The 72,089-nt window shown below is 34.8% G+C and overlaps 3 protein-coding genes across 6 annotated transcripts; 2 read left to right on the top strand and 1 right to left on the bottom strand.

Moving 5' to 3' along the window:
* Positions 1 to 1,163: 1,163 nt before the first annotated feature.
* On the top strand, positions 1,164 to 2,023 carry LOC116159345 (ADP-ribosylation factor-like protein 6). The gene is made up of 2 exons (XM_031472301.1): positions 1,164 to 1,449; positions 1,504 to 2,023. The coding sequence occupies exons 1-2, from the start codon at positions 1,272 to 1,274 to the stop codon at positions 1,893 to 1,895; spliced, it is 570 nt and encodes a 189-aa protein (XP_031328161.1). The 5' UTR covers positions 1,164 to 1,271; the 3' UTR covers positions 1,896 to 2,023.
* An 11,324-nt stretch (positions 2,024 to 13,347) lies between these two features.
* On the top strand, positions 13,348 to 20,819 carry LOC116181778 (protein CASC3). 2 transcript variants are annotated; one of them, XM_031502212.1, is made up of 7 exons: positions 13,348 to 13,594; positions 13,720 to 14,000; positions 14,051 to 14,254; positions 19,105 to 19,305; positions 19,381 to 19,859; positions 19,915 to 20,243; positions 20,297 to 20,819. In XM_031502212.1, the coding sequence occupies exons 1-7, from the start codon at positions 13,532 to 13,534 to the stop codon at positions 20,555 to 20,557; spliced, it is 1,818 nt and encodes a 605-aa protein (XP_031358072.1). In that variant the 5' UTR covers positions 13,348 to 13,531; the 3' UTR covers positions 20,558 to 20,819. The 2 variants fall into 2 exon arrangements, with proteins under 2 accessions (XP_031358072.1, XP_031358070.1); XM_031502210.1 differs by having other exon boundaries at positions 13,350 to 13,594; positions 19,915 to 20,246.
* Positions 20,820 to 35,831: 15,012 nt separating this feature from the next.
* Positions 35,832 to 58,115, bottom strand: LOC116180648. Of its 3 annotated transcripts, none has more exons than XM_031500751.1 (13): positions 57,979 to 58,115; positions 57,495 to 57,899; positions 57,061 to 57,441; positions 56,748 to 57,002; positions 52,091 to 52,243; positions 51,945 to 52,037; positions 51,734 to 51,886; positions 51,102 to 51,236; positions 50,849 to 51,055; positions 49,839 to 50,078; positions 49,594 to 49,786; positions 49,449 to 49,535; positions 35,832 to 39,418 (listed from the first exon to the last, which is right to left on the bottom strand). In XM_031500751.1, exons 2-13 carry the CDS (start codon positions 57,599 to 57,601, stop codon positions 36,923 to 36,925), a joined length of 4,500 nt encoding a protein of 1,499 aa, XP_031356611.1. In that variant the 5' UTR covers positions 57,602 to 57,899; positions 57,979 to 58,115; the 3' UTR covers positions 35,832 to 36,922. The 3 variants fall into 3 exon arrangements, with proteins under 3 accessions (XP_031356611.1, XP_031356601.1, XP_031356616.1); XM_031500741.1 differs by having other exon boundaries at positions 57,975 to 58,113; XM_031500756.1 differs by lacking the exon at positions 51,734 to 51,886 and having other exon boundaries at positions 57,975 to 58,113.
* Positions 58,116 to 72,089: the final 13,974 nt, after the last annotated feature.

The following is a 72,089-nucleotide window of genomic DNA, read 5'->3' as shown; positions in this document are numbered from 1 at the left end:
GGAACTCAAAAAGCATTTTCGCACCACTTGAATACCGTGATCGACATATCAAATTTTTGTGATCATTTAATCATATTAATATCGACTTAAATCGATGTTTATTGCTATTTGCGACATTTTCAATTAACTACATGCGAAATTAGATGCAGGCAATCCGGGTCACAGTGTATAAAATTTATACACTGCGAGTGTAAAGTCGGGAACTATCACAATAAATCTTTTCGTAAACGTTTTTGAAACAAAATCGTCGAATCAATGTTTATCATTTTACTGTAATTGTCACTTTTGTTTTTGCGACATGACGTACTTTTTAGCGCATTTTTGAAAAAATACGCTATTATATTCGTTATGGCTGGCTGGCTGGCTGTCAATCTGAGATTTCAGCAATTACAATAGCTAGAGACTTCACATTTTCACTAAAAGCTTTCTGCTATTGTATAGATGTGCCGATTCTACTCTATTTTGAGTTAGATTACTCGTGAGACCGATAATTTTAAACTTTGTCAATAAAATAAAAAAATAAAATGCGCTTTAATCATCCATATGCTGATTTAGGTACCTACAACTTGGAACTGTTGATTTTTATTGTTATTTCCTATAGGTTTTTGTTTCTAAAGTTAGAAGCAATTATCTCGAATATTTCAAAATAAGTATCATACTTTTTTACCTTACTTGGCCTAATAATTTCATTCTCTTTCCTTCAGTATAAAAAATAGGGTTTGCATTTAAAATAATGATCGATTACGTCATATCTCAAAAACAAAAGACGATCTCTCAGTCAGTAACAGTTACAATGAAATATGTCTCACCTAAAATAAAAATTGACGTATTCGAGGATTTTTTTCAAAAAGATTTATTGTGATAGTTTCAGTTTTTACACTCGCACTGATGATATGGACATAATTGTTACGGTGGTACCTAACGGCATAATATGCACGGCTGCAAAGTATCTTGATTGGGATGGGATCGGGGGATGGAACAGGACTTGTTAAAAGATCACCCCCGGTCAGGCGTTTCATTCGAATACTATTTGAAGAAAAAGATTAATTTTTACTTCCGCTTATCATACTTTTCGGGAATAAAATTAAAATGTTGGTTTATGAAAATTAATATATAGGCAACACACCAAACACTCGTATCGTGATCCATAGAAACGGTAGGTACTGCTATCGTAGATTATATTCAAAGCTATTATGTACTACCGACTATAATCAAAGACCTGAACCTTTCCGTATTGATTATTTCGAGAATAAACAATACAAACATGCACGATGGGCTTATTTAAAACACTTGCCGTTTTCTTACGCATCAAAAAAAAGGAAGTAAATGTGCTCGTTATAGGTTTAAATAATAGCGGAAAATCGACGATAATTAATCATTTTAAAGATGAAGAGGATAAACAGTCTGAGATAGTCCCCACTGTAGGATTTAATGTAGAAAAATTTCAAAGTGAGTATATTCTCTAATGTACCTAACTATCATTTACCTAATCCCATATTCTAGACCAAAGTTTATCATTTACCGCGTTTGACATGTCAGGGCATGGCAGATATCGCGATTTATGGGAACATTACTATAAAGATTGCCATGGTATAGTGTTTGTGATCGACAGCAGTGACAAACTTCGTTTGGTCGTAGTAAAGGACGAATTGGATCTGTTGCTTCAACACCCTGACATTTGTAATCGTAAAATACCAATATTATTTTTTGCAAACAAAATGGATTGCAAAGAATCTTTAAGTAGTGTTAAAATTGCGGCAGGTCTAGGACTAGATAAGATAATGGATAAACCTTGGAATATATCGGCAAGTAATGCTTTAACGGGCGATGGTCTTAACGAAGGTGTTGAGTGGTTAACTCAACAAATACGTGATACAATAGTAAATAGAAATTAAAACACATTCAATTTTTTACGTATTTACCTACCTTGGTACTTACCATAGTTCACTTGTAATACCTAATATATTGTAATAAAATTAAATCTCAACACCGCAGAAACGCTGTATGATGGTGTTTTCAATTTTAGAAGCTAAGAGAATTAAATCAATAACAATAACTGAAAATGTAATACCTACTTATTTCCTATCATCTATAGATATGGCCTTCACCCAAAGCTCTTTGCTCAAACAAAGTTATAACCCATACAGAGACCATCAACGACCCATTCATACTCCAAAATCCCAATATGCGTTCTTGTAACTCCCACTTTTCTCTTCTTCCAGGCAGATGTGAAATTTTAACTATGGTTAATCACCTGTATCTAATGGTAAGTATAGAATACTTACTGGAGTAGATATACCAAGGACGTTTTTTTAACGTCCTTGAGATATACTTATACACTTATAGGTATTAGGGTTATAGACTTATAGCTTACCTAAATAGAAATATGAACTCAAGTGTGCTTCTTCAGGTTTTCTATATTATACTATAGACTAATAACTATATAATTACACTTTTTTTAGTCTATGATTATACGATCAATGTATCTATACCTCAACTAAATACACATTCAACAATCAAGTCAATATAGGAAAACAGTTTAATTTCGTTATCGTAGGTAATTGCACAAGTGCATCAAAATTACCGATAATTTTTTTTAAAGCATGTTGTCTAAAATCTGCATGAGTTTATTTTCATATTTTGGCGAAGAGCTTTTTTTGGCGATTTCAGCCATATAGGGCGCAGAAATACTCAGGAGGCATCCTAAACTTCATAAAATTTCCGTCCGCACATATTAGACGTCTTTTCTCGCTGCGAAAAAGCGTAGGTATGTTTTTTAAAATTGGGATTTTCCGTCATCTTTAAAAAGCAAACGTCAATTTCATGTAAAGCTCCTAGATCACCATTTTATTTTTTGCAGAAATTAGTGCAAATATGAAGAATCTAACGCGAATAGTTACCGAAATTTTCTTTTTATTATTTATTATTATTATCTATTAACGTAAGCAAATCAATTAATATACAGGGTGTTTTTTGCCGAATTCTAAAAATTAGCCAAGGCGCCTCTGGAACTCATATTCTGTTCCCGTGATTTTATACATTTTGAAAATTTAAAGCAGTCTTAACTTACTGCCTACTGGGTTATGACTTAATTTTTTATTCAATGCGTTAACCAACCGCTCCGCCTGGAATTTGAGGCAAGAATATGATTCCGGTAACGAAATGCTGGATACACACCACTGCCGAGCCAGCCGAAGGTGAAATCGGCATAAATCAATCGCTCGCTCGGAATGTTAGGCAGAAATGCGGTTCTGGTCACGAATTGCGGAGTTCATCTTCATACCAATGCCAAGCGAGCCGAAGGCGAGATCGGCATAAATCAGCCATTCACACGAAATTATAGGTCGTTATACAGTTTCAGTTTCAAAATACCAAGTTCATACCGATGCCGAGCGAGCCGAAGGCGAAATCGGCGTAAATCAACCGCTCGCCACGAATTTGAGGCAAGAATACGATTCCGGTCACGAAATGCCGAGTAAATATCATATTCATATAGTGAGCCGAAGGCGAGATCAGCATAAAATTAACTGCTCGTCCGAAATTTAGGCAGATACACGGTCTCGGTCACGAAATACCGATTTTATAACAATTCCGAGCGATCCGATTGTGAGTGCAGCATAAATCGTCGACATAAATCAGTGATCGCTCTCCCGGAGTTCGGGCCCAGTATACGGTTCCCGTTACAATATATGAGTCTGTCTATAGCAATATTCGAATTTCGACTGCTCGTCTGCTTGACTGACAACGAAAATAGCTGGAATTTTTCGCATACCAATACCGAGCGTCAAGGTTGGTTTTATTATTTAATAGGGGGAAATTTGGGATTAATGTGCAGGGTGTTACTACGAGCAAAGATATACACGGTGTCCATTTTTCGAGTGGCACTTTGGGGATCTCACTTATCTTAAGAGATAGAAAGTTGGTTGGGGGCAAAGTTGTCAATTTTCGTGCTGAATAAGAATCTGAAAAGATCTTCAATAGTTTTGAACATATCGCAAAAAACCACAATTTCTGATTTTTGTTTTTAATTTTTTTATGATACATAAACTAATCGTCGTAGAAATTTCTAATTAACACATTAGACGGACCCTTTTTAATAGACATTTCAAATATGGCATCCTGTTTTTAATAACTTTCAATATATAAGGGAGAAACACGTAGCAACGTTAGTTTTTCTTATGGGCGCCATTTTGAATTTTCATACTTTGAGATTACGTCTTTCTTTCTCTTTACAACGATATATTTTTTGAGAAGAGTGCTTCTCTGACAATGCTGCAACCAGACAGATGGATCAAACTATCAAACTTTTGTTTACAACAAAAGAACGTTTTGTTTTTCCAAAGCACTCATCTCAAAAAATTAAAAATTGTATTTTTAGAAAAAATGTGATACTGAACCACCATGTGTGATATAGGTATCGTTGTAAAGAGAAAAAAAGACCCAAAATGTCAAAATTCAATATGGCGCCCATAAGAAAAACTAAAGTTGCCACGTGTTTCTCCGTCATCTTGAAAGTAATTAAAAATAAGATGCCATATTTGAAATCTCCATTAAAAAGTGTCCGAATAATGTGTCAATTAGAAATGTCTACTACGATTAGCTTATCCAAAAAAATTAAAAACGAAAATTAGAAATTTTCGTTTTTTGCGTTATCTTTTAAACTATTGAAGATATTTCAAATTTCGTTTCAGATTTTTATTCAGCACGGAAATTTGCAACTTTGCCCCAATTTAACCAACTTTCTCTCTCTTAAGATAAGTGAGATCCCCATAGTGGCACTTGATAAATGGACACCGTGTATAGTATTTGATACAAGTTAGGGTATGTTTTTGATACGCAGATACCTTGTTAAAGTGGAACATTCCATAGTTGTGATGCTTGGTGCTTATCTTCAAACACAGCGCCATCTACTACCTTCTTATAATGAATCCAGTATACAGGGCGGTGCCTTGCGCGACGCAGCATAGGGATTTCAATGGTAATTTCTTTATAGTCAATTACTAGTTCCCCTAATTATTTTAGAGCAAAAATCTAAATGTGTTTTTTTTAGAGAAAAAAATACTGCATCTGCTCATACCATTAGTTATAATTTTTCCTTTTTCAAAACCGTACAAATCGGAAAAATAAAAAATTACATTTTTATAAATCAGTGATGCTTTGGAATCTTTATAACAAACTACAAGCACATCGCATTGGCTACTATTTGTTTATCATTTTCCGGAACCAGAGTACCTGCATACCTAATTGAAAAAAAAAGAATTTGACTTGAGGAAGAATTGTTCTTAAAGTTATATAGTTTTAAAAAACGGAAAATTATAAGTAATAGTATGAACAGATGCAGTATTTTTTTCCCTAAAAAACACACATTTAGACTTTTGCTCTAAAATAATTAGGGGAGCTAGTAATTGACTATAAAGAAATTACCATTGAAATCCCTATGCTGCGTCGCTCTAGGCACCACCCGGTATAAGAGGGCCTAGGTACACCGCTGAAATCTCCGTGACATACATTTTTAGCGCATTTTTGAAAAAAATACGCTATTATATTCGTTATTGCTGGCAGGCCGGCTGTCCGCGTGAGATCTCCACAACTACAATAGCTAGAGAATTCAAATTTTCACTAAAAGCTTTCTGCTATAGTGTAGATGTGCAGGCACTAGTCTATTTTGAGTTAGATTACTTGTGAGATCGATAATTGAAGAAAATAATTTCGATATGGTTTCGGAGGTGCTATAATTTTACCGTTAGATAGCGCTACCAGTATAAAAACTTATTATTTACTTTGTGATTTGTTTTACAAAATGAAGACGTACCCTCAATTGAAATTAAATAAAATTAATTATTTAACGCAGCCAAAATTACTCGTGAGATCGATAATTTTAAACTTCGCTAATAAAATACTGACCTGCATTACCAAAAATGCGCTTTAATCATGCATATGCTGATTTACAACTTGTTTTATTTATGGTAACATATCCACTCTGATTCGTTAATCGTTCTCACCCTTTGAATAACTTGTAACATAGCGAGGTATGAAGACAAGGTTGTTTAGTTACCCAATAAATGAAGTTATACATCACTGGATGGCAGCACGTGTACCAGTATTTACGTAGCCAGTTTTACGCAGCACAATTTGTAATCTCACGTCCGCTTTACGCAGCACAACTTTTAAAATACTACTCTATGACAAGATATAGTACCATTGAATTTATAACTATCAGAAGCGGCGATCCCATATAACAGTTTGTGACCATGTGCCAACTGGCCGCCGCTAGGGGCAGTTCGATCGTTTGAAAGTCCGTGGGCGATCGAAAGTGGAGCGTTACATTGACATTAGATGGCAGCATTACAAACCATTTATTTTGACCATTCGAATATTTTCCTTTTTAATCGTTAGATGTCAGGAACTCGGGATGTTTTTTTGTGTTATCATTGGAATGGTTTTATAAATAGGATTGGAATGTTCTAAAAATAGATCCCTTAAGAAGCATTGCGTAAATTTGTAATGTAAATAATAATACATTTAGACGAACGAAGCTTGCAGTCCTTGTCCTTGAAGGAATGCAATTTCATACATTCTATTCACAGGCAGTACAATAGGCAGGTTCCACATTTTTACTGAAAGCGGGAGATTTTGTTATTAAAAAACGATCAAAATTTGAAGGCAAAATATTGTCCGTTGCAAGCATTTGAATTGTGAAAACCAACGGTCAGCGAGAAGAGAAAAAACGTACCAACACATTTGCCGCCGCGTTGGCAGAATACGAATTCACGTGAACTGGAACCGATGTGTTAATTACTTAATTTTATTTGCTGTGTGCACAATGCTGCCAAGGTATAAAAAAAGTTGGCGAAATTTACCCAAATTTAAATGAACCTCAGAACAGTCCAGTAGTGGAATTGTTGGCAGTTGGCAGTTGGCAGCTACATCATTTCCGCATTCACATTTGATAACTAAATTTCTCGAATCAGCTTTTTTTATAACCATGCAGCATTGTGCACAAATAAATCGGTCCCAGTTTACGTGAATTCGTATACCTACTAGAGCTGAGCGATAAATGAAATTGTTATCGATTTATCGATATGTCTGTTCAGTCTGATAATTATCGATTAATCGTTAATTGATAACTATCGATAATTATCGATAAGTTTAAACACTTATCGATAACTTTCGATAATAATCGACAATTATCGATAAATCGTAACGCTAATTTTCGATAATGATCGATAACGTTTGATAATTATCGATAACTTTTTATAATTATCGATAACTTTTGAAAATAATTAATAATGATTGTTAGCTGCTGATAATAATCGATTATTATTGCCACGAAAATTGTCTATCTCTGATATTTATCGATTAATAGATAAGTAGCGGAAATTATCAAGAGAAAACTATCGATACTTTTTCATAAATCTCATCGATATATATTCTCAATCGATATATTACATCATCCATGCGTACACTCGCTAACACTTTTGTTTTTTTGGTATTGGTATTGCGAGAGATAATTTAAATAAAACAGGATCTTTTGATGCTCAAGTTTTCTGAAATCAAAGGTGATCAAGTGGACGATAATCCTCAAAAATGAGTACAGCAGTAGGTTGTGAATTGTGATCATATGGCAACTCCACAATGCTCTTACATAGCTTTTGTTGGAAGTAAACTGGTATACCTAAACATTGAAAAGTTTATGTCGTTAAAAATTCTCTCGATAATTATCTATCTTAATAGTTTAGTTGTGAGATTAATCGATAGATTATCCGTAATTATAGGTTTATCGACCAATCCTTTAACATTTTCGATAAATTACACCAGTCTACAGCATTTTTGCGCATGGGACATATATACCTTATTTTTATTGTTTCTATAGCCACAAATAAGAATTAGAACAAAAAATGGTTATGTATTTGTTTTCGTGTGAAAAAAATGCAAAAAACCAAAAAATAAAAATACCTATAGAATCCTATTTACATAGGCATGATTTATTAAATGGTAACGTTTCTACATTTATAATTTGTTTATCTTTGAGTCTAAATGTTTAAAAATGGAACAGTTTTACTGTTTTTGTCATGTTCAACTGAATCTGATCTTCCATCATGCTTCCAACTTCCTGGCCTTGGGAAGGTGCCTAAGTTCCATTGTCTCGAGAAAGTGTTGTCCTTATTCCGAATAAGCTCCCATATTATCCTTAAATTGATCTAAATCAGAATGTAACCTGTGCATCTTTATTCTTTAGAGACATTCTATACCCCATGATACAAAACCAAATCCTGTCAGCTCGTCTTAATTTTCAGCTCTATGGTTTCCCAGGAAACACTGAACGGCAAACCATGGACTATTGCCTTAAAACTGTTCCAGGATTTTTTTTCCTCTTTGCTAAGTAACCGCGGAAAAATATCACCCTCCATTTTTCTTTTTTTTAAGGGAAAACAAAGATTCCAGCTGTAATTTTCGTCCCTGAAAGCTTTCAATCAAATCGCTGTAACTTTTGTAAAAGCAAATATTTTCGAAGTCTTAATCGCACTTTTTATTTATTTTTGCTTATTATAGTCAGAATATATATTGTGTAAATCCCATGCGCAAAAAAATTCTTTTTTTGTTGACCGGTCGACCATTTTTTTAAAATTTATCGATTGACTATCTATTAATCGATAATTATCGATAAGTTATCGATTAACCATTGAGAACAAATTTCAAACGTCAGAATTTAAAAGAAAAGAGGTTAACGACCTTTTTATTTTGTAACAAAATTGCCAGGTGTGACGTGTGATCCTAGATCAGGGGTCGGCAACCTGCGGTTCTTTTGATACCTATAAAGTTGCGGCTCTCCGTATTTATCTAAAGAAATTAGTTCATTTGTTCGAAATTCGCCTTTTTAATTAATCTTATTTTGTATCAAAAGTATACTTGCAGCAAATAATTATCTAATTTTTGACACTTGTTTACTTTCTGGTATTCTTTTGTTTTTTTTATTATAGCCAGCCTACTCCGATGTATAAACACGTAATTAATTAATGAGTAGGTACTTTTGTGAAAAATATTGAATAACCTAAACACTGCGGAGTTTAAGCACAGGACACCCCTTATAAACATTTAAGGGAAGACAAAAGCGAATAGCGAAATAAAATAGTGGTAGTTCCATTTGAAAAAGAATAGTTATAGCACTTTGAACAAACGGCATTGAAACAACCAAATATTCAGGATGTTCTATTTAAAAAGATCAGTTATTAATTGACATCGTAAAAATGGAACACCCTGTACATTCAAAAATAATTTCTGTAGATCCGCAACCACCAATATTTTTACCAGGTATCTATCAGCTATGTAGGAAAAACCGACGGACTGTTGCAGGACCCTGTATATAGCCAAAAACTATAATATTGAATCAAAAATTATTTGTGGCTCTTTAAGAACTGGGAAATTTTGTAAATTGTAATTTTTGGCTCTTCCGTTTCAATAGGTTGCCGACCCCTGTCTTAGGTAGTTTAACCGGTGGCAACGGTTTAACCGACACACACAAAAATTAAGAATAGATAGGTAGGTTGTACATTTAATTTCTGTTACAGTGATCAAGGATGCCTGCGTATTTTTTGCTTTCCTGTTCAAATGTAATTCAATCTTCCTTAAGGAATGTTAAGTAGGTCACGATTCATGAAAGGAATAATGTTTATCTTACGTCATTCAACATCCTGTGTGCCACATAAATGCCTTATAAGTACGTTTCTTGGGTATCTAGAATTCTGTATACAACAATTACAAATCGAGATAGTGGGTTCATTACAGATTCCTGTATAATAATTAACAAAGGTAAAAAACTGACATTATTATTCATCTTTCTCGATGGTAGAGACATCTACGTCTTGTAATTTAAACTATTGAAAACAGTCACATATCCTGCCATTTAACCCGCGCTTCTGATAGTTATAACACAGCTTACTTACTATAGTAAGTAAGCTGTGGTTATAAATTCAATGATAGTACATATTGTCAGTAAACTATAGTCCATATGCGCAGCAATGTAACATAGATTATTAAATCGGAAATGAAACGTCATTTATAACGCGACCGATAGTTTTTAATAATATGCACCTGAAATGCAATGTAAAAACCCGTTCCCTACGAGTGAAAGTTTCTCAAAACCAGCCGTACGGAGTCAACGGTTCTCAATACAACATCCGTTGCGCTATAAATGACATTTGATTTAAGACTTATAATATATATTGGTCAGCGTATGGTGTAGGTACCTTTCTCAATATTTATACGTGAGAAGCATAAATGATAAAAAATACACGTTTTGAAGCACCACGAAGCCGAATCAAACAAAATCTGGATTATCTCTATCTGTTTGTCTGTCGGTATTCTCATTTTCAGGTAAACGACTGAACCGATTGGAACCATATGTACATATATGTTTAGACATACCTAAAAGAAAGAGCAGAAAAGCTTTTGGGTAGAATCACGCATGTGCAGATATGCCGGTAGTATAGGTAAAAATGCTGCGATAAGTTTGCCTTTACTAGAAGCACATGTGGTTAAAATTTCAAAAAAATCGCCGATTAAAAAAGATGATATCGCTCAGCTTCCGCGTGACACATTTAATTTTTACTATATGCCTTGTTTTTCTTTACTAATTTCAAAGAAATGACTATAAAGTTGGCACATTGCGCAGTATGCGTATGCGCACATCTGCTTTTTACCATATATGCGATATGTCGCCAAGCGGAAAACATATTTTTGGTAACGATTCTACTAGTTGTGTGTCCATTGGTAATAATGCATGCGGATATCTTAATAAATCAACAGTTGTCAACTGTACGCGCAGACCATGCGCATATTATGTTTTAAATGTAGGTACCAGGTTAGTAGGTATTGTTTGTAACAAGAAAAGAGATATAAAGGATGATGAATAATAATACCTACCTACATAACTGGTTTTAACTTTACCAGCCGCTGGTCAGGCGCAGGAGCAAGCAATTGGTGTAAATTTTCTTGGTTCTTGGTTGTTACTATACCCTAAGCTACCGAATGCAAACAGAACGAACTAAATATCTTGAAAACTGTAAGAGTAGATGCAGCTTCGAGTGGACGGACGGAGAAAAGTGGCAATAACAGCGCCTTCCAACATGTATTGGAAAATGCGCTAGAACTGCCCTCTGCCATATTTGCTATGCGCACCACTTTTTTGTAAGACGAACATTTGGTGCAATATGTTTAGGTTATTTCAACGATGAAGTGCGCATAATTTTTTTTAAAGTCACACGAAGAAACTGTCCGCAATTGCAGTTCCAAATATAAAATTTTGTGGGGACCAGACTTTTCACACGCCCGTTTAAGGGTGCATTTGGAAATACAAAATTAGAAAGAATACATCCAAAATCCCAGATAGTCTTACTTGTTGTGTTCATAAGAAGAAAACTAGAAACGCAAATTTGGTACCGTTTGGGGGTGTAGCTCCAAGACATAGATTAAAAAATCTATCTCCAAAGCGACACATTTTATCTGCGTCGTGTCCCTTTTTTTAATTAAAAACTTGTTTCCAGCCCCACCCCCATTCACCACCCTTAATCAAGTTCTTAGAAGATTGACATTTTATCTGTGGCATTATTAAGAGGTAAAAAACATAAGTGTTTTATGAGATCTGATTATCACTATTGTGGTACATATCAGAGCCCCACTCTAGCCTCAATATTAGACCAAAAAATCCGATACAACTGAATACCGAACGGTTCTCGAGATCTTCGCACATGCATCTTTTTTTACAACGCAGGGATTGATTCTGTTCCACCAGATCAGCATAGCTTGTAAAACAAATTTTTGAATTAGCATTAGTTTTACTTTTATACGAGGTGGGAGGTACATACATACAAAATTTCATTTAAATATAACAAATAAAAAAATTGGGATTGCTCAAAGTTGGGTTGCCCATGCGCAATTTTTTTTAAATTCATCTACTAGGTAACACAGAAAACCGGATATTCATATGTTCTTTGTAACAAGAATTATAACAGACCCTCTTTTGTAGGTATGGGCAGTTTTTGGGTTGTAACTTTTTGGCCCGTTAGTCTACATAGCTGAAAAACAATAGGGACATTTCTTATATCCTGAAGAACATGTGTGTCTATTTTCAAAGCGATCGGACGTTTCTACACAAAGTTATTGTGCACAGGGACAGACAGACGGACAGCAATACAAAATTATAAATGATCGCGAGGGTCGTTAATAATAAAATATTTCTATAAAACCCAAGGACCTTGATAAAACCAGAGCATTAAAAGTTGACCAATATTATGTATATAAGTATTGACATTGATTATACACACCTCTATAAATCAATGGTATTGATAAGAATCCCAAAATAGATCATAATTCAAACACAAAGCCAGTAACAGGTGATGTATTGTATACCTGAAAATTTGACAAAGTAAGAATAAATGGTCTGTGGAATTTATTACAATCCTGTTTGTAGCATAGCTACAGGACGTATCTAATTACGATAATAAACAAAACACCACCTTTATCTCTAAGAACAAGACAAGGCCAGTCTTTGGCGATAATATCCATGTGATAAATTGATGTAAGTATATTACAGGTTGCTATTCTTCGTTAATAGGTCACTGCGTTACCTAAACGTCCACACTGTATACAGACTTTAGCTCTCTTTAGCTACACGCTAACAGCGCCATCTTACACGAAATCCACAAATTAAATTACAGGAAAAACGTGGAATTTGATGGCGGCAATTCACATTTTAGCGATCAGGCACTAAAATGTACAAAACTTGAAAAATAAGTAAGTTTCATCCGAAACCAAAATACTACATCATTCTTCAGGGTACTACTTGTGACAAGACACTAATAGTTTGCTACACTATTTGATATTTATTTAGTGGTGTACTTTTAAAGATTACGTAATATTTTTTTTTCTTTTGTATTAATGCGAAATATGTATCTCATCACGTAGTTGTCTCAGATGAAGGTGTTACGAATTATCTTTTACGAAAAAAGTAAAAATATTTTGAAATTTGTACATTTGAAATTTGAATTTATATTAACCTCACATTTTGGTGTTAATCCCCCCTTAAATCTCTTATATATATGTTCAAAATCAGTCAATACCTGAAAAACAAAGTTGGCCATGAACATTTTCATTTTGGCATCATCAGTTTGACAAAACAAAAGGAGCAAATTTTCGCAAAATCGCAGCAGCAACGTCTCTAATTATTATTAATATACAATGTTATTATCAAATTAAAGGGAATTACCAAACCTTAAGTTCAGCTTGGCAACATTGAACTGCACATATGAGTAATTTGCAGTACTTTGCCTTATATATATGGTACTTTGACATAACATAACCTTCAAGTTTACTATCCTTGTCTCTCACTCGACAATTTTGAAACAAAAACAAATCCATCCTTCCAATCGTGGTACACTTCCAATTCCCATGTCGTACTACTTTAATTATAAACAATTATTATTTTTATTCAATGTTTTAAGTAAGTAATCCCATCCTAAAATTGATAGTCAATATGGACAATGACCACGACGTTAAAAAAACATCATCTGGAGATAACCTAACAACAAATAACCAGGTAAGTACGTAACTCGAAAATAATTCAAGCACTTTCATAAATGATCACCTTACTTTAAATTGAGGTCAGAAGTTCACCAGAATCAGAGCAGGACATTTTATTCACACATATTTTTCTTCTTGCAGACAGTAGATATGGCTAATAGTAACGAGAAAGGCAATAATCAGAATGTCGATTCCGAATACGAATCAATCTATGATTCTAGCAACGATCAAGATGATGAAAACGTGCACGAGGAGGAAGGCTTCGAAAGCGAAGGCAGCGTAGGGTTAGAAAGGGAAGAAGGCGATGGACAGGAAAGTGTTGCAAATAAAAAAGTCGACGACGATGAAGACAAAAAGAATCCACAGTACATACCTAAGAGGGGTACGTTTTATGAACATGACGATCGTACGATGGAAGAGAGGTAGGATTATTCGTTTGACGAATGAGGTTAATGTTTGAAATTAAATTTAGTAACGAAAATCGAGAAGAAGAGGAGAAAGTTGAAAAGCAAAATAAAAAAATTGTATGGGTTGAGAAGAAGGAACGGTGGTCACACGATCGATATAATGATAATGAACAGGCTCCGAAATCTCGATCTGAATTGGTGGCAATTTACGGTTATGATATACGAAATGAGGATGGGCCTCCGAAGGCTAGGAGGCGTAGAAGATATGGGTAAGTTTTGATCATGGAATTCAATCGTGTATTATAATGAAAAAGATGTTATTTAAGTTAGTGGTTTGCGGTAAAATATAAATTATACGATTTATAATATTTTAACGACGTCTTTAGGTGTATTATTTTGTTTCTTTAATTACTGTAGTACATGTTGGCCACTTGATGCGGTCATCTTGTATTTTAGTGCTTGAGTTCGGGCCAATTGCACCGTCAAAATTAAGTATCCCTTAAAGTTAAGCATAACTTAAATACCATAGCGATTGTCTTAATAATCGTTGCCATAGATTTTAAGTTCGACTTAACTTTAAGCAAGGCTTAATTTTGTTGGTGCAACTGGGTTCAGGTACTTTATTCTCAAATCTTCTTTGCCGAAACAACTGTTTGGCCACATCAGAACTGATTACATTATTATGCTTGAGTCGCAAGTAAGAATCGCACAGTTGTTTGAATTATATTATTCCCACGTCTGACTTATGAGATCTTTTAAAATTCCCAACAATTTGCATTAATTTGTCAGAAGGTTCAATTAACCCACCAAATGAGAAATGTTGCAATCACAAAGGAATTGTAAGTAAGTAGCTGAAATATTGTTTGTAGAGTTAGCCAGATATGAGTGCTCTTTTAAAAACTTTTTTGCGATGTAGCCTGCTAATTGTACTGTTGACGTTTTAACCTTACGCATTCGAATCTTTATCCTGAAAGGTTGCTAGTTTAATAGGATGTGGTTGTATAACCGTAATGAGCATGTGCGCGTTTTCTAACGAAGTTGGGTGAACTGTTCTAACCACTTTCTCTGTCTGTCCGTTAGTCCGTCTACTCATGGCCTTAGCTACTCCTACAGCTTTCAAGATATTATATTTGGTTTGTTCTTTTTTGCATTTTGTAGCTTATAGCTCAGGCATCTGGTCCAAGAAAAATATTGATCATTAATGTGCGCATGCGCAGACTGCAATATATCAACTTTCTTATTTATTAATATATTTCTTTTAAATTTTAACCATAGATGCTTCTAGTAAAGAAAAACATATCACATAATAGTAAAAACCCAATTGGCCATGCGCAAACCGCGCAATGTCAACTTTCTTACTTACAGAGATGTATTTGTTTTTAAATTTTAACCACAATTGTCATTAGTTAAGGCAAACACAGCGTATAGGCGTAGACTGCAAAATGCCAACTTTGGTGCTACCCATAGAGTAAATACAATAAGAGTTCCAGACGCTTATTAATTTGTGGCCACCTTTCACACACCTCATAAGTGGATGGCGATGTAAGCGTGGGAAAATTTTCATTCAGCGCCCCCTATTATGTAGGACAGATCACTAATGGCAGTTTGCACCGACAAATTTAAGTGGCAACGATTATTGAGACAATGGTTGCCATAGATTTTAAGCTACGCTTAAGCTAAGCTCTGCTTAAATTTGTCGGTGCAAACGGGCATAAATTGGGTAGCTGAATTAGCGCGTTTATGAACCACTCAAAGCCGCGGCTTTACGAATTCATTTATAATGACCTTGAACTGATAAATTTACGAATACTTTCAAGAGGATGCATTCCGTAAAAAAAATACATTGATTGTACTCTGTCGAATAATTTATTACCTACTTGCAATTCTATAAAATGTGTGAAACGAAATCCAATACGCACACAACAATTAATAGTAAGTATCGAAGGTTCATTAAATAATAAATTTGTTGAGGGTTTTGACCAACTTATTGTCCCTATTTAAATTCGAGTCCATTACAAGAGTTGTACCGTACATTATAGATAAAGTTTATTAATAAATTGATCGTTTGCTCGTTGGAAATTTCAAACCAATTTTTAAACTTCTCGCGTACCTACTTCATATACAATTTCAAATAATCTTCATGTCCGATTATTCGCTTCGAACAGTCTATTTAGTTGATTTTTTTTGTAGAAATTAATGTTACGCATCCGTTCGTACTATTGATATCCATTTTCCAAATTTTGAAACTACGTAAACAGAATTTAAATATGACGTTATGAGAAAAAAATCGTGTGAGATCGAATGGACTTCAGCGCAGTTTTGTGTGGTAGACCAGTTTCTATTAGCCAGTTATATTGCAACATGAAAGTTGCAAAGTAACTTTTTCAAAAGGTAACCGCGTGGTGATTTTTTAGTCTTCGTCTGCAGTTGTAGAAAGATGAGTGTACTTGTACCTACCAGGCCGCATAATTAACAATTCTTTAGGGACGGGGCTACATGATGTGGGGTCGGCGACATCCGGGCGCCATCCCCGAGCGTGGTTTACTAACGTGGTGATTAGTTTTTTTCTATCTTCTTCTGCAGGAAAAACAAACGTAGTTAAGTATGCTGTATGGCTTTATAATACGGGCCGATAATCATTTTGAAATTAACAATTTTATGGTTTTCCCTGTATTTCTTACCCGAGCGAAAATTTTGATTTTACCGTATTTTTAAAATTTAAAAAGAGCACATCCTCAAATATAAGTTAAAACCAACAACTTTTTTAAAAATGAAAATAGATTTTTATTTTCCTTTTGGAATTTTACACAGTGTTTCATGTACAGGGTGTCCCATTTTCGACACTTATAGGCGTTATGGGCTCTTTTTGAGTCAAACTTGCAATGGTAAAATCAAAATTTGCACATTTTTGCTTCAGAGATACGGAGATAAATCAAACAATTTTCAATTTCAATTAGTAAAAACAGAAACAAAAAAATGTTTCTTGAAAATTATTGATAAATAATCTGCCGTTTTCAAAATAAATAATTATACAGTACAATCAGATAAAAAAGTCATTGGATCTAACTTAATTTTATTTAAATGGCATACCCTGTATATTTCAATCTAAAAATAGCATATTAAATTCTGTTTTTTTAAATATAACACTGAAAAAATTCAATATCGATTCAAAAAGGTTCAAAAAAGATTTCTTAAAAATTCAAAAATTCGTTTGTAGTAATTTCTAATTTTTTCACTGTCAGAAAAAAGGGCGATAGTTCGTAGAAAACAGTTCCTTTTGTTGAGACCTTTAATTAGAATACCATGAATGGGTAAGACGTGTGGTTGCCCCCCCCCTCGCCTTTCCCATTTTCAAAAGTTTTACTTGCCACTAAAGACATGCGCATGTAAAATGGTATTAGACTCTATTAGTGTGACGTCAAATTTGAGCGGGAAATTGGAAATGCTGGACTTGGCTGTTTTACTGTGGAAGATATTAACCCCTATCGCCCCATACATTAAGCATCACTTTTAAATAGGTGCTCTTTACGGGCTTATGCGCATTAAATAAGCATATCGACCCTCTTATATCGAAACACTGATTACTTAACTTTCAAGGCAAGTAAACGACCAAGTCTAGCAATTGGGAAAATGTAAACACAAGAACAAGGTCATGATCATTCCATATTGCCAACCGTAAAGTGTAAATATGGTCGACATATCTTTAATTTTTAATTATAACGCAATTAATGGATTTTATTTAACGATTATTGCTCTGTTTTAAAGTTAAGTAATCGGTGTTTCGATATAAGAGGGTCGATATGCTTGTTTAATGCGCATAAGGTCAGTATAAGCCCGTATAGAGGACCTATTTAAAAGTGATCCTTAATGGATAGGGCGATAGGGGTCAATATTTCCGACAATAAAACAGACAAGTCCTGCAAATCGAATTTCGCGGGCTATTATGACGTAACCACTAAAAGACTCTATTGGTTGTCGCATGTAAAAGTTTAGGACCATTCCCGTAAAAGTAGTTCAACACGGCAAAAGTGGTTCCTGACCGACGGAGAACACGCAAAACAATAGCACCAGCGCTAAAAAACGCAAAAAAAGTACAATCTTTGCCAATCTACCTTTCATTGCATTGCTGGTTACTGGTTAGAATGTAGAGCATATGTGGTCTGGTAAGAATAAGATGCAAGTTGTCTTCCGTGTTGAAGAATTGAAGAAACAACTCACACCGGAGAGCTTTTATAATTTCAATTTCTAGATATCAAAATTAAAACCTTTCTTTCCTAATTTTTGTTTTGTCATATTTCTTCGAATTATGCGAATTATCCTTTACACGATACACATTGTATAGAAAGTGTCATATTTCATAGTAGATTAGATTGTACACTTGCAGTTGAGTGTTGACCATTGCAGTAAATGTCGTAAATTGCTCCAAATAAGTACGTTGGGCGTTTGTTGAATTGTATTTCGATTGAAATTGTATTTATGTCTTAAAACGTAGAGAAAAATTTTAATGAAACTCTAAAGAGTCTCACCCAATCCAAAAATACTAACTTTGGTATATTTTAACATTAATATGCATGCTAACAAAACACAAAACTAAAACAAAAAAATTCATATAAATAATAAGTAAGAATTCAAATATTATGCCAGTCACTCTCACAGAGTGACATGTCTTGTTTGTTGTCTACTCACAGGGTAGTCGGCTACTTTGCAGATGCAGACCAAATGAAACGATGCAGTTGTTGTATCTCAATAGTGAGCCACGAATTTGAATCACCCTATACAGTACTAAAGAAATTAACAATTTCTATAATAAAAATATTTGTTTCACTTATTTTAGATTTGCTTTATTTATACCCCTGTTTCAGCTTTGAAATACTACATCAAACACCAAATCCAAACAAAATAGTTGTATTTTCATATTCCAATATGTACATTGTACATAAGTAAATTACAATGTAGTATGAATTTTTTATTACTGTTTTAATTGGAAAAAAATTGTTGAGAAATTTTCTTACAATCCTGAGGTATTTTTATGACAGGGTAGCAATAAAAGATGATTTAATTGCTTTTGAAATGCAAATCTTATTCTATATCATTTTTTCATAGAATAAAATTGTTTCAGGCGAGGACCAAATAAGTACACCAGGACGTGGGAGGACGAGGACGCTTATAAAGCCACAAAGCCTGTAAAACCAATCAAAACTAAAAGCAAAAATAGGGAAGAATATCCACCATTAAGCGAAAATAATGAAGAGAAGAGACAATCTAATATTACAGAATCTTCCTTTCAATCAACTGAAAGACATGATTCCAATAATGAAGAGTATGTAATCAAGAGATTTATGTTATCTGTTCTATTAAATTTTAGTGTGGAAATTAAAGCATTCTTTTCTTACAGACTGGAACCGCCAACAGAAAATCCTAAACCTTCACAAACACAACCTGACCAAAATGTTTCATCTAGTGATCAAACTAAAGTGACACCCCCAAATCAAAGAGCTGGAACTGGCCGGGTAAAAACTAAATCAGAAATTCAGCGCAAAGATTACAGGGGTTTCACAAAGTCGCGTGAATTTAGCAATTCCAATTCCAAATCGGAGCAGGCAGTATCAAGAGCACCAAAAGTTGAGCCTCGCCAAGACTATAAAGCCAACGAAATGGAAAATTTGGAACAAGATATGAACCAAATAAATATTCAAGATCATGCTTCCAAGATGTCTAACAAGCAGCAGAGTAATCATCGCCAAAATAATGTACCTCCTCGGTTGCAAGCAGAACAGAAAGGTTCCTCGAAACGTTATAGTTCTTTACGTCAACGTTCATTGCCAGAAACGGCTACTCCCAATTATAGTCAAGCAGCAAATTATTATCCTAATGGTAAGATTGTACCTTTTATCTTATACCTTGACAGTTTAATTGATGTTGGTTACAGAATACACTGGTACTACACCTACAGCTCCCCCTCCATCTCTATTACCTCAACCCACCACATTGCACGCACCTACTCAAGTGACTCAAATACCCCCACCTCCTTTAGCTACACTACCTCAACCCGTTTCCGTAACCTCAAATCCAATTTTGCAAGCACCTCCTCCATTTGCAACTACATTTCCACAACCGGCAGCTCCATTTTTATCACCACCCGTCGCTACTCCGCCATTTTTGCCTCAGCAAGCGCCACCTTTAATCAATTATGTTCAAAGTCAAGCCCAGTTTCCTCCGCAAGCGGCTCCTTACCAAGGGTATCAACAGTTTAACGCAGTGGTAAAGGGTAGCTGAGTTTCAGAACTTAATCTGACAAATGACTTTTCTAGAACACAGCTGATTTATATCAATGCCAAGGAGGAACCACGTATTATTCCACACAAGGTCAACAGTTAGGTCAAAGGATGGTGCCGCAGAAGCGTCCTAAAGCTGCGATTCCAATTGTAGCACCTCCCATACCTGAACCCAGAGGGCGGGGTAGATCGATCAATAATCATATGGAATCCCCACCCCTTTTAGAAAGTACAGTTTGCGAAACTATAATAAGTGAAAATTGTAATTATGAGGATATTGTGTATGTTCAACAATGAACATATATACAATATGGACACCTAAATATTTAATATTCTTTCTATTTTAACATTTATTTATTCATTTTGATAATTATTAATTAATCCATCTATATGCAAGATATAGAAAATGTTTCATACTTAAAACAGTTAAGTACCACATCCCGAATCTGTAATGAATTTTTTTTTATGCGGTGGTTTAAATGTTTTAACGATTTTTATTTCTTTTTGTTAAACAATAATTGGGTTGCAATACATTATAATATATGTTATTTTTCTGTTATTCTATGATCGGTTCTTTTATGTATTGGTATGTGAGATGCCATTACAAAGGGAATTAAAAAAAACTACTAGTCTTGTGCCTCTTAAGAGATAGGAAAATATGAATTTATTATGCATGTGACAAATTCAAACCATAAGAAAAGAACCTGGAATAAATAAACATATTGCTGTGTAACTCGCCTAGTTGCCCAGGATCACCCGCATAAATGTACAAAATATTGAAATGTCATGCTGAATTTCGGGGCTATTTATGAAAATAAATGAAACTGTAACTCCATTATTCGTCACTGAAAATCTCTGCAATACTGTCACAATAACTATGACGTTTAAATTGCATGAAATTTGCAGGCGTTTTCATCGTGTTAAATTATCTTATAAAATTCTGTATAAATTGGACAGGTGTGATAAAAGTTAGTGGATTTGATAACAAAATGAAATGTGGAGGTGGGTTGTGATAAGCGATTCACAGCATTTGAGGTTATTCAGTTTGGTCATTGTTAATTAAGGTTTAGAAGTTTGAGGTCACTTTAGGTTATTCATTTTTAGTTCTTGGGGTTGATGTCTGTGTAAGGTTTGTGAAACGAGAAAGTTTTCTACCGCTATCACAGTTTGGCTATAAATCAAATTCGCGGTAATAAAAGTTAAGGTTGACCAGAATCGTTATTGAAAAGAAACATTGCGATATTATGAGATACAAAGATTCTTTCAATAATAGATGATATGGAGATGTTACGATCATGTACAAAAAATGTCAGTAAGAGAGTGTGGTAGCCAGTCCAAATATCCCACATACCACGCACAAACACTAATGAATATGTCATAACATCATTGAATAAAAAATTTTTTATTCAATGATAACATGTTGGCCCTGTATAAAAACGCAGAGTTAGTCTCTCTGAAAAGCATTTTGCACATAAAAGATAAGTACATAACATAGGAGACAACGACAGTACACCATATGCTTTGAATAGATGAGTAACCTGAGGCGGAGCTACGCTATGCAACCCATCTTTAGAGCCAACTCAACTCCCTAGATATAAATAAGCAGATGAAGGTTTTTAACAATGAAATGGACAAATGGTATGTATCTGTAAAAAAAAAGTTATAACACAAAATAAAATTATAACAATATTCACAGAGCAACCGCCGATATTTCTCGGTTCAGACTTCAGATAGAGTAAGGAGCAATACGAAGATCTGGTGGAAACCTTTTAGTGTACAGGAATTAATTATTAATACAAATATTCGCAATCTTGTCATTCGCACCTCGCCCCAGATTGGTAACACCCAAGGACAGGTTAGAGATGCTGAAAGAAATTCAATTATTAATAGCAATCATTGATGTCCAACTTAAGACCTTCTGCAGAGGCACCTCTAAATAGCATTATGCGGGTCACTCTGTAATTGGGCGCATGCCTGTTGAGGGCCCAAAACAAGAGAAGGAAATGTCAACACCGATGTTGAAAACGTGTATGCGGTTGCGTCTCTTTCTATGTGTGTAGACCCCTCTGTGCTCATTTTGTTGTCGTGCAACAGTATAGAGTCCAGTTCAGCTAGCTCAAAGCAAATACAAATTGAAACTTAAATCTTGGACACGAATAGAAATTGACTTGAAAACTCTATCTGGGTCGCACAATGGATTCGAATAAACACAATTGATTGGCAATCACATTTATTTCGAAACACAAAAATCAAATTAAAACTCCTGAAATCCCTGAAAAAAAGAAAAGTTTAAAAAGCTTGTTCGGCCATATTACCCCGCACACAGGCGGTTGACAATTAAAATAAGAAATTTTAAAATTACTTGGTTTTTTAAAAAATAAATCAAATAATCTAGTCGTACAAGATTTGCGATATAAAACCTTTGATTATATACTACTAGATAGCGCATTCTTAATGATACAAGTGTTCCAATTCGTGCAACATAGATAGAATTTTTCAGTGAAAAGAAATGAGATAGAAGAAGTTTGTACCAATTCGAATTGCGCATGCCAGGCGTTAATAAACCGGAAACTAATGGCGTTGTCCGTATAACAACAGCTGATTCTTTGCTTTGCTTCTTTATTTGCTTTATACGTTATTTGGGCTCTACCTTTAATTAATCGTGGTAATTCTGCGTAGTTTTTATGTTTCTAAAGAGAATAGTTCATAATATGCAATTAACGTGAAGGTAAATGTTTACTCCGAAAATAGATGTAACGATTTCAACAGTCCGACTATTTCCGCGCGAAGTGTATACCGTAAGCATGCGCATAATGATTTGGTACAAACATATAAGTCTATCTCTTTTTTTGGAACATACATTTTAAGTGAATGCGCTATCCAGTAGTACATAATCAAAGTACAAAACGCACTAAATTCACACAAACGCTGACGGCTTCGGAACTTACTTCGCTTGACAACACAATTAGATGACAGACAAATCAGGTTTGATGAACACACGTAAACTTCTCACACAACTTTGGTGAACTTGATTCTGCACAGATTTATTATTTTATGCGTCTTCAGCAAAACAAATAGGACCGACTGCTCGTAATTTAGTGTAAACAGATGTACACGCTCTTCAGCCCTCGCGAAAACTAACAGCAGCAGCGGGTAGAGAGCTGGCTAGGAGGACGTAGAGGGCAGGTAAAGAGCGGGTAGAGACGAATAGAGAGCAGGTAGGGATCGTGCAGGGAGCTGGTAGAAAGCGGGTAGAGAGAGGAAAGAGAGCTGGTTGAGAGCACGTAGAAATCGGGAGGAGGGCGGGTAGAGAGCGAGTAGAAAAAAGCCCTACCTCCTACCAAATAAAGAACAGCACGTAGAGAGCGGACGGGGCGGCCGTAGAGAACGAATAAATAGCAAGTAGAGAACAGATAGGTGCAGCGAAGGTAGAGAGTAGGTGAAGAGCGGGCAGAGAGCAGGTAGCGCCAGGGGTGTGCTGGCAAAAATCACAACTGCTAAATATTTAGGTAGTTATTTATGAGAAAAAAAATTTTTTTCAGAACGAGAAAAAGGTTCTATTGGTACTTTAATGTGCCCATATGAATATTCCATAGTCTGATAAATTAACAGCTTATATATTGTTCTGAGAATTTTTGCAGATAAGACTACCCGAGGCAGCCTGCACATAGGAGGTAAATACCGGAATTATTTTTTTTTAGAAATTTCATGCCCGTGTGCTTCCATGCTATATAGTTTATAGTCAAAAGTGTTAATCCAGAAACTTAACTTTCGGTGGCGTGCCGCGTGAGGGATGTACAAATGAAAACGTAACCTTTAAAATCTTGTTCGCATTTAAACATAATTTATTTGCATTGCGAACCATTCTTGAGCTAAATGCACGGACCTCTAAATGACAGAGAATTGCCATCAGCGAACAGCATAAGTTACAGAACGAACTCATGCAACAAGCGAGGTCATTGATACAAATCAAAAAGAGAACAGGACCTAGAACCGTCAACCGAACCTTGAGGCCCCCCGGGTAACATATATACCTAGACGTGGGCTCTGGATTTGTTAGAGAATATAGGCAACTGGTGATGCACATGTAATTCAATGGGGCGTGCATTGCCTCTGAACTTCATTCACCATTTCATAAGCAAGGGGTGTATATGATCGAGAAAATATGTATTAGGTAGATAGATGTACAGAGCATAGTTTCCATACAATATAAACTGATATTTTGTCCATTAATTATAAAATCTAGAAAACATGCGTCAAAAGAGTTCATACTTTAGGAATTAATTGCAAAAATTAGGGAGCATTTTAAGCAATACGAGTGTATGGGATCGGTAGCGTGAATACTTATCTATATTTTGGCAATTCATGTGAAGCTCAAAAGTTTTCATAAAAAAAAGTGGTGAATGAAGTTCTGAAAAATGGGCATGTAAACTGGAGAAATGGAAATAAACTACGCAGCTGTGACTAATATCATTGAATAAATTTTTTATTCAATGCTAATATCGCGGTCAACAGTGTAGCTTCTTTCTCACAGAGGGTGCCACCAAGAGTTTTATGAAGTCAGTAAAAAATATGATAAAAGATATGAAATAGGTAAGCGCCTTTATTTTGCAATGGAGTTGTTCTTACTTTTTAACTAGGCTATTAGTACTGTGTAATGGGGATAATAAAAGACAAAAATATACGAGCAAAAAAAACTAGCAGGCTATGTAAGTTGCCTATGCTAAATCATTTAGCGATTCTCTTTCAACGTTGAACAGAGCGTGCGTGTGATAGTAGAATTTGCTGACAGCAAGAAAAAGATCGTTCACTGGTATATTTTTATTTTGTCAACTACTTGCTTCGAAATTTATCTTATATATACAGGGTGTTTGGTAAACATGCGGCAAAAATTAAAGAGGTTATTCCTTGGACTATTCTAATGTTATTTTATCCTTTGATGATTTTTGAAAAAACGCTTCGTTGCGAAGATACAAGGCGAAATAGATTTTTGAAGAGTTGAACTTATCAAGTAAAAAACGTTAATCACATTCCCTGATATCTGTCATTGATGATCTTTTGTTTCGAGTTTGTCAAGATTTATTGACGTTTGGCTATTGGCGTGTAATTTCTGCCCTTATTACTTAAACGATTGTTTGTGAAATCCTCTATCATGGCTCATTATTCGAATGCGTTTTTTCAAAAATCATCAAAGGATAAAATATCATTAGAATAGTCCAAGGAATAACCTCTTTAATTTTTGCCGCATGTTTACCAAACACCCTGTATATGATTTATTTGGTTTCTCTTTCCTATTCATTGCAAAAGCCCAAAAGGTACCTCCTCTACCTATCGTTTTATGAAATAAATAATAGAAATGGGGATAGGTAACATTCCTTTACAACAAATATCAAAATTTTACGTTATTTTTAGAACAAAGAGCTGTTGTATATTGTTGTTTGATGTCTGGCAAGCTGCGACCTTGTGTGGGTGTTTATTTGTAATACGATTTGTTTGACCGTCTTCCTTATTCTTTATCTTTGCTTATTGCATATACCGTAATTTATAATCCATACCTTGTTGCAAATTAAATTTTTTGAACTGCAATAGTACCATTGAATAAAGCTCTTTATTCAATGATAGGTAGAGGTAGTTTACATTTGACAAAGTTACCCTTGATGGTAACATCGTTGAGTGAACTCAATGGTAACATCATCTATTTTTAATACGAAATAACGTTAATTCGTAAAAACGCAAGAAACTACTTAGGTACGTTACTTAAGACAAAGGCAAAAAAAGATATTTTACAAACATTAAAAAATTGATGTGTACATTTTTGAAATCAGAAAAAAATTCTCTCTCAAATGACACAAAAAGTAAAAAGTTCTTCCATAAGAAACAAAGTTGATGATAGTTAACCGGAGACGAAACGTCAAACTTCAAATTTAAAAGTAGCATCTTGTAGAGGGAAAAAAGTGGCCATAACAATGTGTCATTTACTATTAAATATCTTTGTAAATAACTTCAGTAAAAAACAAAAACGATTTTCAAAATTTCGTTTTTTCCGGATATCTCCCAAAGTAGTCAGAATTTTCAGTTTCAAAACTTTTTGTTAAGCATCAACATACACAACTTTGCCAAATTTACTACCTACCTATCTCTTACAGTTCCCGAGATACCCATGGTGGCCCTCGAATTTGAATCAGCCTGTATATTACTAATTTACAAAACACCATCCCTCGAATGTAAAACATGGGGAACAAATGTATATTTAGGTATAAACGGCTAAAAAATTAAAAAAAAAAATCGGTATATCGTATGTCCCCGGATTGACTTTACATTTTTTTAAAGCTCCCTCTGTGTTGTTTGGGGCCCACTTAAAGAGAGTATAATGATTTAAATATTTGTATAGAAAACTGCTGTAGTTACGCTACTCATTATTAGGTACCAGCACAGTCTAACGAAAAAAACTTTGTCCTTTACTATGGGTACTTCTCTTTTCACGCAATCCCAGCCTTATCGTTACATACTGTAATCGTTCTGATAGATAAGATCCAACTAAATCTGTGCTGTCGACTTCAAAATTGTAATTTATTAGGTAATTAATATACAGAGGGTGCCCATTATGTATGGAATATGGTATATATCTCGGTAAATATCGACTGTGTACAACATTTTTCTATATATGAAAGCTTTTTTAACAATTTATCTCGCATAATAAGGCAGCATTCCATTGTTTTTATTTCAGAAAACAAAATGAATAACGAAAAGCAACTGAATTATTTTAAATAGAAATGCACACTTTCATTAGGCTCATTTGATAGATGTTTTTGTTCTCTTTTCAATGACGTAACACAATAAATGAACTATTAGTAATAAACACAAACAGCAAAAAAAAAGCGTGCGAAGACGTTAAACGGTGTAGAACGGTTTTTTGGTCTGAGCTAGGAAGCTTTCCTGTCAAGAATTTGGCACATTTTTCTAAATGAGACCTCTATAGGTATAACATAGCCCACCAACTGTACAGTGTAAAACAAAAAATTGTGACGTTGTGTACTTTAAAGTTCTAAAACCGAAAAATTAAAGATCGTACGTAATTTTTCATCCTTACATTATGCATGTGTCATAATGTGGACGTACCAAAGTTTGCGCTCTAACGACTCGTCCTAGCCTACGATCTGTGACCCAATGTCCGCGACCTATTTCTCTTGCGGTCTATTGTCTTGCGGCGCGATGATGGCGTCCTCCGCAACAGATTTTCATTCATTGGCAGTGCAAAATCTTTGCTTATTCAAATTGGTTGGAAAAATACAGATCTGCTATAAGGTAACCAAATGTCATTTTTTACGTTTTTGATATTTCGAAATGAGACCCAATTCAGTCTAGTATATGATTTACCATCTGCAATAAGGATCTAGATTCGTCATTAATTTTATGTGGCTGTAAGTAGTGGAACAATTGCTTTTTTTTCTTTAAGGGACCACCAGTGACCATTAAATTAATTTTAAGTTTAACAGTAAACTGTAGAGTGAACATAAAAGTGTAACGGGTTAACACAAACAATACCATTTATGTTAAAAGTAAACAACACAACTTTGAAATAAACTTTATTAAATAAGGATAATTGAAATTCTATCAAAGCCTTAAAAAAATAAATACAGCCAATGGAGTAATACATTGTCAAAATAAAAAAAATAAATATATATGTATATTATAAACTTTGGCTTTGCCTAACAGATCTACAGTTAATAGGTTTCAATCCACAGTACATCTTTTATAATATAGGTTGGATAATCAGTACAATACGTATTGTTATTTAAAGTAGATACGTACATTATTTAACTACATATTGTTCATAATTTTTATACCTCTAGTGTTTCACTTTATTTACATAGTACAATAACAATGAATCGATTTGATTGTTAAAAATTATTTCTGGAGTGTTATTATGTACAATAATAAACAGTAGTGTTTGTACAAACGTTAGGGTGTTGCCTACTTTTTTTTAACATGCACGATTGGTCAGACATTGGATACTGGGTTGAGGATTGCATACACACGTCATACGTACATGCAAAGACCACAAACCTGAGCTCATTGTTATTAGTCAATACACATAATAAAATAGTTGACTTACAGTTGGTGTTACTGCTAAAGCGTTGTGTTTTCAGTGATCTAGTAAAATGTATCCAAATGTAACAACCATTTTGCAAACAGCTTTGTAATAAAATAATTCCGGTGTTTGTACATACAGTCAAGTCCGGCTATAACGAACCCTTACTTGTCTTAGAAACAGGTTCGCTATATCCAAGGTTCGCAATATAAGAAAAGACGCAAATTCGATGGCCAAAGTACAAATCCTCAAAAAAGTTCGTTATAGCCGGGAGTTCGCTATAAACGGGTTCGTTATAGACGGACTTGACTGTATACATAATTTTTCTCCTTCAATAATTAAAATACCTTTGTACACTAATGTAGTATGACAGTATACAGTACCTAAAAATAATAACAAATAACATGAAATTTCAAACACCTTCCATCAGTCTTGCAACATAATTGTTCATATTTTGATTAATACAGTACAAATATAAAAAACATATCTACAGCTAAACGTCTAAAAAGAGTATTTTATTTACAACTTAAAATCTACAAACAAGCGTTTTTATTGTAGTCAGATCAAATTCATTTATTTCAATGTAGTATAATCATAGTACCTTACCTAGCTGCAATTCAATACAAATTGTTATAAGATCTCGCACTGAAAGTAGAATAGGTGTTCTCTTTCAGAGAAATTATACAAACAATACATAAATGATTTACTTCAATGTTTAGTAATAAGCACACACCTGACTTCATAGATAGCAAGTTAATCTAATTACTCAAAAAAATTTGTCATCACTTTCTGCACTTAAAATTTTGTAAAAAATGTAGGTACTATATTTTTCAATTAAATTTTGGGAAAATTTCACATGACCTCTAAGAAGTAATAATAAGTACCCATAGATAAGTATCACGTTATGTAAGAATTAAGAATATTAATGTAATATGAAAAAATGTGGTAATGTCTTTTAAATGAAAAAGCTGCTTTCACAATTCTGTTTTGTGAGCTGATGACAGGGGAGTAAGTACAAAAATTTCTATTGATTTGGGTTCATTTGTTTCGACAATAGCTTCCTGACAATACGTTAAACTGCAACTATAAATTATCAAAAGCGCAAACCTTGATTTGGATTTAATTTACTACTAGCATAATAAAGCATAAAATGTGTTATTGGTTTGTTGCATTGTAGTTGGGGAGTCATGTCATAACAATAACAATTAAAAAATATCGATAAACATCAATAAGGACAGCTCTCAGTATTAATGGTTCTAAAATTTGGTTATTAGATTATCCTTTAGTTGTGTCATTTGCCACAATCTTTGTCAACTTTGCGTCCATTTTGATCCTTTCAAAACAATGTTGGGTTCTGTAACTATCAATAAAACACCAAAAGAGAGATTTCTTGTTGAAGGGCCATGCATCTTCTACACACAAAAATCTCCCTCCTGGAACTCTGCCAAAAGTATGTGGCTGGGGAGGCGAGGGCGTGCGTGCACCCATTTCAAGTGGTAAAATATAATAGCGATGTTCACAAGTGCTTGTTTCATATTAATTTTTTTGTCATTTTCCATAGTTATCTGAGATTTCCTATTATTGTAACTTATGAATATGAAATTACGCAAAATTTTACAAAACGTTGTCAGTAGTCATTAACACTGAAGGCTTGATTCACAATAATCTATGATTCCACATTTTGGAATATACTTACTTGTTTGAAAACGATTCATCAATGACTTTAATCTTTGCACGATTTTTTATGGAATATTATCAACTGCCAGCTACAGTCAATGTGTACAAAGAACAATTCCACTGTATACAGGTTGGTGACTTGCGTAACGCATCATAGGGATTTCAATGTAAAATTCATAACATGCGATTATTGGCTCCCCAAATTATTTTAGAGAATAAATGTATTAAGGTTTTTTGTGGGAAAAAATTTTTTACGTCAATCAACCGTATTAGTTTTCAATTTTTTGCATAATATAGACGGAAAATTGGAAAACTAAAACTCGCAACTTTTTCAATAATCTGCGATGCCGTGGAATTTTCTAAAACAAAAAGATATCCAGTTATCAATCAGCAGCAGTTCAAAATAGATTTTATGATCGACTTGGTTACTGTATTGCAGTTAATGGTGACTTATTGGAACATTTATTGTAAATTGTCATATTAGGAAACCTTTTTAGTAATTTGGTCTTTCTTTATGTTGAATGCGCTGTTTTTTACTTTTTGAGAGAATTTGATTTGTTTTATAGCAGACATTCCATGGCATGACGGATATTGGCGTAGTCTTTGTATTATAAAATTCCATGGAATCACAGATTATTGAAAAAGATGGGGGTTTTATTTTTTCAATTTTCCATCGTTATTATGCAAAAAATTGAAAACTAATACGGCTAATTGACCTAAAAAATGTCTACAAAAAATCTTAATACATTTTTGCTTTAAAATTGTTTGGGGAACCAATAATCGCATATTATGAATGTTACATTGAAATCCCTATGATGCGTTCAAGTCACCACCCTGTATATGTATCACATATAGAATGGTGTTTTACTTTATTATGTTTTTTAATGAAAAAACAAATGTTTTCCCTTATAGCGCGTTCGCACCTCCAAATGCAGTATAGTGCTTATGGACATACAGTACATGCTTGCCAAACGTGACAATGACAGCACAACGAGATTATGTTTTGTTTTAATACTTCAATTTAATCATACGTCAATTTGACATCAATGTGGTTAGAAACAAAGATAGTATTATCGAAGAATGACGCAAACTAGTAAGAGAGGTAATTAGTCCATAAGACCCTATACTGCATCTGGAGGTGCTGCGAACGCGCTATAGGAATAATGTGTTCCATATAGTTAACTATTTTTTTTATCGTGATTTAATCAAGTTAAAATCTCAGTGTCAGTATCTTCGGAACTGTCTGTATCAGACATTAGTTCCATAAAACACTTCATACTATTTACTACAGACATAGCAACTGCATTTCGATACATCGTTTCTAAGTAGGGATGCCACCTGTACGGTTTTCACTCAGACAGTCCGGTTTTTTAAAAATTTGTCCGGAGTCCTGGCACGCGATGAAAATGTTCGGAAATATCTCAATAATTCGTGACGTCGAGCAATTTTAATAACCCACTATAGGTACCAATTTTTTCCATTAAAAAATATGTTAAGTAGGTATGTGGCGCTCTCTAGTGCAATAAACTACAAACTGTAATTAAGTGCGGCGTTTTATTTTTGAAAATAAATCATAATAAAGTATGTTTATTTTATAGCAGGTTTAACTTGACATTTTAATAAGTTTGAATGAGTAGGCTCTCTCTTGAACCGTAAGAGTAGATAAAGTGATCACTTTAATGGCAAGAGTACTGGGTAATGAAACAAATGTGCAATGAGCTCTGTCATTCTTAATAAAAATGGAACGTGGGGCACGAAATAAAATAAAGTTCAGAACAAAGTACAATACTGTTTCCATGGAAACGACGTGATAACCAAGGAAGGGAAAACCTAAAGTTGCTATTTTGGACGTCTAAATGAAATATCTGGCTTCCGCTATAAAATGAAGTTTTTTGTATTATACTCGACGATAAAGGGAAACTAACCATCTTGTGAAAGTTAATTCAATCCATGGTTAAAACATACCTTTATCGTACATATGTATCTCGTAGTTTACGTTCGGGTTTTCAAAATTTAAAAGGTGGCAACCATATTTCTAAAAGGCCGCTTGACATGGAGCAATACAACGCGCAAGAACTTGCAGAAAGAAATTGCAAGGTCAAATCCTTGCATGCAATAAGCATTGCATGGTATTTGACATGGTGCAATTCTATTTCAATTGCCACATGCCTGCCAACAGAAGAAACATATGGATTTGTCAACAAAGTAGTTAACCTCAAATGAAAATTAAATTTTGATTGCTTGAAGAAACATAAAAATTACAAAAATAAATAAGATTAATAAAAACAAGTAATGTGTGCGTCTCTCAGCATCATAGTTGCCGCCGCTGTATTTTACTAGGTTGGTGACACAAAAACAACTAGATTTATCCCTAGAATTGCACGATTCATGCAAGAAGAATAGCACCGGTCCTATAAAAATTGCATGCAAGTCTCTTGCAGCAATTGATCAGCTGGCTTTGAACTGCGCATGCCTTTCGCAATTTTTCTTGCAACTTGCATGCAATTGCAATTTTTATTGCTCCATGTCAAGCAGGCTTAAAAGAATGGTTAGATGAAATCAAGCACTCAAGTCATCATAAAGAAAAAGTAGGGTTATTTAACAGGATTGCTTAGATAGGTTAGGTTAACAAGTCATTGTTGTTCAGAAATGTAGATACACGAGAGCGCACTCTGGACTAAATTACGTAAACCCTCGTTTAAAGTACGCTCTACTCGCTCTCCAAATTTCTGAACGCACCCCAGCAATAACTATCTTTCAAAAATGTAAATATTCCCATGATACATCGAGAGATAACGACACATTTTGTGGGATGATTAGTAAACGTCTATCACTGCAATTTTCTCTTTACATAGGTTAGAACTAGCGCATAAACGGTTATCATACATTTGTTGAGAAGTCCAATCTATTTTTATGTGATTTTTCAAATTTTGGCAACACAACAAACAAAAGTTTATTAATAAACATCTACAACTAATGCATATAATTATGAAAACAGTTGATATTTCATATTGAGTGTCAAGGTGGGTTCATAGCTCTCCGTTCATCCGTTGCGTTGATCCGACAAACGGATATTGAAATTTGTTAAGGTTCATAGCAATCCGTCCATAACGTACGTTTACAAGGTATAACCATAACCTAAATTTTATTTTGTACTGTACCCACCGTGATCTTCAGTACGTAGAAACTACTATCAGCTTATCACCGCGAAGAACGTAATAGGCGAACACTGTTAAATTTGCTCTTAAACGTCAACAGTATAACAAACATAACCTTACTCTTGTTAAAAAATGGATCAACGGAAACGTAAATGTTCAACTTCAACCAACTTTTCCGTTGTAATTGGACAACGTACGGTTTAAAAATTTACTGTATTCTGATTGGCTAACGCACAAACGGAAACGTATGAACGGAGAGCTATGAACCCACCTTAAATCACGCTTTTTTTGGCAATTTTTGGAAAATTATATAAATCATGCTACGAACTGAATAGACAATGAAGAACGTCTGTCAATGTTCTAGCGCCCTATTATGTTCTCTCTCCAATATTATTTTAAAATTGATGGCATATGTGCATTAATAAACTTTTGTCTCTTTGTCAAAACTTGCAAACTTACAGGGCTTCGTCACTAGCATCTGAGCTTCGCCCTTTTACATTGTATATGTATAGTAAAGAATGTTTTATGGTAAAAATAACTGTACGTGATTTATAAATGGCATTATTATTATTATAAAAATAGATTGGACTGCTCAACAGACGTGGTAATTGTCGCAGAAAATCTGTTGTTATCTCTCGGTCTATGACTGAATTATACAAAGTGCGCCTTAAGTACCGGCACGAACGAATATCTGGGTTATCTATGAACTGATTTCTTCCCATAATGACAATTTTTTAAGTTGTTTAATAACTTAAAATTTTTTTCATGGAACACCCTGTATATTTTTTATTTTTGAATACGTAATAAAAAACACGCTAAAAAATACTAGCACCTCTGTATTCAAAAATTTTAAAAATCAAACAGAAAATGAAAAAATTGTCCCACTTCCTTGCTTTTTAGTAACGTTTACCTCTAATTTGAAAAAACATCCATTTACAGATAACCAAGATATGCAACCGCTCCGGGACTTGTGGCAAACTCTTTATATAATTACCAAGTAAAACAGTGTGGTTTTCTTGCCGTTCTACGACCTAGCATTTCTTCTAAGACATATATGGGTATCCTACAGACCTTACAATGAATTAAAAACGACGCTATGTTATAGGTGTTTTAAAGTTTTGGAACGAAAAGAAACAGCACGAGCCGTACTAATATAAGCCCTAATCCGTTCTTGACACTTACTCATTTTACTAACTATAATTAAAGAACAAAACCATGTTGTCAGAGAGCTTTTGTGGGAAATTTAGTACTCTACAATTTATCTTCTACAAATTTTCTATTTCTCTTACATTGAATCAACCATTAACTCGATGGGAAGACTAGGATCTAGGGTTCAAACTTGTTACGCTGACAGTATGATTTTAGAGTAACGTTGTGGATTTACTCTTTACTCAAACCCTTGTTATATCATGCTCGATGATTCAAAATAAGCAAAAAAAAACGGAATAAGATCATTATTAAGCAGCAGCCATTTGATTTGCTTTGCAACATTTCAGTGCAGAAAATGGTGAAATATGATTAATTATACCACCTACGTCAGGTGTGAATAACAAAATAATTAGAAGTTACCTACTGTTTGTTTATATACACGATAAATAGATGCTAGTATTAACATACTTATGCCTGCGTATCTTTGCATATTATTTCCTATTCCGACACATATGATTTTCAAGTTACTATGAAGCTAAGTCTAAACTGAGCACAATGGTGGCTCATAAATGTTTCATCGCTAATGCTATTTGCACTTGTGAAATGAGCTCTTGAACTCCGAATATCACAACTAGAATAAATTGCACAGTATCAAAAGTAAGGGGTATGAATGGATGGGGATCAGCGTCAACTCTTCTGATCAAATCAAGGACGTTAAAAATACGTCGACATGGTATTGTGCTATTTATTGTGATGCAAACTTCTTTTTTTTTAAGAAGAACAATGATTTTATTAAGGAATGGTTGAGCTTATTGAATTTAAAAAAAAAACTGGCAAAAATCTGTGGAATATGATCGCAACATGAAATATGTGCTAGATTCAATCATACAAGCACACATTCTGTTGTGATAATCATTTTGTTGATCCCGTTAAAAATTTAAACATGTAACGCTACTGTTGGTGGAGGTAACCTTAGAGAAGGAAAGAAAGAGAATAATGATCGTAAAGAGAAGCCAAGTAATTTGTTTTTGCACCCAAAACATGGTCACCTACAATTCATTGGCGTAAGGTGAAAGCAGTAGATACATATTGCCAATACAAACGTATTTAAACAAGTACCAATTGTGTCTGCACGGCAGGATACGATGCGTTATAAATTCATGCATATCTTTTCTGTTCATTATAATATTATACAGTGATATTCATGTAGAGGTAAACATAGGGATTTCCTATGTCTACTTTTACAGGGTAAAGTCTTCTAAAGGACGCCTAAGTTTATGCAACCAAAATAACTACCTACAACAAATGAAGATCTGCCTGTCATATTAAATAATTTGAATATTATCGCTTTGACTTCAGTATTCTAATTTTCGTTTGTGTGCGATGTATTCAGCTAAAGAAAAAATTGATATTTCCAATTGGTATAGTGCCGATAACAGTTAAAGGAGCTTAAGAGATTTATTTTCTGTGAAGCCAAAGCAACAGAATACAAATTAATAATTAATATGACAGCCAGATCTTTATTTGTTTCAAGAAGTTATTTTGATTGCACAAAAATTAGGCGTCTTTCCGAAGAATTTGAAGGTACACAGAAAATCCCTATGCCTACTTCTACATGAATGTCACTGTATAAGTACAATGGAGCTTAGATCATATAAACATGGATGGAGCGATGCAATTACACTATGTCGCCAACATGTTCTGATTCAAGACTCTACATACTTTTGTGCTGTATCTCTCTTGTCGACGTACAATTTATATGTTGTTATTCCATGTACAGTTTCAGTGTTAGTAACCAATCAGAAAATTCAAATCTTTAACCTCACAATGTTAATAAACAATGCAATATTTATTATTTAGGGTAAAAAAGGTTCTCAATACATGAATAAATACATCTTTATAGGACAATTTAGTGGTACAGAACAGTATTAAAAGTTTAGTTTCATATATAACCATGTAAAGTCAAGCAAGGTTAAACAACAAAAACAGCTGTTTGCGAATATTCGATGTCAAACGGACAAACGTTCTAACAATCGCTAAGCTTGCGCACTTTTATAATCAACCCGGCAAAGGATAAATACATTACAACTTACTAATAGTAAAAGATGATAGGCATAAAAATGCACGTTGGAATGTTGGCGACGGTTGTCTTTTAGTAGAGCTTATGAGATAGCTCTATCCATGTTTATATGATCTAAGCAATGGAGGTACGCCACTGGCCAAGAAATGCAAACAGCTGATGCACACGAAAATGTGCCTCAATGCGCAGTATTGCTTTTGATAGTCCCCTTTCTTTCATAGTCTAAGGAGGTAAGTGTCATTCCTCCTTCACACCCGCACCTACGTTTGTTTCAGTTTCACTTCGTATGATAGCTAGAGAATGCTGTGTCCCGATATTTTTAACGTCCTTGGATCAAATGTAATGTTAATAAATTATTGTACTTGAGAAAATTCAAGCAGTATAAATGAGAATATATGTGCGAGATCTTGTATGGTACATATCTACATATTTACCGTAGAAAAAGAGGATGAACACTAAAAACGACTATATACATGTCTTTAATACGAACAATTGCAGAGAAACGATTAACTCAACTCACGAATGTCCTTCACACGTATCCTAAATGCTCCAGGTCCTGGTGGAGGCAGAGGATTTTCCAGTTTCGGTGTAACACCAAGTGGTTCTGGACACACCCTCGTTTCAGCGTTTATATTATTTAAATAGGGCATCTCGAATATGGAGTTGGTGTGGATAGTCTCCTGAGATACGCCATTTAGAAGTGCGCCACTCAAATTCGATACGTCCGAGTTCATAGTGAACACCGGCTGCTGTTGATAATAACTGTGATCTTGATGCTCTTCGAATGGCGCCATCGAATTATCGGTTATAATTGTAGACTCATAATGGGGCAGGGGTACGTTGGGAGTTTCGACGATTTGCATGAAGTTTGTCGATTCCGAAATGCCGCAATTGGGATTGGTATTGAGGGCACAGTCAGGGCCAATTCGATTGTATCGGTTTAGAGCAATAGGAGTCGATTGGTCAATACGATTGTTTAAATACAGCCCGTAGACTATATTGGGAGATTCCAATTGGTTAGGTGAATTATTGGAGAGCAAAAGAATACGATTAAAATTATTGCTAATGGTGTTTTTCAGTTGCGAAGTTGGCTGTTGCACGGTTTGACCGTCGGGTATTTCTTTAAAATTATTAGCAGTGATTTGAAAGTGAGATACTTCTCCGGTCCCGGGTCTTGTAAACCGTAAAATATTGGCAGACTTTTGTGATTTTGCGGCTAGTTGAGATGATCTCGCTTTTCGACCGTGATTATCATTTACTAAACTAGTAGGTACAATAGGAAGAACAAGTTGATCAATATTATGATTAATATTATTAAAATTCAATACTGACGTTGGATAGTTGCTAGAGTTGATAGACCTCCGTCGAACCGTTTTCTTTTTGCCCGTGCTTAGTACATTTGGCAACAGGTTAGGTACAATGGGAGTAAGTGGGGGAGGATATGTTTGAACTAATCCAGGTTGATCAACCCTTGACAATATGAGATTTGGTGCACATAAAGCATTATTCATGAAACAGTGCTTTATCAGATGCATACGCATTGCATCCTCATTTGGCATTCTTCGCTTACATGTCCGACAACGTAAGTGAATTTCACAGTGGTTTGACAATTCTTTAGGCGTTTTAAACTCTTGTGAGCAGAAAAAACAGCACAACTTAGCCGATTCAGAATCTGGCAACATTGCATCATTATCTTTCCTTGCCACATTTGTAACCACTCCATTTTCGGAATCATTAATTATATCACTCAGATGAAAGGATTTCTTACGTAGTGGACCTTCCAATTCCAAATCCGAGCGCCGCTTTTCAGTTTCTTTCGGAGAGCAATCCTCTGTACTGTTATTGTTGTTCGAATTCTGTAAGTGCACTTCACCTACGCTATCATTAGTAAGTACATCAGTGGAATCCCAAGAGTCACTTTCACAGAAATTCATCATCTTCGCCCTACTTTCTCTAGGCGATATCGGCTCGTCGTCATCGCCCAAAATTTCAATCTCTTCACTCTCCTGATCGGACGGTTTCTTCAACTTGTCTAACTGTGTAGTGTACCAATCTATCACCTCTTGGCTATCCAAAACTATGACCGGATCAATGTCGGCATTTATAATCTCTTCGGGAACTGTTAAGCTATCGATTGTTCTAAACAATTTATCTACCGACTGATGTTTGTTTCTTATAGTGGGAAAGTATTGAGTTTTTATTCTACCTGGTCTATCGTAACTTGAATTGGGTATAGGTCCCAATTTCTTCGATATTGCGCATACACTTTTTTGGCTATTAGAGTCTGATAAAAGCGGTAATTGTGCTGGTGAAAATAAATATGTAATACTGTAATTATCTGTACGACTATCATGCGTTATTTTAAGGTTATCTAATTCTTTTTTTAAATCTTTCAATTTTTCACCAAATACTTGATTTACTTTTACAGACGTATTGCAACATTTATGTTTGATCTTCAACATATAATTGTCACTTACTTTTGCTATAGATAAATCCGACAAATTATCTATAAAATTTTTTATTTTTTCCGTACACCAATTATGCAGTCGCTCATTTTCTAAGCGCACGACCGGATTCATATTAATTCTGAACAGGTCGTGCGATAGCAAAACATCTTTATATGTATCCATTATGTTTCTAATTGATGGATGTCGATATTGTTTATACTTTACTTTTACCACCCTTCCTCTTGATCTCGATTTACCAAGTATTTTTATATTTTTATACTCTTTTACTGCCTGCTTTTTTGCAATTTTCTTAGCAATAACAGCCGGAGCACTTTTAACAGTAGCAACACTTTTCACAATCGGAGCACTCTGCTTTACTTGTACGTACGTGTGATCATTTAATGTTTGTAGACCATCACCGTTATCCATGGATAAACTTAGCAACTCCAATGGATCGTGAACTACAACTGGTTGCTGTCCTTTGCTTTTACCATTTTCTTTATTGACGGTTCTGTTTACTTTCTTCGCTTGCATTTCACTTCCAGGCACATGCACCTACAATTAATCGAAAAATTAGTAATTAATAAACCATACAGCTTCTATATAAAGAACTCGTCTGACAAATCAATTAATCTTTATAGTATATATAAAATAAAAAAATAAACTTCCTGGAAATCGATTACTTTTTTCAAACGCAATACCTGTGTTTTTTGAGATCTTTGAAATAAGCAATGAATTTGCTGTATGACAAAATATGCATACGGTTGATATACAAAAAGACAATATTTAGAAAACTTATGAAATCTAGCATGCCATGTGCCGTGTCTCACGGGAAGATCATATCGCAAAACAGTAAATCTTCAAAACTGAACATTGAACAAGTTGATGGACGGCATTTCTATGTAACATAACGATACCACCGCGAATCCTGACAGCACACGGCATGCTAGATTTTATAAGTTTTCTAAATATTGAATCACGCATTTCTGCATTTTTTTGTTTATCAACCATATGCATAAATTATGTTGTCGTACGGCAAATTGATTGCTCTTTTCAAACATAAATAAACAGAAGCATTGCATTTGAAAAACAAAAGTTGCATCGATTTCCAGTTTCATCAGAAGTGATACCGGAAGCTTCAATATGAGATCGAATAGATCGTAATGTCACATATAAAATTATACTTGACAAATTTTTCGCTATAGCCTTGAGCTCTTTTTGTAGAACATACTGTGTACTAGGTATAGTATATTGCACCTGCATAATTTGTCATTAAACAGTTTGAAGTTTGATGTCAAGTAAAATGATATTGTCTATAGTTCTTATTAATTCTTTGTTTTTTTCTGGACTTATGCAATTTTAACAAATAATGCAACACATATTGTCATTTTGCCTAAGTCCATAGTTATCAATTTTACATAGTAGTAGAAAATCATATCAAAATAGTGGCGCTATGGCATTGGGCCGCAAAGGGAATAGACCGCAGACGTTAGACCGTGAACGTTAGGACGCATACTTGGCACGCAGACAATGGGACGCGGATATTAGGACGCAGAAATTAGGACGCGGACATTAGGACGCGGACAGTGGGACGCGGACATTGAGACGATCACCTTACAAAGCAGAGATTAGGTCGCAGGTAGGACAATAAAAGGTATAATTAAATTAAACCGATGTTATTTTACTTATTTCATCTGTGTATGCGCTCTAACGTCTAGTCCTAGCCTAGGATCTATGTCCTAATGTCTGCGTCCCAATGTCTGCATCCTAATGTCCGCGTCTTAATGTCTGTGGCCTATTTCCTTTGCCGTCTGTTGTCTTGCGGCCCAATGACGGTATCCTATTGTCTGCGGTTTAATGTCTGGCGGCCTAATGCCCGGTCACCCAAAATACTGTGTATTTCATTGGCATCACACGATTTTTATTTTATAACCTACAGAGCGATTCTTTTAAGACAATTCATACATACAATTTCATTATGTATAATATCATTCATATCAAAGCATTAGAAATTTTAGATCTGCCGGTAATGCAGAAATTCATCTATCATATGACGGTCGCCACTTGTCAATCCTAATAAGATGGCGGATTCAGGTAAAAATGCTATGTCATTTACGTGTTGCGTAGGTAAAAGGTAATATCCAAACAGATACAACGTACAAGATAATTCAAAACCCCAACAGGATTGGGGGAAGTGAGGAAATTTAAGGGAAAGTTTGAGGGAAGATAAAGCCCTAAGAAACTTATTAATAATAATAATAATAATTTATTTTATTTTTTTTGTATATATAAGTGTATATGGTTACAATAACTTTGCAAAAGAAAAATAAAATAATGGTACCCACAAAAGCAGAGCTTGTGCGTGGGGGTTCAAGCATGGTATACACCGAATTGAAAAAAAACAAAAAAAAAAAAAATAAAATAAAAAATAAACATGGACCAAATGTAAAAATAAAGACTGACTGATGCTCAACCTTTACCCTATATCATATCAATAACAACGCTTATAAAATTCTTTCCTATTTAAAATAAATTTTTTGACACTATTTTTGAAACTATTGAGGGAAGTTTTTCTTTTTATATCCTCAGGCAAAATGTTAAAAAATCTAGATGATAAATAAGAAATAGATTTTTGACCAATCCTTTTTCTGGCTGCACATGTTACTATATTACTCCGGTGACTTAATCTAGTGAAATGCGGATGGCAGATAAAGTTTGCTAAGTGTTTTTCACGGAATTGTTTCATTACTATTTTATAGAAAAAAAGTTGTTTGATGTCGTATACACCCGCCTCTTCGTATAACAAACTAGAAGAATACAAGCGACTCTTTTTATAGATTATTTTAAGAAACCTTTTTTGTAAGACTTCTAACTTGTAGAGTAACGTTCGGTAAGCGCTACCCCATACGACAATTCCGTACGAGATTCGCGACTGAACTAATCCATAATAAATGGTTTTCATTTCCAGTTCACCTAAAAAATTGGATAAGTATTTAAATTTATATAGTAACGGCCGTAAATTGTTCAACACGTGATTAACATGGGTATTCCACTTTAAGTTCGAGTCTACTGCTATTCCCAAATACGTGGTGCTAGTCGCAACCCGAATGTTTATCATACTGCCATGATTATTAATTTGAATGCTGTCAAATGTTGGTAACGATTTAGCATTGCAGGAAAATGGGATTATCACAGTTTTGTCATAATTTATGGTTAATAATTTATGATGAAAACTATCAATAATTTTATTAAAATCATGTTTTACGCAGTTTTCAAGATAGGTCCAAGAAGAGTGATTGTACAACACAACTGTATCATCAGCAAAACTAAATACTTTACCACTAGTGTGAATGTCAAGTATGTTATTAATATAGATATTAAAAAGAATTGGTCCCAGCACAGTGCCTTGAGGAACCCCATATTGCACTACCTCTGTGTTACTCAAACTGTTACCTATTTTGACAATCTGTCGTCTGTTCGCAAGATAAGACTGCATGAGATTAAATGCGACACCCCTAAACCCTAAAACCGACAATATATTGAGCACCTGAGAGTGACAGACCGTATCGAAAGCTTTGGCTAGATCCAGAAAAATACCAAGCGCATAGTTACCTTCATCAAGTACTTTGTGTACGTCATTCATTACAGCACACATTGCATCCTCAGTAGATACTCCTTCACGGAATCCAAATTGATTATTTGATAAAATGTTATGTTTTCCAAGGTAACTCTCAATTCTTATTATTTGATTAATTTTTCCAGTATTTTGCCAATGTTAGATAGCAAGGATATAGGCCGATAATTACAGGGGTTTGTTTTGTCGCCCTTTTTGTGTAGGGGTATAATTACTGCACTTTTAAGTTTCTCGGGGAAAACGCCCTGCTCAAATACCTTATTAAATATGTAAGTTAACGGCTTGGATATTTCGTGTTTAATTTCCTGTAAAGTTTTTACTTGAATTGAGTCTATTCCCGGGGCTTTTTTTCTATTAAATGAGTTTATTAGTCGTAATACTTCTTGTTCATCAGTTGGGAAAAAAATATAGAATTATCTACGTACTTATTAATCGGAGGCGTAGTAGGAGGTAAATGAATTTTGTCTGCCAAGTTTTTTCCTGCATTTGCAAAATACTGATTCATATGGTTGGCCAGATCCATTTCATTTTCAATAATGGCATTATTAGGCAATTTTAATTTAGTGATACAGGACTTGTCTTCTCCACTTCGTTTATTACTACTATTACTAATTGAGTGAACGACTTTCCACAGACCTGTATTCGAATTTTTATTTTTGTTAACTTCGCGCTTATAATAATTCGCTTTTGTTACTTTAAGTAGTACGTTTAGTTGGTTTCTATAGGTTACAAATTCATGTCTATAATCCAAATTCTCAACATTGCTTTTCATTCTTTTGTAAAGTATGTCACGGTTATTAATACATTTAACTAAACCCTTAGTTATCCAATCTGTACGTTTTTGTTTCTTACGAGGGATTTTTACTGTAGCGCTATGTTCTTTAATTTTGGCTGATAACGAATCTATGAAGCGGTTAAAGCAATCATTAGCATCATTTATGTGGTCGAGTGGTAACCACGAATCATTATTCAAATCGCGTTTTAAATTCTTATAATTTATTACCTACCTGAAAAAATACATTTTTGCGGTTATCAGTGAATTTCGAATTGGCAACAAATTTTTCATGCATTTTCAGATTAATTATAGTTGCATAATGATCCGTAATTCCAATTTTTAACACGTATGTTCTAAAAGATTCATAATTAAGTAATCTAGGTTGTTTAATAAATATATGGTCAAGACATGAACTTGTTATCTTAGATTTTCTGGTGGGTATATTGATGGTTGACGTATAATTATGTTCACTCATTATGTCCAAGTAGTTCAAAACATTAATTTCATCGCTCAAGATATCTATGTTCAAGTCCCCTACCAGCAAGTAAAAATCCGCTTTTTGTTTAATATCATTTAGGTATTTATTAAATTCGATTAGAAACAGTTCCGATGAGGTAGATGGGGGTCTGTACATTGCAATAAGCACCAAAGTTTTACCTAAAATCTCAATGGAAATTTGCAGAATACGATGCACATGGACACTTACACAAGTATATGAAAAGTTTAGGGTATTTCTTAAGTAAACAATTACTCCATCATTTTTGTTGATTTGCCCTTGGTTATAAATTTCGTTATATCCTTCTAGCTTAACCAAGTTAATGTCAGGTATTTGCCAAGTTTTGCTAAGTACTAAACAATCAAATGGAGCATGTAACTGGTTAAGGTAAACTTGCAATTCATCTAGATTTTTTGAAATACTAAATATATTTAAATGAAATAATTGAAAATTAAAGTTATCATTTATATTAAGAAAACCGATCTAACATACCTGTGTGATTAGTTGTAAATATAAATCCGTAAAACGCTTCAATGGTAACAGCCAAAACCAAAAGCCCTTATACAAGTAGACACGAAGTCAGTAAAAGTAATGGCGTACAAAGAGAAAAGAAATACAACTCGTGGGCAAGTAAACTTAAGAAGGGATCGAATTAGAAGTACTATGAAAAACATCTGTACGACCTCGGGCGACAAAACAAAGAACTATTATAATCAGAAATCTATAACAGATGGCCTCTAACGGCAAAACACAAAACTAAGGTGAAAGAACTCTACTACAAGAAACATATACAATTAAACTAGTGGATTACAAAAGAAATATCTAAATGGCGTAAGAACATCAAATACTGAGAGTAAGAATTTAAGTAAAAATAAAGGGTTACTTATGTAAATGGAATCAAAATATCAATCTGTAAGAAAATAACGGTACAAAATAAAACTTTATCCAACAAAGACAAAAAATTAAATCCATTTAATTTATTTCTCACCTAAATTCTCTAATGCTTTGACGTGGTTCTTTTCCAAGGAAGCATAGGGAAATGAATTGTATTTATTATGTATGTTCTCATAAATGAATATCAATTTTCCTTTTTATATTAAAATCAAAATCAATTAAAACACGATATTATTCAATTAGTGGATTTTAAACAAGAAATATTCTCCTCCAAATTTTCCTGATTTGACGATATTAGGACTTATATTAGCTACCTGCTACCTCAAATGTGGCGAGTAAATGTTGAACAATCTGAAACTCTACAGAAAAATAATGAGAATTTGATTCAATAAATCTGCAATATATCAGTGGTGCTTTGTGAGTCAAAAGAATTATTTGGTCAAGAATACCTGGTCTGGTCTATGACAAAGTGTAACAGTTTAGTTTATTCATATTCAAATTTCAAAATTACCGCTTGCTAGGTTAGGTAGGATATAGGTGAGATGGCGTCACTTGTACGCGTGTTTCTTTCCTCGCGAAGAATCGCGTTAATTTTTCACTTCATTTCCGTTTTAAAGCCAACGAGGTTGTACTTGTTGTAGAGCGTGGCATTGTGAATTCTTCTTAAACCAGTGGGTAATATTTGCCATCATTCATGTGAAATCTCTGGCAATTTTACCTTTTTTATTGGCGTTGTCGAGTAGTGTAACTCAGAAGCCGTTTTCTCCATTGCGAGGCTATATATCTGGTTGAAGTTCATCGCCCTACCCATGTAAGTGAAATGGCGTTGACTTTCTTTTACGTTATGTTATCTAAAATTCTTTCAGACTCACAATTTGAGGTTGGATAATTTCCCTATTTCATTGATTTAAGTATTTTTCATTACCCTCCTGACGATTTCAGGTATGTTATTAAAAATCTCGTTAAGGGAGTGTTACATCTTCATTACTTTTAGGGGGTCCATGTAGTAGGTCAATCCTTGTACAGACGAATCCTTGTATGTAAATGAATTTGCATCTTGCGAATATTCCGGAGTACGAACACCTGTTGATTGCCGGCAGCTATCCGGCGTACCACCGAGTAGATAAGCGCTAACACCTAAACGATACCGGGAGCGACCAGCTGATTGTGGAATTTTCGGAAGATACGATCTTTTACACAACCTTTCTTTTTTAATTGCTTCAATACCGTTAATCTAGTGTAACCTTCCGACGATTTATGATTGGAGCTTTGTATTTTGTTCGCATCTAGTGTTTGAGGTCGTGTCTCTCTTCAAGAGCAACGCACCTGTATTTAACGTATGGGTAAACGAGCCGGCTACGAGTAAGCTATTTTTTTTTTTTGGCCCTTCCGGCTCATATAATCGTTCCGAGCGTTGTAGCTTGGGGTTTGTTTTTGTGTTACAGAACTGGAACTTCGAAGGAGAGCTCTTTTTCGGAGAAGACAGCGTATGTGTTATTCAAGGTAAGATTTTTAATTTACTTGTACCCAGTGTTGCCTATATGAGTTGTTATTCGGGTTAACTTAATTCAATCTTTGAATCCATTGAAATCTTAACTACATTTTTGCTCGATCATTGTTGTAGGGGTCTGGTAACGTAATTATTAGGGAAGTGTTCATGAATTTATTTGGGGATTATTTTTGTCATTTAAAGTATTTGTTATTGTCGTATTGAAGATACATTTTATTTGCCGATCCTGCACCGTTTTTGCCAGGATTAATAAATCAGAATTGCTCGTAGTGAATTTATTATTTGGCTCTCTTGTGTTTTCCCAATTTCTATACAGGAGAGGTCAGAATTTGTGCAAAATTGGGTGGCGCTCAACTAATCATTTCTAGTGACTACCAAAGATCAAAAACTTATGTTATATGCCCAAACGAACAAACCGCTGTGGAAGATTCTCATCTCGAGCCCTTCTTTTAATTAAGAATCTGAGCTAGCTGGCCGTTTATGCGGCGGGGTTTGAGTTTTACAGCGCCGAACTAACCTCACGTTATAAAAGTTTAGTACGAACCTAGAACATGTAGAAATAAAGAAAACCTGATTGCCACTTGCTTCGATCTATTTTTCAAGACACTCTGTTTACCTCCACCTGAGCAATGCGATGACAACTTTGGTAGAATACTGTTGGAGAAATCATAAACGCCTGATGTAGGAGTATCGGCATCACAATGTGACATAGAACGCCCACATCCAGCGATCATCACAGTAACAAATGCATATTTTTGAACATCAGATGACAGACTGTACGATTTCAGACACGGAAAAAGAATGTATGAAGGTCCAATGCGTACTTTTTCGACTTCAAATATTCTAACGTGATACCACACATAGTTTTAGTTTGCGTAATTTTTTTTATTCATGAGATAAGGTTACCACTCTACAAATGGTTAATTTGTTATTTTTAATTGAACGTGACCCATTATTAGATATGTAAAATTATTGCATTTTTTAATTTGATAAAACGTTTAAGTGATAAAATTTTGCAAATGTTTTCTTTGTGTATAATTTTCCTTGCCTGAACAAATCATTTGCTGTAAAACGGAGACAGTTTTGATAAGACAATAATTGATAACAGTTTGTTTACGTAGATTCCTCAAATAGTGGGCTTAGAAAAAGTTGAAGTGGGGTTCACAATAACGCACTTGAGATTGATGATCTCTAGTGTTTGAGGAACATTACAATTGCTTTGGGGACATTTAATTTAGATAGTGTAGGATAGGTAGGTCAAACTCATTTATCGCCAAGGGCCATTTTAAGGGTCCCACATACAGCTGCGGGCTACATCATAAAAAAGTTCACATTAAGAAAATGTCGATTTTTTATTATTAACATAAAAAGTAGGTACGCAAAATAATACAATAAAACGAAAAAATACAAGAGACTGCAGTTGTGTATCTCAGGTGTTTTTAAAGATAAGAGACGTGCGGTTTTCGGAACCCTGTGCCATTTTTTTGTTAAACTTAACAACGTAAACAAACAGAACAAACAGAATCAATCCAACTAAGTGCGTTTGTTTCTTATTAGACACAGGTTGACTTTTTGGGGTGTTATACCTTACTACCGATGTACGATAGAAAAAAAGGTAAAAACTACCTATATTAGATATGTTTACGTAAAATCCAGTAATGTAGTAAAAAAAATTTGAATCATCGTTTCTGAGTTTGAACTCAAACTTGATATTTTTTAAATGTAAGACCCTGTATTTTAACGTCAATTTTTTGCATTTCTTTTTCGCGATTACATTGATGAATCATCCTATATTTTTTTATATATCATATTTTTCAAAATGACATGTTTCTACCGCCAGCCATTTTTATTGAATGACATTGGTTGCCTTAGTTACCATGGATACAATAAACAGAACAATATCTCCATGAATCCATTCCCTACTATTTAAAAAAGAAAAAAATAAGGTTTCTATTAATTTTTATCGATAAGATAAAAAAAAATATATAGTTGTGATACATCAATGTAATCAGGAAAAGGTATGAAAAGCAAATGACGTTAAGATATACAGGGCGTTTTAAAAATACCAACTTTAAATCAAATCTCAGAAACAGCGATCCAAAAGTTTTTTTACCACGCCGCTACGTAACAATATCTAAAATAGCCAGTTTTTATCTTTTTTCTATCTTACATCGATAGTAAGGTATAACATTCCAAAAAGGCAAACTTTTTGTTTTCACCCTGTATCTCAGAAAAAACGTAGTTAGATTGGTTCTGTTTGGGGTATTATACGTTTCGCCAAAAAGTGGCAGAGGGTCGCGAAAACCGCAAGTCTCTACTTTTAAAAACACTACAGTCTCAACCAAAATAGGACACACAGTACACTTGAATTTTATAATTTGCAAACATCGGCAGGTTTTTAAACGGCGGGTCACGTGTTTGACATGCCTGGTGTAGGGGAAAGTTAGTGTAATTTTAGATTGAAGGTGTTTCTAATTGTTTTTAAAAAGTTTGTCACGTTCATAAACCCAGTAAATTTTGGGCCTTATATTACATTGGGCGAGTCAAGTGGTTATTTGTAAAAGAAAAATTATACAATTATTTGGTTTCCGAAAATGATAGAATATTTGAAGCTGTCTCTGATGTGCAGAACTGTCAGTCGGCACACTGCACATACCAAATCAGACGGACTTAGTTATTCTTTTTTACTTGAGATTTTTAGTGGATGACACTTTTAAGCGATTGCTAATAACAATTTCATCTGTGCACGTTCTTACAGCAGGTAGAGAAGGTGATCAATACAAACTTCAAGTAGAATTGAACAAAGATCTTTATGATGAAACCAGCAGCCTATGGGTTTTGGGTCTGTCTATCTATTGACACAGTTCAGTACTAACGAAGTACAGATTTCTACAAGTGTTTTGAGGTTATATACAATGCTCTGTTGATAAGGTCATAAAATTCATTTGTACTAAAATGTCCCTATTGGCTGGTTTCATAATACAAAAAAACAATGTACAGTACAACCTCGTTAATCCGAATAGATTCGGACCATCGACCTTTCGGATTATCGTGGAACTGGTGAAAATAAAAAATTTGGACACAAGCATTAAGAAATAAACTTTATTCTTTTCAACGTCTTCAGGGGTGTCATCGTTGTTACGAGGAACGAAATTATTTCGGAGTATCGCGATTTCGGACTAGCGTGTATTCGGATTATCGAGGTTGTACTGTATACCATGCAATTTCTTCAGATAGTCCTCTTTAGTTTTCAGTATAGTATAGATAAATACTTACCTTAACAGGTTTCATTCGAAATTTAAGATTGTGCATATAAGCGTAAATAGTACAGCATTTACTGGACGAATAGGCCACATCCATAACCTGGAAAAATTTCACATGTATTTGGTAAACAAATCAAAAACTGTAACTGAAAACTTACCAATGTTTTATCATCGAGTTTAGGAGGTTTAGGAACAGGTAATTTGTAACACGGTCTCAAGCCGCAATAAAAATACTGTGTTTTGCCCCTTAGAACCTGCCTCCTATGGAAGATATTAACAAAAGTCCTTTTTATCATTTTTCCAAAATCTGGAACTCCACACGGTTTTACACCATTTTTCGCGCAAAACAAACTAAAAAAATTCATTTTACGGACGCCAGAACAAAATCAGACGAAACACTTACTTATAACTTCTGAAAACTTCAGGTTTCGATATTAGCATTGTCGGAGCCTCCACATAATGCGTTTTTAACCACATAACGGTTTGACTAACAACCGGTCTGCAACAGATTGTCGTTTTCTGCAGCGCATCTTTGATCACTTTGTATACTTTTGGTAAAGTACTGTGTAAAAATAAAACCTCACTAGGTGTAAGTGAGGGTATAACCTCGACCATCCGTTCTACCTTTTCCACAGATTTCGTACTGAAATATCACTGTGTTAAAACAAGCTATAATATTTGATCAACATTAAACTAATTATTTATTTAAACAATGGTCAACAAAAATATTTAAAATCTAAATAACGAAAGTTTATCTTTTAATCTATGTCAATCTTAATTTATTTAGACGCGACAAATTAATTTATTTCGCTCTTCCAAATTCATAACCTGTAAACAAAACCTAATAACAACTCATTAAACTCTTGTCTTACTCTTAGACTTAGTCTTCTACATGTAAGTAAAGGGCTATAACGTCTTTTTCTTCTAGACTAAGACGTGCAATCTTTTGTATTAAAAATGTTTGTGATCAGATGGGATAAAGTAGATTTACGTGAATTTGTAATATTTGTAGAAATTCGACAGCAAATATACTTTTCAGGTTACACCCTATCAAATACCTAAACGTTTTTTTTTATTGGTCTTTGATATATTCTATTATTTTTTGAGTACCTTATTTCCCTTTTCAGAGCTTGATGCTTGCCAGGATTTCCTTTTTGAGTACATCAACTTACTCTAACTATTATTTCTAACTCAACTTCCTTATCGCGCTCCACCTGGTTTAACTCATTCAACTAATTTCAAGGTTTCTACTTGTGTTCATCTTGCTTTCACTACCACAGCGTATGTTAAAATTTTGAGTTTATTTATGTTGTTTAATATATTATTTTATTAACTTGATTTTATTACAAACCAACCCACTATTAAAAAAGAAGGATACAACAATAACAATACTTATGCTAAAATGATACATACCTCAAACATTTTTTGGCAATTTTTTGTACTTTCTCATTGTGTGCCGCATTAGAATTTACTTTGGACTTTCGTTTAATATCAACAGAAGTCAACGGTTCAATATTGAAACACTTAAGCTGTACCAATGCAAATAGTAGTAAATATTCAGTGGATGTCAACTGCTTGACTTGTTTAAAAAATTCTTCTATCGTAATAAAAGATGTGACACTGAAAGAATATGATAAAACAGGATGCAAGGGATAACAAAACTAACCCAGGCTCGGCCAATATCAAGTGTTGAATTAACGATTCGTCTTGATCTCCTTTTTCGACAGAATCCAAATTTAGTGTCGACTCGATGGATGCGGAAACTAAATTGCACAATGAGTCTTGTTGCAAACAGAATTCCCTAAAAGTAGAAAGCATTATAAATTGCAGTAAGGGCGTATGAAAGTGAGATGAATGAGAAACGTTTTTTTCAAAGGTAAACCTTTGACTTCTCGTGCTTTATGTGGTGATGTATGAACGATTTAAAATCGGGTACTGTAACAATTTAACCAAATATTATAAATAACGTGTTGTTCTTGAAAAAGACACTTCTCAGTTGTTAAGAACTACAAATCAGGGTCAGTCACTACAACTAAGAGTTATACGCAAGACAAAAGCCGTTCATAGCATATAAGGCCAATTATGCAAGAAAAGGTTAAGTACTGCTATTTGTGGCGATTACAAGGCTGATTCTAATGAAATCCAATGAACTTCCATCAATCCCCAATTACCAGATGATCATCGCCGACAACAAGTACACTAAGCCTAAATTCCAGAACAACCTACTGGCATAATCCGTAGAAAAATTTCAGTAGAATCAGCAAGCTAACTTTGTCAAAACATGCTTTACTACTTTACCTCACAATAAGATCTTGAATTGACGTAACAGTACCAGATTTTTGTATACTATCCCTATTAATTTGGGAAGGTTTATTGACTCCGGCGAAATCATTTTTATTTGTCTCTAACACAGATTCAATAGGTTCTTGTAATGTATTAGATGGCATTTCACTATATTTAAACAAAAACTTAATAATTCAAACTAGAGTTTGAAAAAATAAAAACTTACTCGACTGTCACCATAGGAGTCAATAAATCAAGCTCATCATCTCCAATTTCTAACGAGGACTCATCTAAATTATTTGGTACATTAAACGGTATGCTACAAAATAATCAATGTAGTGATGGTCACGAGAAATTATTAATTGAACTTACTTTAACACACCATTCGCGATATTTTTCAGTGAATCCGGTTTTTTGCCCATTGTTAAAGTCGCTTCAAGAATACTGGTCAAAGTTGGACTTTTTCCTAAACTTCTTTTTTCTTCTACGGCATTCACATCTTTGGATGGTACTTCGGATGGTACCCTGTAAGTAGCATAGTAGTTTGTGTTGTAGTAGAATATTTTTTGCAAACAAAAATGAATATTATTTCTAGACAAAAAATCCACGTCATGTTATGGCGCAATGCATCACTGTGGTTTCCAGTAACAGTGCTAAGCTTACAACCTTAAATTAAAAACTACTACTAAGGCTATCCCAACTCAAATTTGCAAACCAGTTTTTGGAAAATTTGTATTGAGAGGGGACCAAATTTCACCTCACTCTCAGTCTCTCATATCAATCCCTTAAGTGAGATGATTACTGTACTACAAAAATGATATGGTATAGTAGGTCATGTGACACATCATTTAATAGTATATTGAAAGACAAGTGTTACAATGCGACCTATTGTAATACGACTATCTTGTGGCACGAGTGGCGACGCGAAGCGTAGCCACGAGTGTCCGCAAGATAGAAGTATTACAATAAAGCATTGTAACACGCGTTTTTCATACTATTTTTTCTATTTCGGTGCTTTAATTTAATTAAAAAAATCATTATCAGAAACTATAGGGAACATTAGAACTAACATGTTTTATGTTGGGAACACTTTTTATGCCGTTAATTTTTAGGTTGGCAGCGTAGTAAGACTGACATTTTGAAGTTCAAACATGGAAGTATTGTACCTACTTGTACTAACTAGTAACTGCCAACTTAAGAGATGCAGATGGGTTACAAAAAAAAACGACTATAATCACTGTCTTTGTACAACTGTTTTCGTACAAAATCATCATTGTGACACCGAAATAGAAAAAATATTTTCCATCCCTCTTAATCAGAACATTAATTTTGATTTTCATCACGATCAGAATCATCACCGGGCAAGGATGCGCCATCTTGGGGTATAAAAATATTTACAAAATTGAAAGAGACATCCAAAAACATAGATAAACTAAAAAGGAATTTAGGGACGAACTTGGTACACTCAAAACGTTAGTCATTTATTTGTTGGAGCCCATACCACCTAAGATTTTTTTACAGAATAATATTCTTATACCGTGAATATGACACTAATCAAATTATCCGTCTAAACTAAATACACAAGATTTACAAAGTAAATTTTATGGCAAAGTCTTCTAACAATAAAAGCTTCAACTTCCAGTTGAACCGTGTACGACATTCTATTAATAGTTCTATCATGATTGTGGCCACTTAAGTTAAATAGACACATTACCTGCAATGCGAATACATTTGTTTCATTCATCCATAGAAAATAACTGCCAAATAGATTTACTAGTAGAATGAAAGTACGACCCAAACGAGACATTTAACAGATGAAATACTGCCCCTGAGGCTGTATTTAAAAGGGTGTCTTTATGTCAAAGAACGGGTTCCCACTTAAGCCGAAAATAACGCGCAATTCTCCAAATCACCTTATCTCTTCTAACAGCGATAAGACCACATGCGTTAATTAAAGTTCGTTCGATAACACTGCTTATCGCAAACGACCAGATGTCTCTACATTTGAACATGCCATGCATTCATGCTTATCATGCATACAATAAAATACACACATCTAAATAAACAATTTAAAAAAACAATAAAATATAAACAAGAATTACGCAATTATAAACAATGCCAAAATGAAAAACAAATATAATAAATAAACTCTGTACTTATTTCGTACAGTACTTAATAAATTGAAATGTTCTCATATACAGGGTGTCCCGTCATTATTTTTGATATTTAGACCGAAATAACGTGTAGGTACATTACGTTGTTTATATACCAGTTCGTGAATTGGCAATGTAGCCCAAAAATAAAGTAGGCCCTTTTGACATCTCCGTTAGTTATGAACCGAATTGCATGAAATTCAATATGCGCATAGCTTTAGCCATATAAAACACAATTCCAAAAGTTGAACCTAATCGATCAGCATTCACAGTGCCCTTTGCGCATCTCGACCATTTACAGACCGAATTGCAAACTTTCTTATTTATGAAGGTATTTAAATGAAATTTGATACATAGCCACTTGGAATAAAAGCAAATTTAACGCCAGTTTCAAGATTTGGTTTTGCGCATGCGCAGTGCCAACTTTCTTATTTATGGAGGGATTTAAATAAAATTTGGTACATAACCACTTGGAATAAAAGAAAATTTAACATCAGTTTCAAAATTTGGTTTTGCGCATGCGCAGCTTATTTATGGAGGCATTCAAATGAAATTTCATACATATACACTTTAAATAAAAGCAAAACTAACATCAGATTTAAAATTTGGTTTTGCACATGCAATAGCCATACCCAGGAGCTCGTTTGCTATATTTGTTTAATTTTTATTCAATTTTGAAGTTGCAACTGTCAAATTAAAATCCACGTTAAAAACAAAATTATTATTCATTCATAAAAATAATGGATAATTGGATAATTCCTTACTTAAAACTATGGATTGTTTTGGTGATCGAATCATTTGATAATTGATGTTAATTGAATAACATAACTGATTATTTTCGGTAGTTAATTAGGTATCTAATGTTCAAACTTACAATAATTGTCCAGTTTTAGTCCAACATTTACTTTCATCTTCGTTGTATCTGTAATATGCCAATCCCTAATCATTTTTAGTACAATATAACGTACGTTAGTACTGATTTAGTTGACTCAATGTGAAACAACCCACATAGCAAAACTATACACAGTTACCTTTTACACTTACCCATTGGTAATCAAAAGATTTTTTGCTTAATTTGGTATCGAGTTTGGTATACTATAGTATATGTTTTGTTTTTGACATTTAATAATAATAATAATAATATTAATTTATTACCGAACAGCCAATGCCAAATACAGAGTAATGTTAGACAATGAAAATTTTAAAAATTAAATAATATGGTTTGTAGGTTTTCAAAAGTTCTTTGCTCATATTTTTTATAGGAACTATAAGTTTTAATTGATGTAGGGTTTGAGTGTCGTCAATTAGGTGGTGAATTATTTTATATAAGTATAACATCGAATTAAGTTTGACATTTCAAAAAGCAAAAGAATATCAGAAAGTAAGCGTCACTATTTCGTAGGAAATTAAGATTAACTAAAAAACTATTTAATCTTTTTTCAAATTCACCTTATTTTATTACGAAATAGGAAGTACACTTGCAACAAATAATTAATTTGTGACACTTGTTTACTTTCTGGTATTCTTTTGTTTTTTTTAATTATCACAACCTACTCCAGTGTATAAACAAGTAATCAATTAACGTACTTTCATAACCATACCATTACCATTTCTTTGTGAACACCCTGTACCACTAAATCTAAGTTTCTCATTATCAAGGTGTTGCGTGTTATTCAGATTAACATTATTGATCGAATGTATTTCTCAAATTTAAAATCAAGGTAGCTACGATTCATCAACAAGTTAAAAAGCAATCGTAAACGATTTACAAAAAGCACGTTTCCACTTGCATTCATTTCCCATTTGTAAGATGCAACTTCTGTTAAAATTTCGTAAAAATCCGGTCACAAATAAGAAAGTTAGCGTTGCACATGTGCAACCCATTTTTCACGTGTTACTTTAATCACAGTTTATAAGAAGAATCCTACTAACGAATGTAGATCCGGGCATGCGCAACAATTTTTTTACGCGTTTTTAGTCGGATCGGATTGCGCATGCGCAAAACAAATTAATTTGATTTGGGATTAGTTTCATCATTTCATGTAAGTATTAAAAAAAAATTGGATTGCGCAAAGCCAGAAGTTCTCATGCACAACTGCATACAGACAGACAAACAGAGACAGACAAATTGGCAGACGCAAGACAACAATACAAAATTAGTGTCAAATTATGGTACATGAAAAAATTGATTTTTTACAATCACTTTTTTCGTAAGCAACAGAAAAAAATTCCTTCCTTGGTGCAAGCCTCAACACCATAACAAACCAAATAGAGAAAAAAGTAGAGCAATAACTCTTAAGATAAAAAACTAGCAGCAACCGAACAGCTGTAGACATGGACAGATGAATAGATGGACAAAGTGACCACAATAGCGCTTTTTTTTAAAATTTTATGAAAATGCGCTAAGAAGTGAATAGGTTTCCGTGTAGAAGTTAACAAATGACATGGAAACAAGTAAAAATATACAGGGTGTTCTATTTAAACAAATCAAATATTTATTGACGCCGTAAAAATGTGAGACCCTGTACATTCAAAAACAATTTCTGTAGAAGTTATAATTAACAATTGACAAAAGGTTAATATTTTTTACCAGGTTTGAGCTAGGAAAGTCCAGTACACTGTTACAGGACCCTGTATAGGTAAATGTGCTTAAAGTACAGCAAAATAAGCTGCATGGGAAACATGATTGGTGTGGTCGTTACATACATGAGACTGCAGCATTGGAGATATTTTTCATAGCCTACTTCGACTACTTACATTAAATAAAGATATGTCAGTATTATACAATCTTATGTGATATTACTTACCTTATACCCATTAACTTTAAGCACACTTCAATGATTTTCAAATGGAAATTAAATAAATTTTTTACTTACTCAGCTATTTCACATTCAGATATTTGTTGACTTTCATTAGTTTTATCATCCATTGAACAATTGCCAATATTCTTGTCACTTGCAATTGTTTCACCATTATTTTTCTCGCAAATCTTGTCATCATTAGCAATTTGCAATTGTTCCAAAGTTTGTCCATCTTTTCCAGTTGTTTGTGATTGCTCGCAGGTAAGCGCACCTTTGTCCTGATCGTCAGTAGAAATTTGCTGCTCTGAAGTTTGCACAACTTCCCCATCACTAAACATTGAAATACACACTTCAACGAAAACAATCCCTCATTTAAGTAGCAACATACCAACTTGTTAAACCCTGTAGAGAATCAAAACTGTTGATCTGTACACCCTCAGACCCAATAGCACTCTCTGATTCTTTAGTAGTAATTTCATCGTTGCAACTCTCTGGTAGGTTAGCATCAATGTCCACAGCAATACTGTCACCGCAATCATTTTTTTCCAATGCTTCAATAACACTCTCGACTTGCTTTTCAATGTCGGTAAAGTCATCCGTTTCGATGCCACTTTTCATTACGTCGTCCAACACATCTACGATACTTTCAAGTAAATCCTTTTTCGCCTCTTCCGTGACCCCATTTGCAATAAATGCATTCGTTTCCAAATCCGACAAATCCACATTATTTACTTTGGTCAATTTATTTAATTCCTCTACTCCTAAATGGCTAAAATAAAAAGCGTAAACAATTGGTATTCAAATAACCTTAGAAAAACTAACTTCTGTTTTTCAATTTCCAATTCACTAGATTGCACTTTTTCAGGTGCAAGTGTAATATTATCATCTCTCTCCCTCCTTCCCGTTGAATCGCAATTTTCGTTATTCATAATTTAAAACAGAATGAACAGCTGATTTGCTAATTCAAATTCACTTTTTTTATATATAGGTACATCGAGAAACGGTTGTGTATATTATATCATGACAGTTAACCTTTACTTGAGTGTGAACGAAATGTCGATAAAGTAACTGAACTCCCCGACGTCAATGAAATATGTCCGCCTCGAATTTCTAAAATAAAAGCTTCCTTCGTAATGGTAGCCTTTGCGAAAATAACTAAAGAGGTCTCTCGTTCAGTGCGCGTCTATAATCTCTTGTCATTTTTTATGCGAGAGGGCAGCACGGAGCCTGAAATGGAAACGGTGCTCCGGTCATCGACTTACAAACTACAAATAAACAAAGATCGTGTAAATAAATACGTACCTACATTTCGCACACCAAGCCAGTAGTGCAGATCACATTGCGCATCACTATATGACTTAATCGCTATTGATATGTACAGACACAACTAGTTCGGACTGTAAACACTGAACATTCGTTTCGATCTTTTCTGTAATGTGAGTGACATTGAAAAACTAGTCCGGTCGGGTAGCGGGCAGGCGGGTAGCGTAGCGGCTAAGGCTGCGCCCCACCAAACGAATCCGAGCACGCATGTTCCAAACGGGATGTAGGTTGGGTTTGGTGAAGTGTAAATATTGAATGTCTGGCCAACTGAGCGTGGTGCTATATCTTCCAATTTATTATTATCTCTAGACCAGGGGCTCATATCTATGCCCTAAATTCGTATTAACAAAAACTACCAACTAATTATATTTTTCCAATAGACGTTTGCATGTCATCCAATGTCAGCCTAGGTTTAGTACACCATAACCTAAATTTCAGTTTTCAAAGAGATGCCATAGGACCAAAAGCGCACGCGCGCACCATCATCAGGGAAATTTTTCAAAATATTTTTGGGGTATGTATTTTGGCAAAAGGTCTGTTCAATAAATAAATAATAGCAATAGATTATGGAGGAATAGGTCTAAATGATTATCCTTAGGAAAATATCGTTTGCAAAAGTTAGATAGTATAGGTAAGTATATGGTGGACCAAAAATAAATAAACACATAGCGCAAATGAATTTTAACGAAGGTTATCATATTGGAACATTTTTAATATTACAATTGCGTTTTTACGAAAATTTAATTTAGGTTTCCATTTCCATATTTACCCAGTTAGTCGATCGATGTAAGCAATGGCAAAAATTTCAATAGCAATAACATGACACTGACCTCATTGTATTCAGTATTGCAATAAAAAATGTTCTTGTTTCGTAACCTCACACTGTACGACTAACCTTACCAAGACCAACATATACTTACCACGCGCTATCCTTGCGGGGTGGCGTGATGAATCTGCTACAATAAAATATTGAAACTATTGGGTACATTTTTGATTTTAATTAAACATAAATACAACGTTAAAATTAAAGAATGTACAATATTACTTAATAGTTCAAAAACGGAAAGATTTCCAATTTGAATTCAGTTTTGTTTGCATCAAAACAATTAACTTTTATTCCAATAGTTTTGAGAATGTGATCAATCAATAATCATGATCTTCTTATGATCAAATAAGGTGAACCTGTAATGTGCACACATATCTGATATCTACGATATATTTATACGATATTGACCTCGTAATTGTTGACGTCGCCTAGGCGAATATTATAGCCATTATAGCATATCTTTGGAGCAGGTACCAGAATAATCCATACCTATCGTTATAATACTAATGAAATAATAAAGCTTACGATCTAGATTAATCTTTCATGCATGCTAAAAATACTACATGCACTTCGTGCTGTGCGATAGTAGAATAAGCACGCAATCAACAGTTATCAGTAATACGCGATATATTCGTTCTAGGTAGGTACTTAGGTTAGGACGTATATAGATAGGTACTATTCTACATTCAAGAAACACTGTGTAACATTTAACATAACAATAATAGAACCGTGTGGTGTGAATCAGGAAAAGATGTAAGTATCTGAAGTATTATGCTGGAATATAATTTGTATATTAATCACTAACTATTATAAATTGTTTTTAATAATTTTTATGCATTTACATAGAAATTAAAACTCCACTATTGTGTGTTTTGGCTGTTCGTCCTGTCCGTCTTGGGCCATTTCTGCGGTACATAAGCGGTTTTGAACTACTTTTTATAGAAACTAACAATCCTGAAATTGACTTACACTTATACACTATAGGGGATTTACGATAATTCAACCGGTTTAACCGGGTTGGTAGATTTTGCTATGGTTACAATTATTGAGACAATTGTTTCTATGGTGATTTCTACCAACCCGGTTAAACCGGTTGAATTATCGTAAATCCCCATAGTAATAAAGGGTCTCCTTCCCCGTCCACCGCCTGTATTATTTTGTGAATTGTTTTGTCAATTAAAACATTGTATGATAGCTGTTACCTACGTGCGACTACCGAAGCATGTTAAATTTTGCCACGTGCACTACCATATTTAGATTGCCCGCCCTACTGAAATTTTTAGTCGTTTGGGAAAAACATCAAATGTATGATTTCGGTGACCAAGAACCAGAAATTCTTCACTAAATTGATTAGCGCTTCGGAAATTCTTTCAAGTTGAAAGACATCGACGAAACGAAATTATTATCAGTTCTCGCTCCGTCGTCCAACCGGCAACCCCTATGAAGGTCAGTTATAAGTAATTATTTTTATCGCGATTATCTAAAATCCTTAATTTTATGGGGCAAAAATGCGAGCTTTCTACATCGATACGATGTATTTTCTACGCAATTTCTACTTATTAGGTGAATGAAACGAGCCTTTAGCGATTGCTATGTTTGTCTGTATACAGGGTGACAATTTGAAAACTTACCACCCCCCATATCTTAGTAAATAAACGAGATATTTAAAAAAATCAAAATCCGTTTCGGTAATTCGGAGGGGGAATCACAATGACATAGTTGACGACGCACCCTCTCCAACCCCCTGCGCCCCAGCCACCCCAACTTTTAAATCTTAAATAGTGACCCCCCATGTGTGATACGTCGTTGGAAAGCTCTGAAAAAATGCTTTCCAACCATACCAAATAGCATTACATTTAGGTTAGTAATTATCGTGCAAATCAAAAAATAAACTAATATGATACATTTTCTAAAGTTGGCGTTTATTTTAATAAATGTTGAAAATGTTTTCCGTTATTGGTAAGACAGTATTACTATGCGATCAAAAATGAGTTGCTATGGAGTCGCTCTTTGAAATTTTTGTTACATGAAAAATCGTATTTAACTTGAACTTCCAAAGCCGAGTCGACAGCAACTCATTTTTGATCGCCAGTTATAATTTATTCTCAAACTTTTGTCGAACTTTTTCAAATGTTGGTTTTGCAATATTTCGACATTCTTGAATTATTCTCTGTCTTAGTTCGTCTAATGTTCGCCGGTTGCGTTTTAAATACGACAGTTTTCAAATGTATCATATTAGTTTATTTTTTGATTTGTACGATAATTACTAACCCAAATGTAATGCTATTTGGTATGGTTGGAAAGCATTTTTTCAGAGCTTTCCAACGACGTATCACACATGGGGGGTCACTATTTAAGATTTAAAAGTTGGGGTTGCTGGGGCGCAGGGGGTGTGAGGGGGTGCGTCGCCAACTATGTCATTGTGATTCCCCCTCCGAATTACCGAAACGAATTTTGATTTTTTTAAATATCTCGTTTATTTACTAAGATATGGGGGGTGGTAAGTTTTCAAATTGTCACCCTGTATATGTATTTATGTACCTATGTTCCTCCAAATCCCAAGTATAGTTAGACATTTTTAAAATCTTTTTTATACATTTTTATTATATTATCAAAGAGTAAACTATGGGTACTCTTTGATATTATAACGAATTTTCTAGAGCGATATCACGGTGGCTGGAAGTCTACAGCCGTAGCTGAACGATACGTTGATACGTCCTTGACAAATAAGTTGAATACCGCTAAAAAAAATTCTGTGTTTTCTACTTCCAATATCGCTCCACAGCCCGCAACATCATCATCCGGAACGTCTTGGAGTACTAGCGTATTAAATGCAAATGCACATTTTGAGACCCATGCTCAAACCAACTTGCAACCAAATTGTATAACATTTGTTAATTACGGTACAATGACAGTTAATTCTTCAAGATCTACCACAAAAGTTACACCGCCAAAATTCGACGTTAAGAAGAAATCTTTCGGAGGTAAGTACTAAGTAGGTAGGTATATGGAATAAATAGGCAAATGTGTTAATATTCTTTAATGGCTAATAGGGATAGATTTCGGGCCCATTGCCCATCATCAGGCCGTGCTGAAAAATCTGTTAAGGGTTTACTTACCAAAGCATTTGAAGAAGGCACTGATCCGTTTCTCGCGGTGTTAAATTATAACATTACTCCGAAGCAAGATTTTCCATCTCCCAGTATTTTGTTAATGGGAAAACGATTAAGATCAACATTGCTCGTTGCCAAGAGTATTTTGATTCCAAAATATTCAGCAAAAAAGGTTAAACAAACATTAAAGTGCAAACATAAACAAAAAGTACACTATGACAAAAAATCTAAAAAACTTTCAAAGTTGTGTCCTAGACAAAAAATTTTGATGCAACAAGGAATGAGACACTGGAAACCTGCAACAGTGATTCAAGAATCTGGACCCAATGATTATTTGGTTAATCTGAACGACGCTGTGTACAGAAGAAATCGAAGATTCCTAAAACCACTTAATATAAATCAAAAATTGGATCACAAAAACACAAGTGAGATACAAGATGGTTTTGAGCAAGATACTCAATCATCGACTTCCAATTATCTTCCTTTTAATGACTCTTTTGTAACAAAAGAAGATGATAGTGATGAATATGTTGGAAAAGGCAATGATCAATATTATGGAAATACCAGAGAAAGCAGATTAGTAACTCGTTGTGGTCGTGTAGCCATTAAAGAATATTAACCCATTGCCTATTTATTCCATATACTTACCTCCAATATACCACAGGCAAATAATGGATAATCTTTCCTTTAGAATTAAATCCTGCTTACTTTTCAGTTATTTTTACTTATTTATTGTAATGTAAATGCTAATAAAATTTTAACCTAATGAATGTAATGGTCGTAGATAAAGTATAGTATTACACTCGCATGTTATGACTCTTATTCACTCAGTTTTCTTGCTCCACTCGCTCGCAAGCTCGCTCGCTTCGCAAACATCAACCTCGTGAAAAATAAGCTTCATAACATGCTCGTATAATAATATTATACTTACTATTAGTAGACTGTTTCCAAGAATGCTAGTAGGTAGATAATAATAAATACCAAAGATTCCCAATTGGATAAAAAAGAACGATACGGTGCTCGAACATGAATTTGGAAATGCTGACCCTATACGCCCTAGATCAATATAAGTAGATGCTACTTCCTATAGGTAAGTTACGCACTCTATGTCGGGCAGTCAGGTCCACACGAAAAGGCATGTACTTAAATGTTAACGTGTAGGAAAATATCTCCTCTATGGCTATTTTGTTATCTAGGTTTTGTATCATGTAGGTACCCTTCTCGGAACGGCGTTATATCATATTTACGCATTAAGATTAACTAGAAATACATAGAATATTTTACTACAAAAAAGATAATATAAATAGTAGATAAATAACCAGGGCCGAATTACCCATTAGGCCCGGGAAGGATGGGGGCCCGGAAAAATTAAGGACATGTAACGTTCGTGTGAGATTTTAAAAGTACACAACACAACAATTTTACACTATATAGGTAGGGGGTAGGTACAGGTACTTTTCGCTTTATTTCTTTACATTAAAAATTTGCACTATATTTTTATATACTATATTAAATAATGACTAGAGTGCGGGTAAAAATGCATTTATTTTTATAAAATAAGCGCTTATTATATGCATCAAAACGGGCAAAAAAAGCTGAAAAAAAGGCAAAGTAAGCAAACAAATGCACAATCAACCATCCACCCAAAAAAACCTTTATTCTTCAAAAAAAACATGATTATGATGAAACTAACTCTAATTAGGTATCAGAAAAACAATTAACAATTATGTATTTCTCCAAATTTGCAATTAAAAAATTTTGCCTTCGGTCCGATAAAATATTTTTATAGACGGATAGACAGATGACTTTCACTTTTGGCATATTTTTGGCCCGGTTAATTGAATTAATATTTAGCAGGAGGTACGAACGGTTTAACATATATGCACAAAAGTACACAACTGTGCTGGAACACGAGTTATTATAATTTATGAAAAGGGGCCCGAAAATTTCATTGTGCCTAGGGCCCGGACAAACCTTAATTCGGCCCTGTAAATAACTCTTCCTTGCAAGTTCAAAAAAATATTCCAATTCAAGTAAATTGCCGCCTTTTGTCTTTTATTAGTTTTAGTCCACACTATACCTACACAAGAAAGTAGCAGCTGGTGTCGAACGAGGTCGCACCATTTAAATAACGGAATTGAGTATGCGTAGTCATTCTCAAGGGCATTCATTGAAACTTCTTATTTTAACTATGACACTTACTTGAATTGAAACCTTATTTTTTACTCGTAGCTTGAAACAGTAACGCAGGTAGCTGTATAAGGGGTTCACTTTTAGTTTTATCAAAGGTTTACGTAATGTAGTATTTATCGTGCCTAGTTTTCTTTGTCCATACGTATTTTATTTCAGAGGAAGATGCAGATATGATATCTTCCATCAGGTAGTTGGCCAAAATCGTAGCCTAAAACCATATACGAGATGTTTACGTTTAACAAAAAGTGTACACAAGAACACCTGCACAACTGTTTGTGAAGAAAGGGGGTTTATGCGAAAAGGTTGTACCACCTTTTTGACCTCAAAAAATACATGTAGTCAATGTTTTCACATATTCCGGGGCAAAAGCACTCATCTCTAATCCTAGATATGAATGAAAAAGACTGAATTAGGCAAAGTATTACGACATGAATATTGACCCTGTGTGTTCGAGACAATCCAACGCTGAACGCAAGGGTGATTGTACGCCGAGACGTCGTCGGTCTCACATCTTTAGCGCAACCCACGAAAGTAGTGCGCTTACGCTTATGTCCTCACTTTTCCGTCCGTGGTTCCGGCGTGCTATAGCTCAGTCCCTGGATTGTTGGTAACCAAAAAATGATACTTGTGTACTTTTGGCGACCAAATCATGTTTACCCAAAAGATATCAACATTGTCAACATCGTATTTATGCACCAATTTTCTTTGGAAAAAAACCAATCTCGATTGCTCGATGCCCAAAAAGAAGTAGGTACTGCATGGATCACCAGCTGATCGAGTTACGGAAACCCGGTTCTAAACTTGAGCCAAAAGACATAAAACTGACCCTGGAAGTATAATGGGCACCGATCCAATATGTCTTTCGTTTGAAAGTAACTATTCGCAAGGCGGAAGTGAATTCGCGTAGGAGATAGCAAATTCGCGAAAGTCGTTCGTCGCTTTGCCGGTTGCTCTTGCTCCTAAACTAATTAGGTGGGAGTCTGTTGTTTTCAATTAGGTCTTTCATAATTATACAAGGCTTTCCTATTGAAGTCCCCAGGCCACGACCTTGTGACATCTCACAACCCAAGATGGTGGAGAGCAGAGTGCCCCACACCTACTTCTGATCTAACAACCGAGAAACGTTATAGCATTTTTAATGGCGACATTTAAATCTCTCCTGCTCCTTATTTTTACAAGATAAGTAAAAAAGGAGCATTTTCTTTCCATTTACTGATAATACTGCTTTCGATATAGGTATCCTCAGGCTAAAAATGTGAGAGAAAACCCAATTTCGCCTCCTACCTGTTATCCTGGGCTGGGATATTAAACATACTTTCAGCATACTGTCCTTGTCCTGATCGCGAAGATTATACCCGAAAGTATTCTTATTTGACCACCCGATACATGTAGAATATGCAGCAAGTTATAGCTTCTTTTTAGCGCATTTTTGCAAAAAATTTTTTTTGTAAAAAGTAGCTTTTAATCTCACTTTGGCTGGCTGGCTGGCTGGCTGGCTGGCAGCAAATGTGGGCGCGTAGAAGAACTCTTGTAGAAAGGCAACGGGTGTACGTGTATCTACAGGGCCGTGAAATTTGTCAACCTTAGGGACATGGCTACATGATGTGGGGTTGGCGACATCTGGGCGTCATCCTCGAGCGTAGTATACTAACGTGAAGGTTTTTCAGTTTTTTCCTATCTTCTACTACAGTTTTGGTCCGATTCTTTTGAAATTGGTGTCGTCGGAAAGATGTTGTAAACGCGCACAACTCCTGCGTGGCGGAATTTTGTTTTTTGTCATAGGGGCGAAATTAACGACCTTTTGCGAGGCGCGCGCGCGCGTCTTCGAGAAGTAGTCAACTTCGGGCGCCTTTTACCTTCCGTTGCGAACTCACGCGGTTTAACGTTTCGTGAATCTCGAATCGCTGTCTCTCTTTCTCGTGTCGCCAATAGAAGTGAATTGCGAGTGAACGGGACGTCGGAAGGGGGTACCGTCAAAGGAATGTGGTAGCCCCCGACACGATCTTCCTGATGGTGGAGTCAAATCTTCAAACGCGAATTGCGAGTGAACGGGACGTCGGAAGTGGGTACCGTAAAAGGGAATGTGGTAGCCCCCGACACGATTTTCCTGATGGTGGAGTCAAATCTTCAAACGCGAATTGCGGGTGAACGGGACGTCGGAAGGAGGTACCGTCAAAGGGAATGTGGTAGCCCCGGACACGATCTTCCTGATGGTGGAGTCAAATCTTCAAACGCGAATTGCGGGTGAACGGGACGTCGGAAGTGGGTACCGTAAACGGGAATGTGGTAGCCCGCGACACGATCTCACTGATGGTGGAGTCAAATCTTCAATCGCGAATTGCGGGTGAACGGGACGTCGGAAGGGGATACCGTCAAAGGAAATGTGGTAGCCCCCGACACGATCTTCCTGATGGTGGAGTCAAATCTTCAAACGCGAATTGCGGGTGAACCGAACGTCGGAAGGGGGTACCGTCAAAGGGAATGTGGTAGCCCCCGACACGATCTTCCTGATGGTGGAGTCAAATCTTCAAAAGCGAATTGCGGGTGAACGGGACGTCGGAAGTGGGTACCGTAAAAGGGAATGTGGTAGCCCGCGACACGATCTCACTGATGGTGGAGTCAAATCTTTAAAAGCGAATTGCGGGTGCACGAGGAAAGTGGGAAGCGGTTAGTGAATGTAGTAGCCTTCGACAAGATCTGTTATTGATGGTTGAGTCGAAAGTGGCTAATAGAATACTGATCTGCCACACAAAAATGCGCTGAAGTCCCTTCGATCTCAAACGAGGACTTTGATAATTTTTTTTAAGGGCAACGTCGAGGGCTGTTAGGGTGTCATATTTTGGAAAAGAAAAAAGGAAATAAATTTTCCTGGCGTTATTGCCTAGATATTAAGTTTACGAACGTATCTTAATTTTGGAAATTGTTCCAACTTCATTTATAGATAAGTTATCTTGGAAAAACAACTTAAAAGTTTTTCTAAAAAGCGCTAAAAGATAGCTTCCGCCGGGTGGCTGGTTTTATACAGATAGAAAATGTTCATTATAATTGGACTAAGTTTATGTTTTTACCATCGAACACAAATTAATATTATAAATAACCAAATTTGGGGATTGAGAATAGGCAACTTTACATACTCCGTTCTGTATGTACTGTCCAGCCTTAAAGCAACAGACCAATATTTCCACCCCGGTGCCCTGGAATACCACCTCCAGCATATTGCGCACGATGCGGCAACCCAACCTATCAAGGCCACATTGGCTGTTCCTTGTGCACTAGAGGTATATCTCTGTTGACTGTTACTAATACAAGTTCAGATGGTAGTACACAAAAACAATCCAAAAAACTCTGTAGATATCAGGCATAAATTGGCCAAACGAAAAGATCAATGAAGATTCGTTAAAGAGGGCACGACTTACTTGTAGGTCGCCATCAACAATGGCATTTGCCAAAAGTAGTGTAATACAACGGTAACATTATGTAGCATTTGAAACGAAATTATTCTGGATTATTTTGCCCAAGATTCACGATACGTTAACCTATGTACCCCTTTTAAACGCTAAATGCGCGTGTGATGCCTCTAGACAAGCGGTCACCAACGTTTTAATCCTCACGGACCACCAAATAAACAAGTTAAAAAGTAATCGTAAACGATTTACATAAAGCGCATTTCCACTTGCATTCATTTTCCATTTGTAAGATGCAACTTCTGTTAAAATCGTCAAAATCCGGCCACAAATATGAAAGATAACGTTGCACATGAGCAATCCATTTTTGACATGCTATTTCAATTTCAGTTTATAAGAAGAATTTCATTTAAATGCTTCCATAAATAAAAAAGTTGACACTGCGCATGCGCAAAACCAAATTTTGAAACTGGCGTTAGATTTTCCTTTATTCCAAGTGCCTATGTATCACAATTCATTTAAATTCTTCCATAAATAAAAAAGTTGGCACTGTGCATGCGCAAAAACAAATTTTGAAACTGGCATTTGATTTTCCTTTATTCCAAGCGCCTATGTATCAAATTTCATTTCAATTCTTCCATAAATAAAAAAGTTAGCACTGCGCATGCGCAAAACCAAATTTTGAAACTGGCGTTAGATTTTCCTTTATTCCAAGTGCCTATGTATCAAATTTCGTTTAAATTCTTCCATAAATAAAAAAGTTGGCACTGCGCATGCCCAAAACCAAATTTTGAAATTGGCGTTTGATTTTCCTTTATCCCAAGTGCCTATGTATCAAATTTCGTTTAAATTCTTCCAAAAATAAAAAAGTTGGCACTGCGCATGCGCAAAACCAAATTTTGAAATTGGCGTTTGATTTTCCTTTATTCCAAGTGCCTATGTATCAAATTTCGTTTAAATTCTTCCATAAATAAAAAAATTGGCACTGCGCATGCGCAAAACCAAATTTTGAAATTGGCGTTTGATTTTCCTTTATTCGAAGTGCTTATGTATCAAATTTCGTTTAAATTCTTCCATAAATAAAAAAGTTGCCACTGCGCATGCGCAAAACCAAATTTTGAAATTGGCGTTTGATTTTCCTTTATCCCAAGTGCCTATGTATCAAATTTCGTTTAAATTCTTCCATAAATAAAAAAAGTTGGCACTGCGCATGCGCAAAACCAAATTTTGAAATTTGCGTTTGATTTTCCTTTATTCCAAGTGCCTATGTATCAAATTTCATTCAAATACTTTTATAAGAAAAAAAGTTTGCAATTCGGTTTATAAATGGTCGAGATGCGAAAAGGGCACTGTGAATTTTGAATCGATTGGACGCAACTTTTGGCATTGCGTATTATATGGCTAAAGTTATGCCCATATTGAATTTCATGCAATTCAGTTCATAACTAACGGAGATGTAAAAGCGATCGGACATTTCTAAACAAAATTATCGTTCACACGGACAGATAGAGGGACAGGCAGGCACAGGAACAGACGGATAGACCAACAGACAGACGACAGACAACAATACAAAATTATAAATGATCTCTAGGATGGTTAATAAACGGCAAAAGTGTAAAATTATGGAACATGTAAAAAACGGTTTGTTGGTTTTTTTACAATAACTTTTTTAGCAAAAAACGCAGAAAAAATTCCTTCCTTGGTGCAAGCCTCGACACCATAACGAACCAAATAGCGAAAAAAGTAGAACAATAGCTCTTAAGATAAAGAACTAGTAGCGTCGCAAAAGTAGCGGACGGACGGACGGACAAAGTGGCCACAATAGCGCATTTTTTTTTATTTTTGCGGAAATGCGCTAAAAATATGTAATCTAGCGGACAGCTATTTAACTCATTTCTAATATTCCACATTCATTTGAAATATTTGTCATTTGACACCCTGTATCCTACAAAGGATTTGTTCAAGTTTGAAAACAAAACCGTAGGCGTGTGGTACCTAGTAATTAAGAGCCCTTTCCAATAATGTGTCACTCGAGCTCGACCCAATGCTCAATTTAAAATTATTGAAAGAGTGGCAATTCTGCTTAGTAGGTTGATACTAGGATTGTAATTTTTTAGGTAAAAGATGTCCCCCTTCCAAACAAAATCGACCTATTTTTGCGTTTTTTCCAAAAAGTGTCCTTAGAAGTTATCCTGTCTGTTTCGTTGTGGCTGTGCACCAAAATTTTCGCGTGGACCACCGCTTGGCGACCGCTTTACGTTTTTCAGACTGGCATACAATTATACTGTACTGATTACTCTTATTTATTTTATATTCATTTCCTATAAACATTAGGATATATTAATCATAATTTGGAAGGTCATTTAAAAGTGAAACAATAACGCAAATTGTGGTACAAATTACATCGATTACCTTTTTATAAACATAGATTCGACAAGTTTTTCTCAGAAATTGAATTAAGTAATCTCTTCTCTGGAAAAAAACGAATCCTAGAACTCTTTACTTTTGGTTGAACATAATTCCATAGTGACCATCAGACCATACTTTTTTTTATAGAAATGTTTGCTGCGTGTAAACAGAGTATCAGGTAATCCAGTTATATAGAAATAATAGAAGTTTATTGTATCATCTATAAATAAAGAAATACCAGTCATGTAAAATCTTTGAGATTACGTATTTACAAGAGTAGAGAATCTGAATACCTAGATTAAAAAATCTAATTTGTTGGATACGCCATTTGTGGATTTATCGACCATTTATTGTGACCTTTCTTTCTTATCTCTACAAAAATAATAAAACGTAAAAGTTGCGTAAGAAAATTCGTCAACCTAATAGAAATCCCAAAGTCGTGAACAAAAATAATGGAAGGCGATTCATCCACCTACATACTATGGCAAGTTTTATGTTTTAGAAACAATAAAGTTTACAAACACACATAAACACGTAGTTCCGTTGTCACCGTCTACTATTAGGGTAGATGACAAATTTTTTAAAACCTGTTTTAAAACTGTTCGTATACCTCAACTCAACTATAACTAAATATGATATTACAGCAAAATAAACCATATTATTGCAAATTTATGCAATTTGAATTGTAGGTTTTTATTTTAGCGCCAAAACGCTGTTTTGTGTCATGGCAGTGTCGGTGACGTCACAGTCCTGACAGTTATAAACACATAACCCCAGCGTAAATAGTTTTATTTGTTACTCAGTTGTAAACGTTGATTAACAAGACAAAACGTAAACGGGTAAACGTCATGTTTCAACGCTACTGACTTGTAAAACTGACAGCAGACTTGTAAAACTGACAGCAGACCTGTAAAAATTTTACAAGTTAGTAATCTAGTAATTTCATTGGTCAGAATTAATGCGAAGTCTCTGTTACATGGATCACATGATATTTTAGACATTTCTTCAAGATCAATTTAAGAACTAATTATTTACGTTTACAAATGAGTAACAAATAAAATATTGTACATTATACGCCAGGTAATAGTTTTTACTGGCTCTAGGAGATGACAGGCTCGCCTAACGACTCGCCAGTCAACTTCTCCTATCGCCAGTAAAAACTCACTTACCTGGCTAATAATGTAAAATACTATAAAAGATTTCGTGATGAATTATAACTGCTATAAGTGGTGCCCTACCATGATGGATACATAGACATGTGGCGCAGCTAAGTATCCCAGGCGGGTGATTGCTATGACTCCATGGATAAAGTCTGATCCATGCTACCCGACCCGATTCCAGTAAATCCGGTTCAAAGGATGCTGTATCATTCAAATGCTTCATAGAGTAGAGGAATCCAAAAGGATTCTCGACGATTGCTCATTAAACGTAATATAGAAAACTATATTAACATGAGTAGCACATTTTTCACGTACGTTTACTCCTGAGGTGTGCGGTAGACGGCATTTTGAACAACTTTCGATTCCGATTCGGCCATTTGCCGATACAGGAGTAGAGTTTCGAATAATCGGACTCGATCATGACTTGTTAACACGTGATAAAGGAGACTTTATCGACACTAGTACTCCGGGTTGTGGAAAACATTAGGGACTGACCACTCCAGTCCACTTAATAGGGTTTGGACTCTGAGGGATTGTAAAAGTAGCTTAATGGTAGAGCCAAGAGAATAATTTGTGCGTATTATTTTCCTGGGAAATTTTTCATGGTTCTACTGAACCAGCAATTGAAATCCGAAGGGATATATAAGTGTTAGCTGCATTTCGCAATTATGAAGACTACAACTACTGCTGGAAGTACATTAAATTAGACACCAAATAAATTGTTTATATCCGTACCCAAAAAAGAAGCCATACGGAAAATGTGGCTACAACTTGCATGTCGAGACCCAGGGTATTCAATAAAAACAACACTATTTTTGTGATGACCACTTTGATGTAAGCTTAATTTTGTATTCACAAAAACCCCCATATGGGATGGCAAGTTGGGGTCGACTTCTTCGTCGAAAACTAAAGAAACTGCATGCAGCTTTGCGTGAACCTTATGTTTCGGGCAAATTTTGACATAACTGTGCATAAGTTGCAATCACGCT

Source organism: Photinus pyralis, unplaced genomic scaffold (assembly GCF_008802855.1).
Source record: "Photinus pyralis isolate 1611_PpyrPB1 unplaced genomic scaffold, Ppyr1.3 Ppyr1.4_LG1, whole genome shotgun sequence".
NCBI classification, from domain to species: domain Eukaryota; kingdom Metazoa; phylum Arthropoda; class Insecta; order Coleoptera; family Lampyridae; genus Photinus; species Photinus pyralis.
The sequence above is the reverse complement of the archived record's forward strand: the minus strand, read 5'-3'. Positions and strand labels throughout refer to the sequence as shown.

Bases quoted from the DNA above. Each gene is read 5' to 3' on its own strand.
- LOC116159345 (XM_031472301.1), top strand. From the start codon at position 1,272: ATGGGCTTATTTAAAACACTTGCCGTTTTCTTACGCATCAAAAAAAAG. The intron at 1,450-1,503 runs GTGAGTATATTC...CCCATATTCTAG, and splicing joins TAATGTAGAAAAATTTCAAA to ACCAAAGTTTATCATTTACC.
- LOC116181778 (XM_031502210.1), top strand. From the start codon at position 13,532: ATGGACAATGACCACGACGTTAAAAAAACATCATCTGGAGATAACCTA. The intron at 14,001-14,050 runs GTAGGATTATTC...AATTAAATTTAG, and splicing joins GATCGTACGATGGAAGAGAG to TAACGAAAATCGAGAAGAAG. The intron at 19,860-19,914 runs GTAAGATTGTAC...TGTTGGTTACAG, and splicing joins AGCAAATTATTATCCTAATG to AATACACTGGTACTACACCT.
- LOC116180648 (XM_031500751.1), bottom strand. From the start codon at position 57,601: ATGAATAACGAAAATTGCGATTCAACGGGAAGGAGGGAGAGAGATGAT. The intron at 57,442-57,494 runs GTTAGTTTTTCT...TTTTTATTTTAG, and splicing joins TTGGAAATTGAAAAACAGAA to CCATTTAGGAGTAGAGGAAT. The intron at 51,887-51,944 runs GTAAGTTTTTAT...GTTTAAATATAG, and splicing joins ACTCCTATGGTGACAGTCGA to TGAAATGCCATCTAATACAT.